Source organism: Pempheris klunzingeri, chromosome 1 (genome assembly GCF_042242105.1).
Source record: "Pempheris klunzingeri isolate RE-2024b chromosome 1, fPemKlu1.hap1, whole genome shotgun sequence".
NCBI lineage: Eukaryota > Metazoa > Chordata > Actinopteri > Acropomatiformes > Pempheridae > Pempheris > Pempheris klunzingeri.
The window spans coordinates 9,440,685-9,511,416 of NC_092012.1; the positions used below are offsets into that span (position 1 = coordinate 9,440,685).

Consider the following 70,732-nt stretch of genomic DNA (forward strand, 5'->3'; position numbering starts at 1 on the left):
TATCTCCTATCTTGCCTTGTCTACGCACAATGGGGCCCTTGTACGGCTGATAGTAAAACACAGTACTGTTGGGTGGAAGGACCCATTAAATGGCCATAAAACTGGCAGTGGACTGGATTATGTTGAAAGGAAGCTTTTGTTTCCCATGTGGAAAAAAGAAACCGGTGAGCTGGGAAGGAGATTGTCACAAGGTTGGAATTCCCCAATTTAGATGTCGAGCAGACTCTGAACCCGCGCTGTTTTATTTGGTCTTCGTCAATTGTGTTTTATCAAATGTGTCCACTTTAATAAGCTGCCACTTATTAGCTAAGATTATATCTGAAATATGCAAGGGAGCTATTCAGATCAGATAATTCAGTCATTAGATTAGCTGCAGCTCCAGTGTTATGCAATTATTTAGATGTCTTTATTGATAATTTGATCAAGAGTGGTGCTGACAATGTTACCTAACTTAAAAGCCAGACAGGGCACTAGTGAGGACACTGGTGCTCACAAGACCACAAGTTAAAACTGGGCAAATATTATTAACCTCGTATTATTGCATAGACTGTGTTTTGGTATATTAACTTTGTATGATGCCAAGATAATATGTCCAGCATAATTAAACATTATCCTCAAGAAGTCCATTTAGGTTTGACACTGTCCCATAATTTTTGCCAAATATTGTCTTGCTGCAATACCAGCAATTCAAAACACTTGGCACAGCAAACATAAAACCACAATCCAGAGTGGTCTGTAGTTTATGTGTCCATGTCATTGTTTTAGTGTATGTATGCTGTGTTGCATTTGTTAGTGTGTGTGAGATTTTCTCATGTTCTAACTAAATGCATTTTGGTTTCCATGGCGGTTCAATGCTTACAGTGTGCATGAATGTAAGTGCATCAGTTCTTTTGGTAGCATTACTGACATACAGCTCAAGACATTTGCATATAATTTATGCATATATAATTTATTGCCTCAGCTGAGAATCGCTCATAAAGAAAATTGTCCAGAAAAGCCAGTGGATCACTCCATTCTCAGCGCTCTCTCCCTCAGAGGAGAATCTCTTTACTTTTGGCGCCATGGTCCACAGGATTCTCCAAGAACTGAAACGTATCCTGCTCCAGACTAGGTTACGTTTGCAACGCAAGTTAAAGGAAGTTAGTTAGTTAGAGTTTCCAGTTAGAGGAACTCGGGCCAGCTTTAGGCCTGCAGCACCCTTTCTAGTGTCGGACATCACACCTTTTGCATAATACTATATTCACGCAATGTGCGCAGAATGCGAAGAACAGGAAAACATCCCATTATTCTGACTGGGGTGCTTCCAGGCGTTATTCTAAGATGGTTACCCCCACTGCTAACTTTGCTGTCATAACAGATAAACAGGCTTATTACCTACTCGTTGTTTTATGCATATGGAGTAGTTCATAAATTGATGAAAACAAGATACAAACAAACTACAGCTTCTTTTAAAATTAGCTGAACGGCGTCCATTAGTGTAGTTATTTATTAGATTTTATTGAATGACACAGTTTGCTGTTGTATTTGCCAAATGGGAGAAGCAGTGATGTAGCCATCAGAAATCCCTGATAGCTCTAACTCTGAATTGCAACTCAGAGGCTAACGTGAATGTTTTTTTTTTACTATTTGGCTGCTCATAATTAAGTCTGAGCAATGTGATGTGAAAGTGGCACATGTCTGTTTGCTGGCACAGTGTTTTGTCATTAATGCAACTGAATAATTGAAGAATACTCACTGTAGTGGCCTCTGTGGTTGCATTCATCAGGGGAAACGACACAACATTGGGAAAAGAGATTTCTTCATTGCTTTCGAAGTAGCTCTTCCTGGGCAACTGAGAAATAAAGGGGCAACTTTACAAAACGAACATTCAACTCAAGCAAATTACATGATTTCCAGGCTCAGCAAACAACTGCATTTCTGTCCACCAGCAGCTCCTGAAAGTGCTGAGAGAGAGAGGAGCAGGACGGGGTCGGACAGACAAAAGCAGATTCACACCCAGTGGGCTAGATGTCGTATGGCAAAGCTCAATATTGGTTAATTAATGATGGGGACAAGGTACAGAGACTGAGAAGTGAAGCAAAACTAATAAATTACCTTTATCTCCTTAATGAGACAACATTAATTTTGGTCTCAAGGTCTGGCAGTAAGCGAGCTGATTTATGACCTTCCTTTAACATTGTAGGAATTAGTCTAATTACCAGGGGTATAGAGAGCTGATTTTCACTTCACAGGAAGCCCATTGTGCACCAGAATCATTTATCACAGCCGTGGCCAGGACGCTGTACTCTGGGCCTGGTGGGAAAAGAGATGCTGGTTGAACAGTGTCATAACAAGTATGAAGGAAGAGCAGATACAGGAATGTCCACGCAGCGTTGAGTCGGCATGAATCAACACGTCTGGAGAAGTATCAGTATCTTTCATGGTCTGTTGCGTTGGGTTTACATGTTTTCATATGATCTATGTTATCTGTTGAAGCTCCTGAAATTTAGCTTAATTTGAGCTCCTGAACATTCTATGGTCTCATCTATCAACAGAGTGAATGGTCTTATCAGTGGGTTAAATAAACCAGCGAAGATTAGTGACGCAGCAGCGAGTCAACAATGTGCTGACTAGGCCAGCACGCAGAGAGCACAAGAGCACACCTGGGTTAGTTTTAGGACAAGGAAAGCTGTCTCGGAACTGTGGTAATGATTGAAAAATATGCTTGTAATTGCTGATAAGCTCCTTGAATGTTTCAGTAAACTCCTGTTGGCCGCTAAGCTAACCCGTCGATAAACTCTGGCTTTGTAGTGCAATGTCAAGGGCCGGCGGACTCTTTGAACAATTGTCTTCTCACGGTGCGAAGGGTGTGCGCTGCATCTACAGGGTTCAAAGGAGGCATGTGTGCGTAAGGACGTGTGACAGAAGAGACAATGGGAGTTTAGGTTGATCGGATCAGATTCAACGTGCAATCAGAGATAATCCATCTGATGATGTACGTTTTGTTGTTGCCGTTGTTTTTTTTGACTCCGCTGTGAGCATCATCTGCACTTCTGCAGTGTCCATCAGTAGCACAATAAATCACACTAGTCCCACTATGCTGCACTGTGGTTGACCCTGAGCTCTGTAAGGTTTTTCCCTGATCGATCAATATAGGGTCACGTTGCTATCTCTGCTATTTACAATCCACAGCCATGCTAGCAGAGGCTGTCCTCAGGCTAAATGCTAACATGATCATGTGCTGCAGGAATTTTTTGATTGAAGTGCCTGAAATAAGGTCTGTGGTTAACAGACAGATGTGTTATAAAAAAAGAGGTGGCTAACAAGTGGCAACTTCAGAGGTTGTTGCAGACGTTAACCTACTCACGGGTCCGTCTATACGCTTCCATTTGTGTTTATACTCGCAATCTCGCAAACTATTCTAACTCAAACTTTCCAACTTGTAGATTTATCAATTTATCATTTTTTCCAATCACAGTATATCCAAATTGTAATGTAGCTTGGGAGTGACATTGAATTCATGATGATGTTGTAGTTCATGAAAGTGTTGTTAACTAGTGAAGATTATCTTGCCGAATGCAGTGTCAAAATATCATAAACTTAGAACTTTTTTCTGCAATGATCCAAAATCGAAAAAAATCCCATTGGCTTTTTGTCGAGGAAACCCGGACAATGCGAACTTCAGGGTCGGCCTACAAAAATATGTCACCCCTGCACGCTGTTCAGCAGGTATAATGTTTACCAATCACCATCTTAGTTTAATCTGTTAGCATGCTAATATTTGCTAAGTAGCACCAAACAAAAAGCGAAGCTAAGGTTGATTGGAATGCCATTAGTTTTGCAGGTATTTGGTCATAACATTTTTTAGGCAAATTACAATTCTGACCTGATGGCGCAAGATGAAAAGTAGTGAAAAGTTATGGCAACTGATCAGATAGTTGTTCAAATATGTCGGCCTGTACCAACCAAGTACACAGGAAGTCTTTGGAGTAAATTTCACATAGTGGACATATCGTATAATTACAACACTGGCATCCTTCATGTGATGCCATTGGCTCCAAAAAACATTTTTCCCGCACACAATCACAGGAGAAGAAGCTGCTCTACAAGGGTGGATGAATTCTGTGTGAGTCTAGCACAATGATTCATTTCACAAGCAGAATGTATTTGGTATGATAGCCTTTGGTGTGTCTAGAAGAGCAACAGAATTAGGCCTGAAGTAAATGTATCCCCATTCAATTTGGCGGAGGGTGAATCTGAAGTTTGTCAGCTCTGCTAACTCTGAGGGGCCCATAGAGCGTGCACAGTATGTTTCCTCTGGGTAGTTTCTTTATAGCAGGAAGTGGCATTTTGGCTTAATGTGTCACAGGGCAGCTTTCATAGGGATGAACAGAGTCCTGCCTCTCTGCATGTATGGGACCAGCGTGGTGGACCAGCCGACACATCCGTACCACTGCCATGGCTGAAACATTATTTGTTGACAAATATTTGAGTCATGTCTCTCCAATGTGTTATCTTCCATTTAAAGAGCAAGTTGCAATTAACGTCTCAAGTGAAATGTGCCCATACCTACAAACACACCAGGGAAGATATTGTACCTGTGGCGCACGGGGAGGTGAGAAAGATAAATGCTCATGTTGGGCTGTTGGCAAAGTTGCACTGTAGGTGCACTGTGACCTACCGACTAGATAAACAGTCCTGGAGCCTCAGGAGCCCCAAAATCCCAACATTGTCTGCATGTCAGTTAAGTTGCAACTTGATTAAACATTTGTTTAGGATCTTGCATCACTGAAGTTTAACATCAACAGGTTTTGCATTAGGCCTATATAAAGTCATTTATCAAGGCCTTAATCATTTTGGTTCGTTTTCCATTACATTTTATCTTCTTTATATGAGCCCAGCAAGAAATGTTCACAATGACCCCCATACTGATTAATCCAGCCACATATCATCACATATTCATCATAAAAACGTCCAAATATTAGCTTTTAATAATTAACTTTCCAATTACTGCATCCAGTCATACTAACATACTTACGAACAGGCTCACACATTTTTGGGAATAACATTTTCAAAGAATTTAAGGTGGGTTTTTTTTGCTGTTTTTAACATAGAGATGACTAGTGATGGACTATTGCGGCTCATATGCACACACACAGCACCATTTGGTGTCCTCAAGGAGGACGCACAGTGGGCACAGAGCTGCTCAGAGTCACACTGGAGGCAGGAGCGCAGTTTCAGGCAACGATTCAATTTAATTTGTGCGCCTCTGTCAACAGGCCCTGGTGACGGATTTTCCCGAGGCCTGGCTATTTAAATTACCTTCAAATCATAAAAGCACCGAAACGAGGCTTCGCAGGGGTCGAAAGCAGCGCTGATTTCCTTGGAGCAAATTACCTCTATATCAGCGCAGGAGACAGGCAGTAATCTGCCTGGTAGAGAGCTGAGGGTGAGAGACATTGGGCTGTACTGGTGGAAGGAGAGAGAGAGGGGGAGGGTGAAGGGGTGGTGGGGGGGCGGACCTGCAGGACCGCTCCAATTTTCTGGAGGTCAACTACACGCGCGGAAAAACGCGCGCACACACATGCACCAGCCAATTGAATATCATGAGTGGGGGTCTGGAAAGGAATTCATATCTGCAGAATGGATTTAAATGTCCTCAGACACACAGATTTAGAGCTGTTTGGGTGGAGGCTGGAGCTGCATTTTGGATTAGACTGTAACACAGTGACACATAAAACAAAGACAGTCCTGATGCCACTTTTACATTTGAGAAGCACATTTTTTGCATTAAAAAAACAACCTTAGATAATTAATCGATTATCAAAAATTGTTGTCGATTAATTCCATCTCATCAATTAATCACCCAATGTTTCAGCTCTGTTGTCTGAGACGCATCTGGTAGACAGGTAGGGGGGAAGAAGGCTGTCCAGCACATGCAGATCTTTTATTTTATTTTATTTTATTTTGTCCTATTACTAAAAACTCGCTGGGTGTAGGCCTCCGGTGTTACAGCATGTTTCTGCTCAGCATATTCAAGTTTGATTTGGCTACTTTTAGGCCAACAAATAAGTAAATTCTGAATAGATAGAAGATTCAGTATTTCAGGAAATAAAATAAAATTTACATACAAATTTGATAAACATTTCAAACAGTGTTTGAAAATCTTTAATTAAAGTGTATAGATGCTTTTATATTGATAGGTTGTTGCCTATGGCCCTGTCTGAATTTTTTACTCTTTTTTTTTAAACATTTAATCCTCATGTTGAGGAGCATCACTGGCCCTACGTATTCTCATTAATTAAAGGAATGCGTCTTAATTCACATTCTAACAAACTGACTGTATCTGCAGGTCAATTAGACGAGGTTTATCAGTGCAATACCAGTGTGAGTGTGTCAGACTCCACCTCAGCTGATGCACCTCGCTTTTCTGGTCTTAAAATAGCGTTAGTCCACCTTAAACAGATGGTTAATTAACTTATATCCTCTTCGGCCAAGTCGTTACACTTCTATACGGTTTGTGTGCAATTCTTAATCGTAAACTTTAATCGCATCGGTGTGGCCTCGGTATGGGGACGAAGCAAGTCATTAATATTAATGATTTAAATACTGGACACATTGTTGTTGTTTTTCAAGCAGAAGTACCCAATAACCTCGGGACGGCTGAAAAACAGCCAATATTTGGTGCTAAGGTGCGGAGGAGGTTTTCAGCGATTAGTTTGGACAATCAGAGAGGTGTATGTAATTCTTTGTTTATGGCAAGGTGGCTGCAATCCGCGGACAGTCTGAGGAGCTGGCAGTAAGATAGATACTGAAAATACAATTTCCTAATCTTCTAATGTACCTCCGCGCTTTGATGCAGTTGAAGGTGTTTGCAGGCGGGACAGGGGTTGGACATTACCTCACTCTGAATGCTTTCTGGGGGGAGAAACGAGCGAGTAATTAGCTGATTAGAGGCCCGTCAAAGCAGCTCAGCCTCCAGCCAATCCCGGCTCACACCGGCCTGCAGGGGTGGAGGAGGACTGCTAATGGAGTGGGGACACACACCTCTGTAGTTTGTGAAGTTAGTGTTAAACAACGCAAAGCGGACGCAATGTTGCAGAGTGACACGATTAGGTTCATTTCAAGGGGACAGTTGGAGGGACGCACATCTAAATGTTAGTCATTTTGGAGTGAGTCAGAATTACTTTTCTAAAGACATTAGTCGTTAAGGTGCAAGATTATAGTGTGTTCTTTTGTTTTTGAATAGCATATATCTTGTGCTGATCCGTCCAGGCTGATCTTTTGAAAAGAAAAGGAGAACATATGAGTTTGTGACTGGAGGAGGCTCCGCTGTCTGCGCTCTGACGCGCGGCACAGGTGCGCACTCGCCAAACTCGCCGCGTCTGATTTTTCTAAGACTCTAAGTGAAGCCGTCATGGAGAAATCGAGAAACTTCAGAATTGACGCCCTGCTCGCTGATGAGACCAACCGGGGGAGCCGAGACCTCTCCCCCGGTCTGAGCAGCGACAGCCCCGCAGGCAGCCCGGTGTCCTGCCGCCGCGCAGACACGCCGTCTCCTCGGGCTGCGCACCTTCAGACCGGAATAATCCCCAAACCGGGTATCCTAAATCTCCCGCACCCAGGACTCACTTCGATTCCCGGCATGTATCCTGCACCCATGTACCCGTTATCGGCCTTGGGCGGCCAGCACCCCGCGTTCGCATACACCGGTTTCACACAGCTAACACACACCTACCCGGAGCACCTGAAGGCGGCAGCCATGGCGGGATCTCTGCCCCTGGAGCACTGGATCCGCGCCGGGATCATGATGCCAAGGCTGCCAGACTACAGCTGTGAGTATGACCAGAGGAGATTACTTTCAAAAAGGTTCAAAATATCCAAACTTTCAAACCCAAAGGCCAAATAAGATGAGAGAATTGACAGGTGCAGAGATACTGTTTTTAAATTCTTCAACGACGGACCCACATCTGTGTCACTTATGAACCGTTTTCTCTTATCAGCCTTTATTTAATGAGGTGGTTTGACTTGAACCGCTGAACACAAACACTGACAAGCAAAACAAATGAAACTGAAAATGAGTTAATAAACTCAACTAATGTATATTATTATTATTATTATTATTATTATCTACAGTTACAAAACAATAAAATAGGTCTAATTATTCATTATATCTTAACAGTTTGTTTTTGCATATTGTTTGTTTTCTTGTCTTAATTTTCAGAATAATCAAAGTGATCCCACTGATTTTGTAATGATGATCTCTGAAATCTGCTACTGATGACTCTATACTTGTGTTATTTACAATAACAAGATATAGAATTTCAGTGATTTTACTCTAAGATCAGATGCAGTTTTAGCATTTGGATGTTTATTATTTATCCGTCCTAAATTACCTTCACAGCTTGTAGGCTATAATTATGATTTACTACCTATTTTTGAAAGCATGTTTTCCAAGCCATGCTTAATGTGATATTTCATTCAATGTAACGCCGGAGATAATCATATATTTTGTGTTAATGACAGCCACACATTGTCCCTGTGCGCTGTCCTCGATTCACTGCTCTTCTGTGTGTCATATTTTAATTTTGGCCCCTTTATTCCTCTATAAACGCCAACCGGATGAAAATTGTCTTTGTGTGATGAAGGAACTATAAACAAACACCTAAAACGTTCTGTAGTTCATCAATAAAATCCCAAAAGCCTTCATTGAATTTTCATTAAGTTAATGGCATGCCTGTGTTTTTATGGCCTCTGCGCCCACTTCTGCCGTGTCCCCCCGTCAACAATAAACTGGAGTAAAGCTATTATAGTTAATGATGGCCAGAGAGTGCCGGCATATGTGTGCCTGTTCCCACCCACAAAATTGCATTGAACTTCCTATGTCCTTGGTGTTAAATAAATAAGACTGTAGTGGCAGTTACTGGCCAAAGATCTGAATCTTCTCTAAAGGGCCATATATCGATATTTAATAAGAAAATAAGTTATAGCTGAATTATCATAACAAATATATTCAGGCATGGTGTGTTAAACATAAAAACTCCACTAAAAATTGAATCAATCAAATAAGAAATAAGTTGTCATACATGAACAGGAGCTGTGAATGTGTCCTATCCACTTACATGAAGCCACACAGACTCATAACTTTGCTCTTCCTCCTCCAGCGGGCCCTCAGTCTGGTCTGTTGGGGAAGTGCCGGAGGCCCCGCACCGCCTTCACCAGTCAGCAGCTGCTCGAGCTGGAGAACCAGTTTAAACTCAACAAGTATCTGTCCAGACCCAAACGTTTCGAAGTGGCCACGTCACTCATGCTGACTGAAACTCAGGTAAGAGAGACCAGCCCTCTTCCGAAGACAACAGGGTTCAGATCAAGGCGAAATAAAACAAAAGCAAAGCACAGAAACGAGACTGAGGCGAGCAACTGTCGCAGTGAATACTTAACTGCACACAAGATATAACACAAGGTGCAGCTACACAGCGCACACATCCACCTGGATAAATGGCTTTTAACAGAATTGCACTTCACATGTTTCAGATAACTCCTCTCGCTAGCAGACTTTTAATTTATTTAGTTTTATTAATTATTTTCCATGTAACCAGGAAATCCTATAACTGAAATATCCTTTTTCATCAGTGTCCTTCCAGAGACACGCAGCAACAAATCTAAGTTACAGACAGACAACATAAGACAAAAAACCCCAAAATATACCACACGATCAAAATTAAACAGAAATGTGATCACAAAATGATGAATAGCATTTCTAATACGATCATGTAAAAGATTTCAAACAAAAAAGAAATAAATTGCATCTTAAAACAACTGCGTGTACAGTGTCCCTGTGAAATGCCGACTCTAGAAAACAGAGGGTTGAAAACAGATAAATTGAACAAATTGTGACTGACATATGTTTAACTGTCTCCTAATGTACGGATTTCATTAGTTTATCTGAAAAAAAGAACTAAACGAAGACTTTGGTGCATTTGCTTTCTCTTGATTTTATGTGTAAGATTTGAATTATGTTTTCTATTACTATTTTCATTGTATATTCCCTCATAATTCTGGTAGTACTCATGAAGCATTCATGGATTTGTAGCTCTTTAAGAATAAGAAGGACTTTATTTCAGGACCGCACAAACCAGAGAATTCATAGCTTTTCATTTTTGCATTGTTTAAAGAGGGAGATGGAGTGTGTATTGTTGAATGCCCCAAATAGTGACAGGAGGAAGAACAAATGTGTGAATTACCAGTTTTTTAAGAGTTATGTTGGAGCTTTCTTGAATTGGATTTGACTCAAACAAATTAGCTATTTGCTCTTTAGTGTCACAGACAAGTGAATATTAAGGTCTACCGATATTTATTTCAGCATTATTGAAGTGAAGTCATGTTTATTTATAAAAAGAAAAGGTAGAAACCTCAGTTAGAGCACTCGAGGAGGGATCCCTCCACCAGGATTGTCATACATAGAGAGAAAATATTTAAAAAATTAGATTGACTTCTGCTCTAGAACTGCAAATGATAGATGTAATAACAAAAATCTGTACTCCAATCTGTGCTGACAAACATTTCCTATCTCTCGGCAGGTCAAGATCTGGTTCCAAAATCGAAGGATGAAGTGGAAACGCAGCCGGAAAGCGAAGGAGCAGGCCACCGCCTCGACCCAGCCTGAGACACAGCGGCTGCGCAGCGGAGGAAAAACAGCCTCCAGCAAATCCGATGAGAGCAGGCAAGCTGCGAACCCAGACGACAGGGAGATAGACCTTGATTTGGAGGAAGGAGAGGAGGAGGAAGAGGAGGAGGAGGAGGATGAGGAAGAGGAAGAGGAGGAGGAAGCCCAGCATGGTTTTCCCGTTGGGATGCCACGATCCACGGACTTCTTGCAGCGTAGCACCGACGTTGGCTACAATCCTCACAGCCCTTTCTCTGATGACGAGCTGGAGGGGGTGCAGGTTGGAGGCGGTGATAGGAAGATCGGGGCAGGACTGTGAAAAGATCCCCAGGAAACACCAGTCTGAGACATTATACTGGGACATTTCTGTGTTTGTGGTCGCTAGAGAAGACAGTTTCAAACCTACAGATCCCTGTGTGGTCTGCTCTGCGGCTGTTTATGTGCTCCAAGCTGGACATTTGTTGGAGCCACTGATTATTCTCACAGCTACCGAACACACACCAGGATTATGACACAAATATACTGTATAAACTATCTGTGAATAAACTCCTCTTTAAGTACTGTACGTTTCGTAGCATGCTGAAAAAAAGATGCTCATTGCCTCCCAAAATTTTTGCTTTTTTCATGAGTATCCGTCAGTCTGCTCATCTTGCCTTTGCTCCATCCACTGACAGCTGGAGTTCGACCCAGTTAACACACACAGCTACATGAATGATGGCCAAGCGAACTTCAGACAGCGGGAGAATGTAGAGTAGGTGAAGTGTTGTTGTGATGCTGTGACTGAAGAAACAGAAATGCAAGCTTAGAAACATCTGCTGCTCCAGATGTTTCTGGACAAACACTTTGCAGAACATCCCATGTACGCCATTGACTTTTGTGCATTTTATGTGAATATTGATGGGGGTTTTGTCTGTTTGTTTTTTGATGATGTTTATGAATTTGTTCTTGTCACTTACATGTAAATTAACTTAATTTATTTGAATGACTGCAAAGATGAATCATACATGTATTTATCTGAAACTTGTTTGTGGTGTAACTGAAACAGCCAAAAAAGAAATAAAAAAAAAAGCTGAGAAATGAATGAATTTCCGATCAGTGATTGGTGTTTTTTTTAAAATAGTGATAACAAAAAATGTTATTATGGGAACAGCACGTAAAACGCAGCCAGTATTAATGAGGCATTAGATAAATTTCAACTGGCCCCAAGGTCAAAAGGAACTTTCATTTTTTTAATGATAATAATGACGATATGAGCTAAATGCTCACATTAGCATGCTAACACGCTAACAATGATAACGCTAACATGCTGACATTTAGCAGGAATAATGTTTAGCATGTTCACCATCTTAGCTTAGCATGTTAGCATGCAACCATGGTCTAATTATCACTAAGTCCCAAGTCCAGCTATGGCTGGTGGAAATCTCATTTGTTTTGCAGGAGTTTGTAAGTGAACTTATAATTCATCCAGAAGGGGAAATTAATGTATGTGCTTAGTTTCATAGCAATTCATCCAGTAGTTGTCGAGATATTTCCGTTGGAACCACAAATGTCAAACTGCTCTACAGGAAAAGTCAGGGATCACCAGCGTCATTAGGATTCATCCTCAGGGGAACATGAATGCTGGAACAAATTTTCATGGCAAACCAGTAGTTGTTGGGATAATTTAGTCTGGACTAAAGTGGTGGACCAAACGATGCTGACATCAAAAATCAAGAAATACAACAAAGGCCTGTGTAAATATGACTCACAGGAAAACGCTCCATGTTTTCACTAACAAACCAACATAATGGAGAAAAAAGAGACACTTTGTGTGTTCACATCTCCTTCAGTGCCTTCCTGTTCGTCCACAGCCACCGCCCTGCGTCTGCTAGCAAAGCAAAGCAAAAACTCACTTCACAGTTTTAATTTATTGCAAAGGCTCTCGGATATTAATTACTCGGTGGGGTTTACTGATGGCCAAATAATTAAGTTAATGAAGAGGGAGTAAAGCAATCAAAAGCCTGATGGTGATGTCACACGGGCCCATTTTAATTTCCAAGAGCAACGGCATGATGAGTGTGTGTAACTGCGGTGGGGCGTTTTATTGGGCAGCCATGTAGGGGTTGTGATTAAAGAGCAGATTGGAGGACATGCGGTATGGTGTCATTTAGCCCCCTCTCACACCACAGTCACATGTTTATATAGTGATTAAATGCATTCTTAACTGGCTGGACAGGCACCAGCCCTGTGCAATAATTGGAGGTGCCTTTAGAGGGACTTTTAGCAGAGACTTTTGTTGCGGTTACTAGCAAAAGCTGAATCATGTAGGCCTCAGGCCCAAATTTTATTAAGGTTTTAGGACTTCCACTTAAGCATTAAAAACAATGAAATTGAAAAAGCAATGCATTTCACAAGTCCTGGTCCTGATTGTCCCGCTGACATTAATTACAACTGAAAAGCCACCGAGACAAGAACCATAAGTCAGTACACTTTAAAAAACTGTAAACCATATGAAAGTAATCTACAAGAGACCTGAACTAGATTAGAGGTTTAGCACAGTGATGGCTCTGGTATCTGAAGGTTTGAGCAAATACAGTGGTGTGCTATCATTTAAATCTAACATGCAATGATGTTCATATGCATTTCTGGCTATATGTGCATCACTTACAGTTGATGTCTCATTTTATTCCATCTATCAATATTATGCAGTTCATAAGCAAAGAAAGATTAAAAATCATGTCAGTTGTCAGTTCTGTAGCCTAAAATCACAAATTAGGATTTAATCTACACTGCCATTTTTTAAAAATCATACTCTTTTGAATGCTTTTATTTTGATAGTTGTTACCAAACGAGGTACCACCATAGTATTTATTCAGTTGAGGTCACAAATTTTGTGATTTCGCTGTTGGTGAAATTTGTGACTTTGTCAAACTCTATGAAAAAGACCAAAGTGTCGACCAAATATATTTGCAGGTGAGGTGTTAAAGCGCTCTGCACACACACAAAACGGTACTACACTTTGTAATGTATGTGCTATCAAATTTTCATATCTGGTATCTGAATGTTTAGGGTCACAATTTTTATTTATTGGTTATTTTTGTTTAAAATGTCAGGCTTTGTGACTTTAAGCACTGTTGGATGCAACGTTTGGCAACAGTGACCAAAATAAAGCATGCAATAAAGTATTATAAAAATGTTTAATTAAGCTGAAACTCCCTTTCGCCCTCTATCAAGGGCTTAAAAAAGGAAAATAAAAGATTAGGCAGAGCAACAGAAGTATGAGACACTGATGATCCACATAAGAAACGAAGTTCTGGTGTGACTTTGGTTGCAGTTCAGGAGCTAAACATACAGTTGTTGATGTGACAGCACAGCTTTAACCAACCTGGTTAATGTCTATCACTAACAGCTCATTAATGTGAGAGCTGCAAACCCATGCAGGACTCTCCGTTCAATTCACCAAACCAACGCTTCCAGTTACGCATTTAACTTCTTCCACTGAACTTTCCAGCCTTGATTTAAAAGGGGCGAGTATAATACATAACGAGCTTGCGGACTGAACCTCTATCAAACTGCAGCTTTTAATTTGGCTGATGAAAAGTCATGCGAATCAATAGGAGCTCATTTACTTGTGTGACTTGTCAGCTGCCATGACAAATGCCATTTGGCCTGTTTTATGACACAGGCCCCTCTGACACAGTACAAAAATCACAGCTAATTGATAAGGCAGTGGAGCAATATATGGAGGTCATTGATTCTGTTTCTCTTCTAATTTAATCTGAATCCACCAGTCATGTTGATTAAAAATTCCTCGCGTAAATTACAGTCACTGCTGATAATGCTGTCAGTTTTTTTTTGTTTTTTTCAGCAGCCAGCTCAGACAAAAGTGCTGACGGCCTCCCTGCCTCTGTCTTATTTTAACCAATAATGCATAGTGAGCCTGTGTCTTTCTATAAAAATGTTTCACTGTCTATTGAATCACTCAAGTCACCCCTGAGATGTCAGCTGGGCCCTCAGACACAGAGCTGTTACCAGAAACTCCCATTTTCATAGTTAGACAAATAAATCGGCCTCTTTTTTTTTTTTTTTTTTTCCTTTGCTGGATTGTAAATCAGGCAGCCCTTAAAATATTTACACCCTGTAGTTTAATCAATCAGCAAAATGTCGGGCTCATTACGTAAATATGAACAGATTGTGCGATCTTTTAACGTAATCACACGTATTGGTGCAGGTTTGCCCGGACCCTGTCCTGTCACTTAACTAATGGGCGAGTCGGGGAGTGACTGACGGGCCTCAATAAATTCACATCTGTCCGAGTCAAAGCGCTGTTCCAAAGCACGGAAAAGGCACCGTTTTTTCGCCAATAAAGTTTATTGAAAGGCGTGGCCACGGGGGGGGGGATGCGTTCATGAGCGTCATTTATTGTTGCAGGAAATGTGTGTTACAGGTGTTTCACCAGTTATGGCGGACACGCGTGGACGCGTTAGCGGCGCGTCTTTGGCGTCTGTGTGACCTTCAGTCCTGCTGATCAGGGACCAGATCTGACCTGCAAACAATAGAAAATACTTAACACTGGAGTCTGGGTCCTCTTGTTCTAGTCTGAATAAATTACATCAATAATAATAATAATAATGATAGTATTGATGATGATAATAAGACACCAAACAGCAGCGCATTTTCAGATAATCAAGTCAATAATTAATATTGGTTGTTGGTGGTGAAACATTCGTGATCAGGGCCTCAAAATATCAGAAATAGAAATTGAGCAGTGACTCGAAAGTTCAGCCACATCTCTGCACACGTATTTCACTCTGCCTGTATTTTCCTTGAAGTTTAAATGCGGAGGAATAAAAAAATATGGACCTAAATATGATATTTTGCGCAAATGTCTCCAAACATTTACAGAGCAGACTTGTGTACCGACAAGCTCCATGTTTGCCCTCTTGTGGCAAAATAAAAGAAGACACGTCGCCTGAGTTTGATCCGGGGATGGATTTAAACTAAGAGGAGAACATGTTGAAGTGGTAGGTATTGATGTCCATGTGGATCCTTAAACAGGCTGTTTCTGCAGCTTTTAGTTCCCTCTTCAGTTATAAACGAAAAAGACATAATGCTTTTGTGAACCTTAAGTGCTGGAGGATGACTTAGGGAACAACGATAAAGTATTTTCATGGACAAAAACAATATTTTTCATGCAGACTCTGCAATACTGGGTGAAAATGGGTGCAAGTTATGACTACAAAAATCATACATAGTTGATTTTATGTTGCACACCTATTCTGATAGCTATCTTGTATTTTTTATTTTTTTTACATAAATACGTTGGAAAAAAGGAGAACTCCTGCTCACAGTCTTCTTACGTGCAAACGTTGCGACATTTCATCAAGAAACATGAGATAACAGGTGAGCTGATGAAGGTCTAGAGGCTGATGTGTTGTACAACAAAGGTTTTTGCAAGTAAGCAGACAGTGTGCAGAAGTTCTCCTTTTTTCCTCTCTTGCTTTTGGACATTTTCTCCTCTGTTCACAAAAATCTTAACGTGTGCATGAACCTTTTTAGTCACATAAAAAAGTTACATAAAATTTTGGCATGTTTTTCAACAGCTTCCATAATGTGAGCAGTGACTCCAAATCAGTAGCAGAAATTATAACTACACGAGCCACTTAAAACACACCACTTCATTGGTGCTTCTTCTATTATTTGTAAATATTTTTTGTAGGAAATTCATGGGTTTTTTTCCAGTGGCTTCCATGTAATGCGTCGCTATGACCCCAAGTCAGTATCAGAAATTAGTACTGCGCTGGACAAATAGGATACAGCTTTTCACACGTGCAGTCTAAAGTGGTCTCTCTTCTTCGCAGCTTTTTAGCTGGTCTAAATCCTCTCTTTTCAAGCGCACAACCTTAAAACAGACTTTTTCATCCACTGACAGCCTTACATCCATCAAATGTGCACTGTGCTATCAGTGCATGGCTGATGGTGATTTTTCTTTCCATGATCAGGTCTCATTGTGTTCCATTGCATTCCTCTTCACACCAGGTGACCCTAAAGGTCACCCTCAACTGCTTTAGATCATTTTCACTGTTGCTTTTAAACACAACAAGTGTAACTGTGGACCTTCGTTCAGGTGTAACAGTCATCTCAGTAAAACCATGAAAAATGAAAGACCTGATGATAAAATCTCTACCTCCAGCTGTACTTTTGTGCCTCTAGCCTTTTTTTAAGAGCCCCAGTGTGAGATTAAACAACTAACTTCTTTTCCATGTGCTCTATTTTTTTTCTAAAATGTCCCCTTTTCCTTTCAACTTCAGGTGCTTTATCGCCACCTACTGATCCTCAGGATGTCAGTCAGCCTGAATCATTGTACAGTCCTGCTTCACATTGTTAGGCCTATGTACTAATAGAAAATAGAAGAGGCACTAAAATCCAATATGAAGAAGTGTTCCCTATTTGCCCAGCATAGTAATAATCTCAGTACATCACATTATATGAAAGCTACTGAAAAACAACATGAATTCTCTATAGAAAATATTGATATTGAATATAGGAAGCACTAAAATCCAATACGATGAGGTGTCCTATTTTTCTAGTTTTGGGAAATTACATGGAAGCTATTTTTAACAACTATGAATGTAACATAGAGGTATTTACAAAAAAAGAAAAAATGGAAGTAGCGCTAATGAGGAGTAGAAAGTTAAAAAATTTAAAAAAATTTTATGAAAATATTTGTGTAAGATAAATAAATTACATCGCCAATCAAAATAACTGTGCTACATAAAATCAGTTTGGCACACATTTCTAACCACAGGTGAATTTATTGAATTAAATATTGTTTTTGTGTCAGTTCAACAGTAATTTATTGATGCTCCCTAAGTCACCCTCCGGCAGGTCCAGGGGAGCTCCGGGAGGTGAGCTGACCGCCCTACTACTGCCATCGCCGGGCAAACTGAGCCAGATGACGCCGGTGGGTCCAACTTTAAACTAACTTCACCGCAGTGTTTATCTGATGCGAAAGACGAGTCATAACTCCAGTTTTAGATATCTACTGTTAAATTTAAACTCTATACTTATTTCACTTTTAGTTAAGGTTAATTGGCATATTATGAAATGTGTTAATTCAAAGACATTACATTAAAAATGGTTAGGGTTAAAGATGGTTTGGGTTAAAAATGGTTAGGGAGGTATCTGGAATTCACATTTAAATCAGTGGTTCACTCTTACAAGTCTGAAGGTGATTAAAGAAATCTTATTTTAATTTTAACCAGTTTTAACCAACAATAAATTAATTACGCACGTGTCAATGACAAAATGCTTCTTCTTGTTATTATTCTTATTATTTGTAGACCTTAATAGACTACCTACTCTTCTTAATCAGTACTTTCTGACTATTTCTGCCCCTTTTTGCCGATAAAAATGCGTATTTTCTGCGCTTTATGGCTCCTTCGGGGTGCGTTTGAGTGTGTGAGGGGCGTGCCGAAGTGAGCAGGGCGGGACTGTGTAGTTTTTGAAGCACATGAGGCGATGAGAAGCCTGAAGGTTTGTGTCAGCCTCCACCATCCTGCCCTGCAGAGTCTGCGAGTCAAACCGAGAGAGGACGGAGCTTAAACCCCGACAGACAGACAGACAGACAGACACCGTGACTGTGAACATGGCCTCCTCTGAGCTCGGTAAGAGTTTCTCTTCAGATTTAATTAACTCGCCGTCGTCGCTGTAAAGTTTTGCTCTGCAGGATGCTAACTCTGGCTAGCATTAGCCAGCGTGGTCAGCGGCGCGTCGCTGTAACCTGCCTTTACTTCTCCTCTGTGTCCTTTAAAAGTGAGTGAAAGTGGTTTGTTAAGGCTCCTGCTCTTCTGTCCTCGCAGCACTTTTGAGTGTGTCTGACAAAACCGGACTGGTTTTGTTCGCCAAAAGGCTGGTGGATGTGGGTCTGTCCCTGGTCGCCTCAGGCGGCACAGCCAAAGCCCTGCGGGATGCTGGACTGGCTGTCAGGTGGGTGCTGATGTTGACCGTAACATACAAGTTCAACCCAGTTTTTTCCCTCCCTAAATTCAGTAAACCTAGTATCTACCTCCAGCATGAGTGTCCTCTAACCTGTCTGTGTGTTCAGGGATGTGTCTGAGCTGACCGGACATCCAGAGATGCTGGGGGGCAGAGTGAAGACCCTCCATCCTGCCGTCCATGGAGGCATCCTGGCCAGGAAAACCCCCACTGACTCTGCAGACATGGAGAAGTTGGGCTACAGCTTGATCAGGTGAGAGAGTCTCGGCAAACCACTGGGGAAATCCACCAGTCCCCTCATGTGGAGTTAAACACACAGACATTAACATTATTGATAACATGGTGGTAGCATTTATATTGATTTGCAATAAAAGGGGAAAAATGGGAATGTGTGATCTGTGATTGTGAGGCAGATCAGAGGCTAAACTATGGTTCCAGAGTAGAGTAAAGGCTCGTGCTGTGCCAATAAGAAGCATGTGTAGTTGATTTAGCAGCTGGTTAATTGGAAAACTGCTGCTGCTCGTCTTGTGACTCTCGTTTGTTTGGGACTACAGAGGAATGTGATTTGATTTTCTCGTCACTGGAGAATTAAACGACACACTTTGGTTATAACCTGCTAGATGCAGGCACTTGGCTGATGAGACACTGATTGATTCACATACAGATGTGAATGATTTTTCCCTCCACTTTGAGTTAATCTGGAGTGATTTTTCATCTTTGTGTGGCGGTGATAAAGGATCATTTGATCAGGGTGGAAGAATGAGAATGAGCAGCTGATGTTTGTACAGGGAGTCGCAATGAGTGGTTCAGGAGGTGCTTGTTCATAGCGGGAATGTAGGAATAACTAATAAATGCATACCTTTTTAGAGAGACAAACAAGAAATGTTTAATGGCCAAAAAAGAAGGCACAAAGTCTGTTGTAATATTGAAGACAAGTTGTGCTAAAACGATCAGTCGTTCAAATCAGTTTATTTATCAACAGTTCTGATGGTCGATTTAATTATTGAAGAAATTTATAAAAGAAAGAATGCCAAATATGTAGTTTCAGCTTCTCAAATGTGAGTATTTGCTGCTTTTCTCTTTTGGGAAAACCGGAAATTGAATGTCTTTTTAGCTTTAGGGCTGTTGGTTGGACAAATGAAGCACCAGAAGACGCTGTACATGATGGGCGTTTTGTCCTTATTTGTGGATGTTTTGCATAAAATGATTAATCAATAAAATAATCAACAGATTATAATTGTCATCCTAGGAGCCATATTGTGGGACAGAATCCTGCAGTTTGCTCCATCTAAAAGGCTCAAAGTAGATAAAAGCACACCGTGATGATTAGTCAAAAACAGGATGAAAGTCAGTGTAGGGGACAGACGGAGAGTAGATTCTCTAACAGAGGTTCTCAATGGACAGAGTAGGTTTTCACACAACCCTCAGAAGTGAACTGTGGATGGTTTAACTGTTTTTTGCACACGATGCCTCACGTACTTTCCCATCTTTATAACGTCCCAATTGATGCCACATTTACTAAACACAATTTTTAAGGTAAAACATGGTCTTTTATTAAGTGTAACATTTCTTTTGTGTTTGCTCTCCTCTAGAGTGGTGGCGTGTAACCTCTACCCATTTGTCAAGACTGTCTCCAGTCCGGATGTTACAGTGGAAGATGCTGTGGAGCAGATTGATATCGGTGAGTTCTGCAGCTGAGATTATGAGCATTGAAATGTGTCACTTGGAATTAAAAACTATATTTGTTCTTCTTTTTCCACCACATAAAAAAAATTGTTATTAAGCATGTGAATTATTTTGTTCATTATTTTTGTATTTCTACTCAGGTGGCGTAACTCTGTTGAGAGCAGCCGCCAAGAATCACGCCCGGGTCACCATAGTGTGCGATCCTGCTGACTATCCGCTGGTTGCCAAGGAGATGGAGAGTTCAGGAGACAAAGATACAACCCTGGAAACACGCAGGACTCTGGCCCTTAAAGTAAAATGACTTTCTTTCTTCCCCACCATTTATTTTAAGTACATGAACTGAATTTGTGCAAAGATGACACATTTCTGGTGACTTTACGGATTCATCTCTCTGGAACAAAAAAAAGTATTTGATGTAGAATTCAGAGACAGAACGCATTACCTGGAGCCGAAAGGATCAGCTGATTGACAGAAAATCATTTGCAATTTTGATAATCATATAACTCTTAAAGTTTAGTTAAAATGCACGGACTTCAGCTTCTCAAATGAGGATTTTTGTTTGCAGTCTTAGTTTTCTATGATGAGTATTTTTGAGTTTTGGACTGTTGGTCTGACTAAACAAGCTAGCTTGAGTTTAACTTTTTTCTTTTATGATCTTCCACTGTTTTTCTTATAAACCAAATGATAAATCAAGAAAATAACTGACATTATTCGATAATGAAATAATGATAATGAAAGTCCTACATTTAAAATCTATTGACGTGTGATTAACCCGCACAGATTTGTCACCCTGAGCTGAAAATGTACAAAAAAAAAAAGTGTCATTTTAAAGATGGAAGGACTTAGATTGTGTGCCACCTTAAACATCCATTAATTCCACCATGTCGCTGTTCAGACTTGCTCCAATCTAATCTCAAGTGAAGCAAAGAGATGAATCATGGCTTTGGCTTTTTTTTCTTTTTTTTCTCTCAATGAGTGAGCAGGCCTCACCTCGGTCTTAAAATGACAGTTGTATAATGCTAACCACATGCTGTTAGATACTTAGGAAACACAAGAAAAGGCCTGGAGGTTTCACAGTCGCAAAATGCTGTGCTGTGCTCACTTGTTCTTGTTTTGTTGTTTGCTTAGAGGTGAGGGTCAGTGTGAGACAAAGTTCAGTGCAGTGTTGAAATATGGCTTTAGACATTTGACAACCAGTGGAATTTCACTTTGTCGTCACACTGAACTGATTAATCGAGTTCAGTAGATCCAGATAAACTCGTTGTTTTGGGGTTAGTGCCATTTCATTATCTACATAAATAACAAAGTTGTCATGATATAGTCACAACCTGATTTCTTTTTTTTTTTAATCCTCATAAACTTTAAAGCATTTAGACTTATCACTTGAGTTTGGGACACTTGAGAAAATGAGGTCTTTATGTGTTCTCTGCTGCTCAGGCCTTCACACACACAGCACAGTATGATGAGGCCATATCGGACTACTTTCGCGGGCAGTACAGCCGTGGTGTTTCCCAGCTGCCCCTGCGCTATGGCATGAACCCTCACCAAGCACCCGCCCAACTCTACACCGTGCGTCCGGCCCTCCCCCTCAAAGGTAGACACACACTTAGTTCAGTTGGTAGCTGTGATGCGATGTGTCAGTGTTGGCATTGTTTAGTGATTTGGATTTAAAGGAGGAGTTTGGTAAGAAGATTGATGCCACTCTCACATGTCACTTAAATGCAAGGATACAGCCACACGGTTCTACACAAAGACTGGACACGGTGTTACCTTGCTAGTTTTCCCATTTCCAGTTTTTAACAGACAAATATGTGGTGTTGATCTTCTCCTCTAACTTTCTACCAGACCAACTTACGCTGAATTCAACAGAAAGATACAAGGTCAGCAGTGTATTGACAACAATATGTTGTTCTGAATGTTAAAAAGCAATTTGAGAGTGAAGGTACTTCTTTTGACACAAGCCGAGAGAAGTAATTCAGTTAGGTGTTTTTTTTTTTTTTTTGTTTGTTTTTTTTTGAAAGATGTTGCTAATTTCCATAGAAGTGGAGAACAGGACGAATCATTTATACATAAATGTCATTCATTTTGATATATATTTTTTTTTTGCTTCTATTCCTGTCGCTGGCCCCTCTCAGTGGTCAACGGTTCCCCCGGCTTTATCAACCTGTGTGATGCTCTGAACGCCTGGCAGCTGGTCAGAGAGTTAAAGAGCGCCCTCGGCATGGCGGCTGCCGCCTCCTTCAAACACGTCAGCCCTGCCGGTAAGACCAGGAGAGACATGTAGACGCACTCTTAACAGTACAGAACAGGACTTGGAATTAAGAACCTGAAATGTGAATGTTAACGCATCTCCACCTCTCGTCTGAAGGAGCTGCAGTTGGAGTTCCTCTGAGTGAGGAGGAAGCCAAAGTGTGCATGGTGCATGACATGCTGAATGGCCTCACCCCGCTGGCTACGGCCTACGCCAGGGCAAGAGGTCAGAAACGATGACTTGTGCAGTGGATAACCTTGAGTGTTTTCTACCATTTTACACTGAATTGTATTAACTTCCCCCTACATCCTCAGGTTCAGACAGAATGTCTTCTTTTGGAGACTTCATTGCTGTGTCAGATGTGTGTGACGTTCCCACCGCCAAGATCATATCAAGAGAGGTAGAATCGATGAGCAAATATGTAATATTTTATATTCGGCGTATGCAGCCTTGTTTTGCTTAACAGTGATTCACTTTGATTGCTCTCAGGTGTCAGATGGTATCATTGCTCCTGGTTATGATGAAGAGGCACTCAAGATCCTCTCCAAAAAGAAGAATGGCAACTACTGTGTGCTTCAGGTGGGAGATTTTAATCCATTAGAATTATTTAAAAAAATAAATAAATAAAATAGGTTAACTTTTCTGTTTGATTAACACTGGGTGTCTTTGTCCCAGATGGATCCAGACTATGAGCCTGATGAGACTGAGGTGAGGGTGTTGTTTGGGCTCCATCTCAAACAAAAGAGAAATGTCGGGATCATCGATAAGGAGTTCTTCAGCAACATCGTCTCCAAGGGCACGGTGAGTCACCGCAGTGTGTTTACTCGCATATCGTAAGTGAAATATGCTTTGTGATTTTAATAACTCCTACTTTGATCGTCCCTGTGTCCAAAAAGCTCTCTGAGGAAGCTGCGCGCGACCTCACTGTGGCCACAATCGCCGTCAAGTACACTCAGTCCAACTCTGTCTGCTACGCTAAAGACGGACAGGTAAGAAGAGGCGGATGAAGTGGAGGAGAAAGGAACGTGGATGAGCCGTGAGCTTTTCTCTCATGCCCTCTCTTGTCTCCGTTTCCCAGGTTATTGGTATTGGTGCGGGGCAGCAGTCTCGTATCCACTGCACGCGGCTGGCAGGTGACAAAGCTGATAACTGGTGGCTGAGACACAACCCTCGTGTCCTGAACATGAAGTTCCGCAGTGGTGTGAAGCGAGCGGAGATGGCCAACGCAATCGACCAGTATGTCAGCGGCACCATCGGAGAGGTAAAGGGAGTAACACTAGGCAAACAGACACTTTCAAGATGGTGGTTGTTGCCTCATTAATAGCATTACTTAATCATACACTTAATAAAATACTGTCTGCAACTGTGACTACATTAAATTTCACTTTGCTTCTTCACTTGGATCGATCAGTGGCTGTCGACAGCTCACAAATTATAATGTGTACTTTCTGTTTAAAGGGCCCAGACTTGGATGTTTGGAAGTCGATGTATGAAGAGGTGCCTGAGCCTCTGTCAGACACTGAAAAGAAGAACTGGATCAGCTCCCTGCAGGCCGTGGCTGTCAGCTCTGACGCCTTCTTCCCCTTCAGAGATAACATAGATCGTGCCAAGCGGGTAAATGCAACACTCATTTCACAAAAGTATAGGTTCAGACATGGGAATGGCCTGCAGTCACATGCTGGCATCCGTTTGCATACAGACTCTCTATTGACTTTGGAATCGGTGGTGTACTGACGAGCTTTCCAGCTATCCTGACTAACCTTTCTTCCCTCTGTCTGTCTGTAGAGTGGCGTCGAGTACATCGCGGCTCCAGCAGGCTCAGCTGCTGACGAGGTTGTGATTAATGCCTGTAATGAGCAGGGCATCACTCTGGTGCACACCAACCTGCGACTCTTCCACCACTGAGCATCTCAACACGTTCCCAGGTGCTCTTTAAACCCCACTCACACTTTTGCATTATTACAGTCAAAAATCTAGTTTTTACAAGTGCTGATACTTCTAACATTCCCACCCTCCTCATCATGCTGAAGTGTAGAGGGCGCAATTGCACTGTTTTGTAACACATTAATTGCAATCCTAATCCTGACCTAGAATGATCATTAACGGTGTGAAATAAATTGTTACTGACAGTTTATGGGTATTTTGTCTGTTTTTAGCCGTGCTAGTGGCAGCTTTAGTCGTCAGTCCACCACTTTGGACCAGACTGAAATATTTAAATGATTATTTGTACTTGTGCAGACATTCATGGTCCCCAGAGGATGATGCCCTCTGATTTTGATCATCCCTTGACTTTTTCTATTGTGCCACCAGGAAGTTAACAGTTTAGGAATCTAGTCCTTGAACCCCTTATTAATAGTTAAAAAAATGACTAAGTGTCACATTGTGGTTAGACTTCAGAATCTCTCCAGCTTTATTAAAATAAGGGACTTCTTTTTGTCAAAGGTAGAAACAACTTTGGCACTGACAAGTACAAAAATAGAACAGTTCAAATTCTCACATCCCAGTTCACACATTCACACGTTGAGATTAAAAGGGATAAATTAGTAAAAAGACATTAGAAATCAGAATGTGTCATACACAGTGCGACCCCCACAGTAAGAAGGGCTACAGAAAAGAGAAGCACATTTTCATGGACAATTTTTAAACATTGTTAATGAATACATTGACATTCTTTTAACACAGTGCTTACTTTCTGACAGTTTCTGCTCTTTGATTAGGAAATGTTTCTACAGATTTAGATGGAAAACAAACGCCAATTCGACAAGTATACAAATCTGACTGGTGACGAGCCCTTAATACCGCCCAGGCACATACAAGTATGTGGAGGGAAATGTTACCAAAAAAAAAAGGTGTGATAGCAGGTGTCTACATTTTCCAATAGAGCATGAATTTAGTGACTTGAGAGTCGACAGTGAAAAGACTGGCTTTAGAAAAGGATCACTTTGAGGCAGCAGGGCAGTGTAACATCTCAAGCTAAACATGTGTCAGAAAGTGATAAGGCAGTTAGTTCAGTTCAGACGCAGACGGCGTGGCTTCTACAGGGTGAGACAGTGCAGCGATTGGACGGTGAGGGAGCGAAGCAGATGTCAGATGACCGATCCTTTTACTCCCGAGGATTTTGAGGAACGTGTGCGTCTGCCAGCAGGTCGGGTCGGAGGCACTCAATGGGGCACTGAATATTCTGGAGGAGGAATTGGTAGATATAAGATTATTAAATAGACAAAATACATAGGTTTGGAAAATAATTTCTGCATAATCCAGTTGATAAATATATACTAAAATTTTGATACAACAATCTTGACACTAAAAGTGCCAAAAACTCCCCCATAATATTAAATGTTTTGCTCACCAGTTTTCGTAGTGTGTTGTCACCATATCTAACTGGCTGCAGCAGGCTGGCATCGACGTCAGCACCTGGTCTGCGGCAATTCTCACATCGCCAGCCCTGATGAGACAAAACACACAAATGTACATTTAAATGTGCTTCACTTAGCTTACACACTTTACACCGAACGTTAGACCCAGAGAGGCTGATGTGTCATAATACCTGTTGTCCTCCAAAGCATGTGCAGGTGCAGATAGCACCCAGGTACTCCTTCTGCCACTGGTCTCCCACCTGGTAAGCTTTGCCATCATCGTAGCACACTGACTCATCTGCGTGGGCAAACACAGACATTAAAACTGACATGCTGCTCCTTCACACCTTTCTAAGATCACCACAGGACATTTCTTAGAACAGGCCTTACGTGGTTCACACTTGAATTCTCCTTTGCCATTTCCCAAGCAAGTGCACCTCATCAAGTGACCGTTATCTGCACGGCGGTCCCACTTCTCTCCAATGCGATAGTTGATGCCGTTGTCATGGCACCATTCTAATTATGGGCAAAATCAAAGAGAAATTGAGATAAATATCTTCAAATTCCAACTATGCTATTGTAGTTGAACAAGAAGCATAAAAAAAAAAAAACCCTTACTAGATGAGTCACATCTGAAGTGTCCACTGCCCAGGCCCAGGCACCTGCACCACAGCTTGAAGCCCGTCTCAGACATCCGCTCCCATTCGCCACCAACATCATGGTAGGTTGCAGTGAAGGCATCGTAGCATGAGTCCTTAGTGGGGGATGTTCCTTCTGGGACTGAGGGAAGATGGATGGGGGGGGGGGAAATGTGTGTAAGGCACAACTTAACTGATGATTGATTAGCTAGAGTAACTGTCTGTGCCCCCTGTTTACGACCATGAAGGTTTATATTTAATTGTTCATAAATTCAGTGTTTCTCTGAGGGGATGAACTAATATTTAATAAAGGCCTTATCCACTAATGGAAAATTGATGTAACCTACTAAACTAAAGGGTCCAGTTGGATTTAGTTTACACAGCACACACGGCAGTTTCTGTAGGATGCTTACTTGAGTTTCCAGCAGTGATGACCTGCTCCAGAATCTTATGTTTGAGTGCTCCCATCAGAGCCTCCACGATCACATTGTAGTTTGCTCCGGGGTTGAGTCCAATCAGGGTAGCAGTGGTGGCTGTGCCTGGCAGGCGGACCTGGTCAGGTAGAGAGAGAGAGTGTTTATCCACATGAAATAAGAGATTTCATCCAATAGTACTGATGAATAACGTTGGGTTGGGCTGGAAACCACAGCCCAGATGACATACCTGGAACATCTTCTCATTTAAGTGTGTAAGAGGATGGCAGGACACCAGGTAGGCGTTGCTCTGCCTGTAAGGCTTCCAGGAGATGGAGGTCTGAGTTTGGGCCTCCTGTGGCACTCCCGTCTCATTATCAAGCGTCACGCCAATGGGCACGTTCAGCTTCAGGATGGGCAGCCTGCGGCCCTCTGCATCAGGAAGGGGCACAAAGACCAGGGGCTCACGAACTTGCCCATAGGGAGACTGTGGGTTGCCACTGTTCCCATTATATCTGTTGTTGTCTCCATTGTTGTTGTACTCTGTGTACTCCACATGCTGGCTCTGACCACCAAGCCCATCCTGGCCGCTAGTGCCCACAACCTGGACACTGTTGTCTGAGTCGGTTTCAGGCACATCCAGCCTGTCATCAACACCTCCAGGGCGGTGCGGCAGAGGCAGGGGAAGCGGGGAGTCTGGTTCTAGGCGGGAGAGACGGGGTTAGGGAAGCGAGCAGGTTAGACGAAGGGGGAGGTGAAGCAGAGCTGCAGTAACACATCGCAGCCAACAGGAGTTGACAGATATGCAGCATCGCTGGAGTACTACTTCATGGCAAAGTGTGTCTTCATGCCGTAGTACAAACACACAAGATATTTTGAATGGCATTTCTAGAGGCATTCAAAATAAACCGGGTATTATTGTTTTAGGAATCTAATGCTGATTGGTTGATCTCAAGGCCTCTGAGCTGTAACAGCAAAACATTTGATAAAGCTGAGCAGATTAAAGCTGCCATTCAAACCCTTACACTTTATAGGATGTTTACCCATGCAGCTAGTTTGAATTTTGACACCACTACATCATTTGAATGCACCTTTTTTTTTTTTTTTTTACCACCACATTTGTCACTGTGTGGAGCAGAAGTTTCAAAATACTCACTAGTCCTGATTCTGCCCCCAAGAGGCGTGCTCCTCTGGGTGTTCTGGATGGCAATGATCTTGATGGTGTACTCTGTGGCTGGTCTAAGGCCTGCGGAGAAGAATAATCATCATGTAGTAGAATAAGTAGGTGGCGCCTGACGTGATGATTACATGTAAGAGGTTGATACAAGAGATGGAGCCCGAAATAAAAGATTAAATCAAACTGGAAATGAAAAATAATGATGAAGCCTCATTAAATGAGCAAACAGTTGTGTTATTTTACAGGCAAATGTGCCCTATACAGCATCTATACATTTGTTTGTAGTTAAAATGGTGCATACCAGATATGGTAGCATAGTTTTGGCCAGCGTGGGGTCGTGGGGTGAGCTCCTGTGGTCCTCCTCCTGACTCCTCGTAGGTGATGTAGTATCCTGTGATGTGCGTGGCAGGTGGCTGCCAGGTGAAGGAGATGGAGGTGGGGGTCAAAGAGGTGAACTTGAGGTTGGTGGGAGCCTGGACCACTGGTTCAGCTATGAAGAAAAATATCGTGTTAGATCATATGCAGTAGTAGCAGACTTTGATGTACAAAATCATCTCCTTTAGGACCATAGTGTATTGTTCTACACTATGTCCATATTTAGGAAATGAGTGCATCTTCTGTGGCTGCACTTACCTAATTTTTAAAAAAAGTTAAATGTTCTCCATGTCGTTGTCTCTGTCTCTTTGCTTGTATTCACATTATACTACATATACATCATGTACTGTATGTACTAATGAAGATAAAACACCAGCAAATTCATTTAAATCAGCATCTCTGGTTATGAAAAAACCGAGGTTAAAATTACAAAACTTGATATGTATTCACAGTGTAACAGAGAGAAGAGATGCAGATTTGCGTCGTACCTGTTGGAATCCTGAGAGAAAATGGGGAGCTCCTTGTGTTGCCATTCAGAGTATATAGGTTAACAGTGTACATGGTGCCTGGCTGCAGACCTTAGAAAAAGAAAACAAAAAAGAAATCCCATTTTTAAGCAAGACTGAAACCCTAAAATCGCACTTCCAAAACCTCGCCCACCTTTTAAAGGTCTGTTTAGCAGGAGGGGCTGGTGTACCTGTGAGAGTGTAGGTGTAGGTATCACTTGGGATGGTCCTGGTGATGGTGGTATGCGAGCCGTCGATGGGCGTGGCATCGATGAGGAAACCAGTGATGGTTTCCACCTTGGAGCGCCAGGTGAGTGTGAAAGAAGTGTCCTTCACATCAGTGATACGCACACGCCGAGGAGGACTTACTTCTGCATTGAGGGGACACAAAAGGGGACATAAAATAGAGTAGTGGATAATCATTGGTGATGACTGGAATTGTGTCTAGTCATGGTGCAGCCAGTTACCTTCCAGTGTGGTCGTCTCTCCCTCCAGGGGTCTGCTGGTGACAGTGTTCTTCAGAGCGTATACATATATCTGGTATGTGGTAGCCACCTACAACACACAGACATGTATATTTGCTCACTGACTGACTATGAAACATGTGAATACTGAGACGAGAACTCTATTTACCATGAGCCCCGGTACAACGACACGGGTGGTGTCCGGAGCAACGTTCATCTCTTTGCTGGGGCCGTTGATGTTCTTGGGGCTGATGACTATACGGTAGCCTGTCAGGCGTGCATTAGGTGCTCGCCATGACACAGTGAAGAAGGAGGGGCCGGCCTCTGAGATCACCAGGTTGGTCGGAGCAGGGATTACTGCGACAGCAAAAACACGCTTAGAACTGGAGACGGAACATATGAATTAAGTCATGAATGTGTTCGTGTTTTCTTTGCCTCTCTACCTGTGGCCTGGGTCCCCACCAATGGCGTGCTGGGAGTGCGGCCATGGAGGGCGATGACTTTGACAGTGTACTCCGTCCCGGGGTGAAGGCCTGTCAGCACCACACTGTCCTGGTCACCTCTGGGTGCTGGACGCAGCTCTCTCTCGCTCTCCTCTGAGCTGGAGTATAGGACTCGGTACGATGTCACCGTGCCGTCTGGACTGTCCCAAGTGATGCGCATGGAGGTGGAGTCGATTTCGGAGAAGGTCAGGTCCTTGGGACGGTCCATAGCTGCAGGAAAGGAGGAAGGTCGGGGGGTGAAAATTACAGCTCTGAGCAGTTCTCTTCAATGACAGAACGTACACCTCTGGGGCAAAGATCTTTGATTTTGTCTTAATTCTTGTGAGTTAATTTAAAAATAAAGTTGCATCAGCAAGATGCCTGCAACCTGGTTTCTTAGGTGCATGTAAACTGTCATTTTGTCACGTGTGCCACAACAATCCCTAGCTGAAGCCTTTCTTGGATTAGTTTTCACTGAAGTGAGTCGAACTAACCAGTGATAGCATTCTCCACCACGGGGGAAGAGGGTTGTCCGTCATTTCCCAGGGCATAGACACTTACGACGTACTCAGCAGTGGGCATCAGACCTGTGAACGTCATCTCTGTCTGATCTGTGACAGAGGAGCAGAGAAGCAGCCAATGAGAAGAGGATACTGTGCTGGAAAAATCTACAATTGCATTTATAAGATAAAGATGACAGCCTGGTTCTGGAGAACAGGTCTTACCAGGGGCCACCACCTCGGAGTAGGAGGGTCCCATGCCATTCTTGGGCACACTGATGATTCTGTAGCCTCTGATTGGTCCTTGAGCAGGAGACCAGCGCACTGTCAGGGCGTTGTCAGTCACATCAGTCACTTTCATGTCAGTGGGAGATTCGGTGTCTAAAGGAGAAATGGACACATAATTTGTTTTAGATTTATTTTAGCACCTCGCAAATTGGAATTTTTTGAACAGGATCTTTTTTCATGTCGCTGTACCAGTCCTGTGCGTGATGTAGACCGGTGTGTTGGAGGCGGGACTGTCCCCTCTTCCGGTAACAGCATAGACCGTGACGGTGTAGTCAGTACCAGGGTTCAGACCGGTGATAGTGGTGGTGGTCTGAGTGCCTGGGATTGTAAACTCTTGAGGAGCCTCACCGCCTTGAAAGAGAGTGAAGGAGGGCAAAGTGTTAAACTCGGAATTTGGCCGAGGTTTTAGGGGAAACTGTGAACTAAAACGCATGTACAGACTTGTGCCTCCATAGGTGATCCTGTAGTTTTTCACAGACACAGAGGGGGCGTCCCAGCGAATGGTGATGCTGGTGGGGGTGGACGATGTTACCTCCAGGTCAGTGGGAGCATCAGAGACTAGAGAGGAATAGAAGAGGAGAGATGCTATAAAAACACATTAAGTAACTATATGGATAAAGATTCAACTGAGGAATGTCACCAGGAGAAGAAAAGGAGAGGTAAAAGTAGAAACCAGTCTAGAAACTCACTGGTGGCCTGTGTGCCAGTCAGTGGCAGACTCTCCTGACCGTTGTTGATCGCATACACATATATCAAATACTCTGTCTCTGGCGTCAATCCAGTCAAAGTGAAGTGGTCCCTTGTTGGAGGCAGCCTGTCGTCCTTGGCCCGCCCGCCACTCATCTTCTGATAGCGGATCCGGTAACCGGTGATAACAGCAGTTGGTGCCACCCAGTGAACGGTGAAGGAGTTGGTCCGAATGTCGGAGAAGTCCAAGCCGGTGGGGGAGTCCAGAGCTGGAGGGGCAGGTATTTCAGATTGAGAGAGAATTTAAATTACATGCAGTGATAATGGCAACACACAAATAAATAAATATTGCCTTATTTTTATATGATGAGATACTATTAAAAATGGACACCCTAGGCTCTCCCTTAAGGCACCCGCTTTGAAAACCAACTGCCACACTCACTTGTCCTCTGGGTCCCCGTGGCTGGTTGACTTTCTCGTTCACCGTACACACACACAACACTGATGTGGTACTCGGTGTTGGGCAGCAGGTCTGTGAGAGATACGTTTGCAGTTAGAATGGCTTGACAGGGAGCAAAACGAAGGAAAAACATCTCGGACCTCACAGCCAGCATTTAAAGAGACACAATCGTATGTCGTCTTACTCTGTAGCAGGAAGGTGTTGGTCGCTCCGCCAACATTAACCTCCTTGACGTCATCATCTGTGGCGACAGGGTGGTAACGGATGACAAACCGAGAGATGTCGCTTGGTGTGGCGACGTGAGGGACTGTCCATGTCACCCTAATGTGGTCAGGACCCACCCCTCCAAACTGAAGGTTGGTGGGAGCTGGAACCACTGGAAGAATAAGGGGTTAAAAGTTAAAGCTAACACAGGAAAAACAACAAAAAAAAAAGCTTAACTAAATAAGAGTAGATTTAGAATGGCATAAAGAAAATACTGATTTGATATATATATGTAATTTGCTGTAGCTTATTATGTATATTAATAAAAAGGCTGTAAATGTGCCGTCATTAATTCTTTCAGAACAAAACCCAAGCCCCTTCCCACTGATGGAGAGAAAGAGATAAATCACCAGCTTGTGTTTGCTTTGTGTGTGTGGTCGGCTCGCTTTCCCCCTCTTCCGTAACAGTGACGACACTGATGTCATAGTCCACGCCCGGCTCCAAACCGTGAATCGTGTAATACCCAGCAGATGTTTCCACCAAATCTTGCAAAATTGGCAAGCTCTCGCCTGATGCTACTACCGTTATTCTGTAACCAGTAATGGCAGTGTAGTTCACGGGGATCCAGCGCAGGCCAATGGTGGTGTCAGTAATGTCGACAAAGTCAATGTCACTTGGTGTGGGGATGTCTGAAAAGGTTAGGTCAGTTGCAAAGCGCAAGCAAAATTAGACAGATAGAAAGACTCAAAAGCTCAATAATAATTACATTGGTTATATCAAAAACATTCTTATTATTCCCAGTAAAGCAGTTAGAAAACCAGAGTGTGACAGTAGCCATGCTTGATAGAGATGATTATGAATTACTAATGTCAATGACATTCAGAAATGTACTTCATAATTGAAACAGTGATTAATACTACTGTTCTGGGCATGCTCTAATAATGTCTTAATTCACCATCCCCACTGATAAACATGATGTCCATGCATGGTAGGTTAGCCATTCATCGTGTTAGTAGTAGAATATGATAATTAAAGTTGCATTAAACAATGTTTTTTCTATCTTTACAAAGAAGTCTCATAGTAAGACACCCACACAGAATTAGCCCCCAAACGCTGCAGATGCATGGAGGTTTTTATACATATTATATTTGAGTTTCTGACCAGCACCACACAGATGATAGATTAAGTTGTCAGGTGTTGCTCTGTGTCTGCTATAAGGCATGTTTCTGCTAAAGCATTAGCCATAATGACTTTAAAAGTTGATAAAATCAGAGCTGTGTGACTGTCAGGTCGGTTTGAAGTTATTCTGCAACACCAGGCAGCTGTTTTTCAGACATTCCAGCTTCTTTTTTTCTTTTGAAATTTCACCAATTTCAAAAAGAATGCATTTGTGTTGAAAATGTTCCATCGTGAAGAGGAGTTGTAAGGGTGGGGATAATGAAAATATGACCAGCTCCAGTTTGACTTAGACCCAGCCTTTAATCTCTTTCCCCTCTTTATTTTTCTCCTCTGTATTACACACAGACACACAGGTCTTTTCAGTGGATCCAGCTGTGAGTTTGATGCCTATTAACACGTGTCAATGCTTTCCCGGTGGTTCCTACCTGGTGTGACAATAGTGGACACAGGCTCACTTTCCACATGACCCTTGGTAGTGAAGACGCTAATGTTGTACTCTGCCCCCGGGATCAGACTCTCTAGCGTGCATGAGGTTTGATCGCCTCGGACAAGCTCTTCCAAAAAGTTTCCTCGCTGGCCATTGGTCGGCGTGCTTGTCACTCTGTAGCCTGTGATGTCTGCAGAGGGAGGGGCCAGCATGACAAATATGGAGGAGGTAGGACACAACGTCAAGAGATTTTTGCAATTTATGAGTCACTGTGAGAAATGAGAAGGAAATGCTTGGAAGAGACGTTTGTCCTGCTGGAAAAAAAAGGTACCATTCGGAGGCCAAAGTCTAGACCTGACATGATCCAATACACTGTCAGTGCGTGGGGAGCACAGTCAATATTTACCTGGTGTTCTGGAGGCTACCCAGTGGACAGTGAGATCTCCTGTGTCAGGGCTGGACTCCACTTTCAGGTCAGTGGGAGGTGACAGGGCTACAAGGAGAGGCAAGCAGACCATGGCACAAGCATGAGAAACTTGATTCAATGCTGCGGTAACTTCTTACACTCACTGATGCCAAATTCTTCAGTGTCACATTAATCTGGTGATCAGATCACCATGACTGTCTTTTTCTCAGTTAGAGTGAATTCAGTACGCACTAGTGACAACGTTGCCGGTGATGGGGGTTCCACGGTTGCGTCCATTGAAGATGGGTTGAACACTGTAGGTGTACTCAGTTCCAGGAAACAGACCGGGAATAAGAATACGACCAGAGTCAGAGGTCTCTTCCCTGGGTGACTCGCCTTCTTGGCTGGGCAGCACAGTCAGCTGGGGAGAGGGAGGCAGACGAGCAGAGATAAGAAACCCACAAAATCCACTTAAGATATACAACAGCAAAGGCATTAAATCTGCATTCATTTCTTTTTGGCCACAAGCTGTAAACACATCACTGATAATTATCAAGCAACATTGCCATGCATTCAGGCCACAAAACGACTTTACGTCTCATATTTACTCTTTTTTTAAGCTCTGTTTTGCTCTCCCCCAATAAGGGAAAATATTTGGTTCTTAGGCTGATATCAGCAGCAGATTTCATCAGCTTGTTGCTAACTGTGTCTGTCCACCGTCTGCCATTCTGCCATTCTGCCATTCTGCCCGCGCTGAGCAAGTACTTTACAGTGGGTTCATCAGAGCTAATGAGACTGAACCAAAACAGTGAGGTTGTGGGCCATACAACCAAAACTCCATATAGCTGAAGGGAAGCGAGAGTTGGGTGATGATTCTCTGTGGGTTTGCCACTACGAGTAAACCCCTTTACATTACACATAGTGATTTGGCCCATTGATAGTTTAAAATATTGATTATGAACAGATGTTTCACTAGATGATGAGCTGATTTCTTTCGCTGATGTGGTGAGATGATGCAGGGGTCTACCTTGTAGCTGAACCTGCGGACAGGTATCCAGGTGACGATGATGGAGGTATCAGTGACCTCAGTGCTGTATTGAGGTGCATTTCCCATCTGGGGAGCTGGGAGGGGGACAGAATAGAGAAAAATCATATTAAATTCATTGCAACAATTGACTGTAATCTCTGCTGATGTTCTGTTTCTCTTAATACTGACTGGTGGTAAAATACGTAGTGATGCCCTCGCTGAGCTCATTGTCCAGGTCAGAGTGCAGGATGGCGGTGTACTTGGTGTTTGGACGTAAATTCCTCAAAGGGTACTGGGTAACCCTGCCTGGGATCCTCTTCTCGATGGGGTTGGAGCCCTCAATGCTCAGGAAGAGACGGTAGCCACTGACGATGGCACGGGGAGCCTCCCAGATGACCAACGCACTGTCGGGGCCGATGTCAGTGAAATGCACACTAGTGGGTGAATCGGGTTCTAGAGGAGTTTGAAAATATAACACACGTAAGGCAGAATATCTCTTACGTTTTACTATTTGTAATCCCTCTGTGTCTAATTTGGGCTGCTGTGTCCATGGCGATACTCACTGGTGGATTTTTCTCCCACAAGCGGCTTACTCTCCACTCCACCATTGATGGCGTAGATGTAGAAGCGGTACAGTGTGCCTGGCTGCAAGTGGGTGATGTCAGCATATGCGTTGGGTGAGAGCGGCAGCTGCAGGAGCCTCGTCTCAGTGCCGTCAGGACCAACAGGGGAGAAGGTCACCCTGTAACCGCTCACCTCGCTGGGCGGACCGGTCCAGGTGATGGTGATCTTAACGTCTGAGACCTCGTAGAACTGCAGGTCTGTGGGTGCAGGGACCTCCTCTGTAGACAGGAAGAGGTAAATTGAGTGACAAGGTGTACAATCAGAATACACTTGTTTATTTCAGTGAACTTTGTAAAGCACTATGAGACACTCTGTTGTGATATTGGGCTATACAAATAAAATTGAATTGAATTGAATTGAATTGAATTGAATCAGGCTTAAAAGGACCCTTTAGAGTTTTTGACCGCGAGTAACGCTATGGAGCACCGTTTATAATGGGCCCTCATTTTGTTTGGTGGAACAACGCGCAATTAACAGCTTTGTTAGACCTCAAGGACAACCACAAAAAAATGCTAAAAGATATAAAACAATCTAAAAGTCTGTCTTTACTGTGGAAGATTTGCAAAAATCTGCAATAAAAGGCTTTAACAATTTCCAGGCTGATATATTTGCACATCTAAACAATAATGGCTCTTATAAAACAGAAATGCCAAGCCAGACATGGTAAAAAGAGTAATTCTCTACAGCATCTGGTTTTGTTTTTCAAGTAACAATAAAACTGTACAGTTCACCATGCCAGGCATAAGAAAGAGAAGAAAAGTCCAAAATGAAAATCCAATTAAAGATAAACTGAGGATTTATGAAGTGTGTGCCTCTGATTGGGTGTGTGATGTACATGCACGCCTGCTTTCGTAAGTGTTTTAACTGAACTGGCTGAACAGGTGTCTGTTTCTGAGCCCACGAGAAGTCACTCAGGGGCCACGAAAGCCTTGGATGAAGATAAGAAGCCTCTGAAAAATTGTTACGATGGTATAGCTATAGAAATAGAAGCATATTTTGACAAAGCGATGTTTTGACAAGCTCAGTCTTTCCCAAACACTGGAAAGCCCTTCCTAAAGCCCCCTGGCCCTACAAGGAATCTTCAGCTGTGAGTTTAAACTTAGTCTGCTCAGCTTTCACTGACAGCGAAAGGACAGAGACTTATCTGAAAAGAATAGCTTACCATTTAAAGAATAGCATAGTACACTGGGAGTGTTTATGAATTATGAAGCACTAAACGACATCATTTGTGAAGCAGCTTTCATTCATTTCATCTTTGTCATTAACTGAAAGATGTGGTATCCGTTTACAAATGTGTACCTGGTGGAGGAGATCCGGCAGTGTTGACCTGTACAAAAATCGGCTCACTCTCCTGGTTCTCCTCCACGGCATAGATGCTGATGTTGTAAAGAAGTCCAGGGCGAAGGTCAACCAGGTTCACTGAGGTTTCTGAGTCTGGCAGGGTCAGCTCAGTGCTGCTGCCCTCCACTGACGGCGTGTACACCACACGGTAACCTGGCGGGCACAAACGCACACGTTACACACAGCCAGAATAAAACAGATCTCTGTATTAAACTGCTGATTTTTAAATAGCATACAGAGACTAGTTTCTCACCTGTAATAGGAGCCTGAGGCTTGGTCCAGCTGATTCGGATGGAGGTCTCTCCCACCTCGTCGATTGCATGCTGAGCAGGCGTGTCAGGGGCTGGGGCACAGCAAAAGAAAGGAAACCACTCACGTCATTTTATTGTGTGAAAATGTACAACACGAGCATCATCCTGATCTGAATGTCATGACAAAGAGGAGGAGAGGGATTATCCCACCTGTTGTCTGGGAGGTGGTCAGAATGAGGTTTGGCTGTCCTTGATCTGGGAGCTCGTAGACGTTGACGTTGTATCGGCGTCCTGGCAGGAGGTCACCGATGGTGACAGAGGTGGTTGCGCGAGGAAGGTCTGGAGAAGCAGATAAGAAGTTGGTTAATACGCATACCAGTATATCCGTTGTATGTATAGTATGATTTTTTCTGTACCATTTACACCATGGCAGCTATGACTTTAGTATATCTGGGTGACTGAGACCATTTTAAGTAATGGTGCAAATCAATGAGGAGGGCTGCTCAGTGGCAAAATCGGATTTTCATATCTTCTATGTGATGAAGTACCTTGTCTCAGAAGGCATTTATCAGGCTGTATTAGCCAAAAAAGTCAAACACAATAGTTCTCCAGACAATTTACTATGTGAACATATTTATCAATCCCTCAATTAGACTGCATATACTGTGATAGAGGATTTTATCCATATTGATGTCACAGCAGGCACTGCAACAAATCAGCTGATCACGTGTAACCTGAGATACACTAGTAACAACTTCAACAGAAAAACTACCCAGTTAAGCCATTCCATTCAATTATTTGCGTGGGACATCATGGAGGCATTATGAAGGTGTCATTGATGGTCAAAGGCTCTCACCGAGGACTTTTGGCTTGGCCCCATCCTCGCTGAGCTCATACTCAATCCTGAAACCAGAGATGGTTGCAGAAGCTGACGTCCAGGACACAACAAAGCTGTTTGAGGTGATTTCTGTCACAGACTCAGATGTGTCCATCACTGGGGGAGGCGCGGTCGTCTCTCCCTCCGATGTTTCCACTTGAGAGAAGGCGGGGATATGACGGTGTTACTGTGAATGTCTTTAGATTTGTGGCATTGAGGGAATGTTACGGCTTGAGTCTACTCACAAGAACCATGGGTGGTGGTGAAATCGAAGCGCGTAACCTCACGGCGTCCGTAGCTCAGGATGCTAATCAGCTGACCCTCGTAGGTGATGCCTGGACGCAGCCCACTGATGGTGTAGGAGTTGAGGTGGCCGGGGATGGTGACCTCCCTCCAGGGCGCACGGGTATTTTTCTATCAGAGGGGGTGAAAAGATAAAAAGTTTATGGGTTTAAAGTCAAAATGGAAGATTATGTGTGATATGACTGAATCCTTAACTTTTTCCTAACAGCTTTTTCTAAGTTCAAGAGTCAACTCCCGGCCTCAGCTTTTACATGAATATGGACAAGACCACTTTAAAATGCTCCAAAAAAGGACATTTGAACATCTACAATTATATTATAGCACAGTAAACTCCATTTGCTGATGTTACATGACTGAAAGCTCCAGAACAGCTACTAAATGGACCTTGTGGTGAGTTTCTATTCCCATCTGAATCATTTTATGTCTAAACTCCTGATGGCAAGCGTAAATCCTTAAAGCAATTATACTTTTTCAAACTCACATGTGATAAAATTGAAATAAAATATTATTTACTGGAATCAATTAATTCAGAGAGTTAAGACTTTACAGAGCAGTCTGTGTATTTTGGAGTGGACATTGGCTCAGACCCAGTTTTTGCCACATCCTGCTTTTTCAGACTGGATTCAAACTCTGTCGGAAAACTACAAACTTTCTCAGCAGGAGAACCAGATGAGGGCTTCAAGTGACTTTGCTGCCCAATATATACAAACCCCTTCAGAGGAAATCTGTTTGACTTCAATTAAGCTTCATAAACATTTCAACCAGCTTGTCAGTCTTTGAGGTCCTCAAAGAGAAAAATATGTATGAGAAAAAAGTCACAGGGAGGGGGATATTTTCTTTGGAATCTGCTAAAAACTGTGTGTTTGTGTACACAGACTATAAAGGGGAGTTCATGTACCCTCTGATCACCTTGTTTGTTCATGTTCAGACTTCAGTCAACATTACCAAGAGCACTTGATCTCATTTAGACTGTTTGCTCGACTTAACTAATGCCACCGGTCAGCAAATTTAAAACAACCTTTTCAGAAAAAAACGTTATATTTACTAAGGCAATTTCTAACGTGCGTTACAAACTGAAAGAGTGACTTACAATTCGCCATTTGAGGATGTACTGGGTAATGTCAACAGACGAAGGAGGGTTCCACTGAATGGGGTGGGAGTCTGGCTGTTTTCCTGCCTCTGTGATGATCACCTGGACAGGTCTGTGGCCGCCTGAGCAGTTAGAGCAGCAGGTGTAGGAAAAGATTTAGGGGAAGGCATCAGGAGAGAGAGAGAGAGGGAGCGACGAGAACAAAGGTGACATTAGCAATGAGATAAATACTCACACACTGTCAAAGACATATAATATAACAGTGTTACCTGTGGAGAGTGTGGGTGAAAGTTGGCTACTTTTTGGTGAGACGGAGTCATCGTTTTGGGACAGAACCCAACCACCAGACGGTGTTAAACCAGCTCAAACACCCACTGACATCTTACAGTGTGATATAACACCAGAGTACTATATTCATCACAGTTTTTCTAGCCTCTATACCCCCAAAGAACACACACACGTATAGCACACCCTGCTCTGCACACACTCACAAGCACACTTTCCTCTGCCTCTGATCATGGTGAGGTAAATGTTGCAACTGTAACTTTTTAGGTCAGTGTTTGATGTCGGACACACAATGTGCTGCAGTACAAAGTACCACATTGAACAACTTTTACACAAGGAGAGGGAGATTTTGGAGCCAGGAAGGGTACCCCCCCCGGCCCCCACCTAGCCTCTGCCCAGTCCAGCATCCCTTTCCCCTCAGCAGGTCGGCACAACAACGCCAAACGGGGGAGGAAAAACTTCTCCAACTACAAAGACCAAGGGGAAGACAGGGGTGATGTGATTGGCCGACACGTCTCCATTTGCCAGACTTCAAAGTCAGGAAAAACCCCAAACCCCCGCTTCTCGCCACTAACCTGACAAGTGAACTTTTCATTTCAGTTACATGTGATGGGAGGTTAGGGGGAGGGAGGTCAATAACGTAGGGGAGTTGAATAAGTAGAGCAAACATAAATTAAGCAGCTGTCTTACTCAGTGGAAAAGTTCCTGAAAGGACTGAGAGGCATCTGATAAACTAAAAAGAAAAGCTGGAATACGCACTTCCCAATTAATCAATACTTAAATAATAGAAATACATGATAATACTTATAAAATATGCATGTTTTGTGGTATACGGGATTTAAATCTCTCACTCCCCCCGATTGAGCCTCAGACCAGCCACAGTTATCACAAGCATATCAAATGTTTACAACTGGATTCTCCACCAGTTAGAACATGATGTGGAGGTTGAAATCTCACAGTTAATCTGTATTTGTTTACATTTTAGCAAATTTGTACCATGAAAAGTCATGCTGAATTAGTTTAGCTTGTCTTTTGGACAGATGAATGGATTTTTGAATGTTTTTCTGTAATTGATATCAGAGATTAAAAAAGCAGAACTGAAAGTCATGCTAAAACTTAATTTATGTTAACGTCTGTGCAAATTGCATCTACAGGGCACTTATTAAAGTCTAATGGTTAATTTAACACTTTTGTTTTGTGTGACTGATATAAACACTTAAACCACAAACAATCAATCCACTTATGTCCCATGCGAGGTTACCACAGTCCATATTCAAATATGAAACAGAACTGTACACCAACTGAGCTGGGCTGCAGTTTTAAATGGATAATTTAATGAATAAGAAAATGATTTTTCCTACTTTGGTAGGTCTGCTGAGGTTCACATCTCATCTCTCCGATCCCGTTGCCATAGCAGTAACAGCGGTAGTGGATGCCATGGATGGATTTGTCCCATGTGTCTCCAATCTGATGGAACGCCCTGGTTTGTGGCTCCTGACACTGATCTATTGTAGAAACCAGAGGGAAACAAAGTAGATGATTGAGGGAGGAGGGTGGGGTTGCAATTCTCAGCTGAAAACTGCATTAGCGTTGTATTTCCCCAACAGCTGATGAGCTAATGAGTCATGAACGCACCGATGGCGTCACACTTCCAGCGTCCACGTCCCTGTCCGTAGCAGGTGCAGTTCATCATGTAGCCCTCGTTGTGGCGCTTGGAGAATTCCTGGTTTACTTCATAAGTCAAGCCATCAACAATACACTGATCTGGGTGTGTAAAAAAAAAAAGAGTAAAGTCAATTTAAAGTTTCATGTTTTACTGTCAGATGATGCTGCATCACTACTGTAATTACTACTTCAAATCCAAATGGAGTTCGCTCTCTGACCTCGCAGCTGTGAATAAGCAACACAGTTCCACTCCCCACGGCCGTTGCCCAGGCATGTGCACTGCATCATGTGACCCATGACGTCATGGCGTTTGTCCCACTTGTCGCCTACGCGGTGCATTGCTCCTTCGTTGGTGGTGCATAACTCCTCATGGGCTGCACAAAGAACGACAGGAAAAGAGAATTTAAAAACAAACAGTGCTCGGCTCCGTGTGCTTGCAGCGTGTGATTTCGATGCATCTGTGAATCCTGTTATATAACAGGCCTGATGGAGTTGTTACTCTCCCATGACCCTCTCTCCTTTAAATACCAGTTATTTAGTCCCCAGTTGCCTGCAAGTGACCCATGCAACCAAATAGTCATTAGCATCTGACAACAAGATGAGATAAAGACCCATGCATTTAGTGTAATTACAACCCCTACAAAAAAAACACATCTATGGCATGTTTCTTTAGCATTTGAGCATTTCTGACTTTTCCCATACGACCCAGGATCACTGAGGACCAATGGATTGAGAGCTACACAGAAAGTACACCAACTTTCATCTTTCGCTTTCACACATAGAGTTAGAGGAGGAGTTTGACTACACTATCATGCCTGTGCATTAACTGTGGAGCGGCATCCAGTAGCCAATGAAGTTAGCTTAGCATAAAGACTGGAGACGGGGAAAGAGCAAGGCTAGCCGTTTCCCCCTGTTTCCAGTCTTTATGCTAAGCTAAGCTAACTGTCTCCTTGCTGTGGCTTCATATTTAATGCACAGATATGAAAGTGGTATCGATCTTCTCATCTAATTCTCGGCAGGAAAGTGAATTTACCAAAATGCCGCAACTTTTCCTTTTTACCAATCTTTTTTTTATGACATTATATCTCATATAGTGAATGTAAACAGGAAACCTTCCAAAACAACTACTCTAACATTTTCTAGATAAGAAATCAAATTATTCATATGATTATTATACACTCACCAGCCATGGGGCAGAATCCAAACAGCTGGTCTGTGTCGTAGTCCAGGGTGGTACCACACCATCTCATGCCATCACGCCGGCCATCAGCGGTGCAGTCGGTGTAGTTGCGGCCACTGTAGAGGAAGGGGAAGTGGCACAGGCCTCCGTTGGAGTTTCCACCTCGTGTTACTACAATGGCTGGAATAGAGAGGGAGACAGAACAGTGACTGAATGTCCCTGATCTGGTTAATTATCTCATCATACCATGTAGTGTCTTCTTAGAGTTTGGGGACCGTGATTTTTGAAATATTTGCACAAATATTATGTAATGTTGGTTATTTTCATACTGAAAATGACAAATATCCATGTGTCTCAGAGAGGGAACTCTGATACATTAAGATTTACATATCCATCAAACCAGTAAAATGTTCAAGCCGTGGTTTACACTCCTGTTCCTGAGTCTCACCATTCTTGTCAGTACAGAAAGAGTACTGCTTGTCGCTCTCATAGTCTGAGGTTGTGGAGCACCAGAGCTGACCATCTGTGCGTCCGTCTGAGGTGCAGGAGTAGTAGGTCTTTCCCATGAAGACGAACGGGAGCGCGCAGGGCTGGCCATTAGAGTTGCCGCCATACACCTGGTTCTTAGCCTCTGCACAGACAGGAGAGAGAAGGGTGAAAGGGAAAGGCAATTATAGCGTGAGTCATATGTGAAAGATTAAAATCTAAGTAAAAATCATCACTGAGGTCCCTGCGTTTCTTTCCTTGATACTCACCCCACTCCTGACAACTGACTCCATTTCCCAGACAGGTACAGAGCATCTGCTTGCTGCCCTGGCTTCTGAACCAGCTCTGTCCGTCGTAGTAGGCGGCTCCAGACTCTGTGCGGCACGTCCCTTCGGTGGGGCGCTCGGGCTGCTGCTGAGTATGAGTGGGAGTCAGCACGACAGTACCTGTGGCTGTATATGACCAAACAGAATGACAGAATAATGACTGAGAATACAGAGAAGATCAGAGTGAAGTTGTTCCCATTTGGTGAACACTTTAAGCAAAATTGAATTTGAGTAAGAGTTTGGATTTTGAGTCTCACTTCGGCCTGCGTTGTGTCTCTCACACCTCCACTCCCCACGGCCGTTTCCTAAGCACTGACACTGCAGGATGTGTCCAGAGGCGTCCGTCTTTCTCCATGTGTCTCCAATACGGTGGGACCTCCTGGTGTCTTGGTCATTGCAGCGGTCTGGTTGGAGAATAACAGCGGTCAGCAACACACTGAAACACGTAAAAAGCTTGTGTTCATGCGTGTGTGTTTATGCTCCGCTTACTTCTTGAGGTGCATGTGATGCGTCCATTTCCCTCTCCGAGACAGGTGCAGTCCAGCATCATCCAGCCTTGGTACGGTTTCTCCCAGGTCTCCCCTACGATGTATGACGAAGCAGCGTTGTTGTCGTAGCAACGCTCGGCTGCATAGAAAACAGAGGAAAGCCTTAAATTTATTGCATCTGCAGTTTGTCACAAGATACTGTGACATCTGACTTGAAATCACAGTGTGCTTATCAGCCCGGACATTTCTAGGAGAAATAAACCCAATGAAAATCAATAACTGTGGCGAAAGATGGGCAAAGAGGAGATGCGTGCTCTCTCACACACTCACCCTATTTGTCTGGACTGTTGTCAAATATTTACAATGGTATCAAACACAGTCATGCTTCTGAGAAATTACCCTGCCTGTAGGTTTTTGCGTGCGTGTATGTGTGTTTGTGGTGGCTGAAAATACCAGCTTACATGTCTGAGTTGCAGTGTTTCCCATTTATCTGCATTTCTGGGTTCGTTTGGAGAGTGTTGACCTCCTGGTCGCCCTGCAGGTTTGAATTCGTGAGGTAAAAAGCACTCACCCACAGGTTTGCAGGTCCACTCTCCTTTGCCATTCCCAAGACACACACACTCCAGCATGTAGTCAGCGGTGTCATGGGGTCTCTGCCAAGTGTCCCCGATTTTATAAGACCGGCCACCTTCATGGCAACGATCTGTGGATGACAAAATGTAGACGCTCCATTGGTTTAAAAAGGTGTCTTTAATATACACTGGCACATATCCATCAATCACATTTTCTATTCAATCATTTTACAGTTTAAATCAAACACTGAGGTAATGCTGTGTGTCCGATGCATAAAAGAAGCAGGGCACACAACTGAGACTTTAATTTGAACAGAAAATTACTTCAATTTATTTTAAGACTATCTTACAGTGTTTATTATTTTACATGCTATGTGCACAGTATTCACAGTGTAGTATTCTGTTACTCACTGGCGATGGTACAGCTGATCTTGCCCCGACCAGAACCAATGCAGGTGCAGTCCCACATCATCCCGTCCTTTGGTCTCTCGTAGGTTTCACCCACCCGGTATGTCCGGTCATTGTGCTTATCGTAACAGGTCTCCTCCCCTGAGAGAAAAACAGGAGAAACACTACAAGGTTAAGACGTTATTATTGTGAACCAAAGTGGATATGTCTCTTGCTGCGTAAAGACGCACAAGTGACTTAACAAGTGGATCTCTCTCTTTTTTTTTTTTTTTTCTTTCCTTGTTGTTACTGACACAAAAGTCCTGAAAAGTCGGTCACTTTTTGTGAAAAGTGAGAAAAAAATAGCCTGCTAAGACACCTCTGTATTAAACCGGTCGGCCTCTCACTGACCTTCAGGCTTAGTTTTACATTTGATGCCTGTTGCTCCATAGCAGGTGCACACCAGAGTACTATCACGGTAGGTTTTCTCCCACTGCTCGTTCGGCCTGTATGAGCGACCGTTTTCCTCACAGCCGACTAGAAACCATATGATAAGAATATTGTCACATAGAGATTATTAAACATTTGGACCGTAAAGCGTTGGCTGATTCGGCTGGATTTGAGAGTAATGTGCATTAATCGAAATTACTTTTTAATGCAACATAACATATTTAGAAGAGTTCAACTTAAGCATACTTGGACCATTTTACCAACCTGGAGTAACGGCCGCTGCGTCGTGGACATCAGGATACAGCTGATACTGCCCAGTTTGTCTTTTGCTCTTCTTTGGCAAGCCGTGGACTGCGCTGCTTACGCACAGCGCAACCAGTAACCCTGCTAGTGGGCTACCAGTCATTTTGCAAAAAAATAAAGGTTAAGTGGGAAAAGAAATATATATATAAAAAAAAGATGTAAGTTAAGCTTGGAGAGATCTTTTTGTTCGTCCCTTATAATTTGCTCCCCGCTGCCGCCTCGCAGCCGGTGCACCAGACCGAGGAGAGAGGAGCGCGCTGGTTTTATACCCAAACGCACCGCTGCAGCCCTTTGGAGGGGAGGGCTCTTACCGGAGCCTGGATGACCCGCCCACGCGCAAACCTCACTGACACTCGACTCCTCACTTTCACGGAACGAAAGAAACCACAAGACAAGAAAAAAAAACAACAACATCAAGTTAGGAGGATGAATGAGCATCCGAGGGCTGTTCAGGTGAGATGGCACCAGGATCCTCGATACCTGCTGTGATTCACAGATGGCACGCACGCAGAGAGTTGGGGTAAATCTGCAGAAACCTCTAGAAGTTAACATAATGGAAGAAAACGCCATATAAATAAACCACCATATATATATAAACCACCAAAAACTGCTCCACAGCTCGCTAGTAACCCCAAATAGTTCATAGTGAAGCGTTAGCAGGGCTGACCCAAGTCCTTTCTGGAGCAATTTGAGGTTCATTTTCAAGTGAATTAACTTTGTCATTTGCAAAGCAAATATTTAAATGCACTTTATAACTATTGAAATGACTGCAATAAAATGTAAAACCTAACTAACCTAACCTAAACCTAACCTAACCCAGTTTCATGTGTATAGGTTGTGTATAGCAATGGATTTTCAACTATCACAATTTAAGGCACTGTATACATATATACATTAAATGTCTTTTCATTTAGGGGCTCATGGTGGCTGATGGGGATAGCATTTACAGTATGTCTACTTTGCTGCTTCCAAAAGGAGCAAAAACTTCCAGGGACTGAACACAGCAGCTGGCTGATGAATGAGGGAAAGCTTAACTCCAGACTGGCTGTTCTGTTCTGTTAGGCTGTCCAGACAGGAGTTCACCGTTCAGCATTTCTGTCCATATTGAGAAATCAGTCGTATTTTTTTCTTCAGAATACCTGTTGAGTCATTGCTTGGAACAAAACTGTAGTTCTTTCCCATAATTTCCTCTGCTAAACCTTTGATAGAATATTATTGATACCACATTGACAGATAATCCTTACCATTAAACTGTGCAAAAACCTAGACATTTGTTAACTGAATGTGTGCCAAGTATAATAAGTGTTATTTAACACCTCAGCCAGTCTTACATCAATCCTTTTCACCTCCCACCACATATACATACACACACCGTCTCCCCCTTTTCTCCTCCTCCTACTCTACATCCATCACGGTGTTTTTCCTGTCCTCATTTGTCATCTGTCTGGTTTAACCAAGTGTGTATGTGTTACAAAGAAGAAAAAAAATCACATTCAGTCCGCATGACTTCTCCAGACAAAAACACAATCTGTTTTCATGATGGTCAGTGCAACGTTCCATTTTAAACTCTGGTGTAAACCATGTTTAAAAAAAAAAAAAAAAAAGATACTTCTGCTCATAAAGATACTAAAAACAAAGGTTGTTATAAGTTACATTATGAGTAACTTAAGTATCTGTGTAATGAATGCGGAATCAATTGTATTTTTTATGAATTTTACAAAAATTTTACTTGATCATCAAATACAACTTGACTTTTAATGCTTCTATTATTCCTCTAAATCTCCTCTTAATTGTTGTTCACACAGAATATATAATTTGTCCAAGTGCTTCACAGTTGAAGCTTTATTACACTTAAAGTGAGTAAAATATTCACACAATAAAGATGCTATTTTTATGGATGTTTCTTTGCATTTAATGGATAATCCCAAATTTGTAGTACAGCATTTTATATCCTGTAACAAAGCACAACGTATTGGATTTTGTAGTCTGGGGGATTTGTGGGATCTTATAGAATTTTTAAAAAAATGGTTGCGTTGTGACATAGTTATGTACCCACCAAGGGTCTGTGGGGTTAATTTGTGGGAAGTTAATTTCTCTGCCAAGAGACGAAATGCTTGAAAAACAATGTGCAAGAGGGAAGAGAAATAATGAAAGTGACCACAGCCTGCTGCCTGGGTCATGTCATGGCACAGGAGCTGCGTGTTTCACTAAACTTACTCATGGGTCTGGTCTGGAGAGCAGCTACTATGTGTGAGACAGCGATCACATAATTCCTGTCACAGGGCTTGTGGAACGACTGGTAAGTGAGGGCTGAAGAATGAAACACATGGTTTTGGGGAAACAGAGGAAGAAAACAGCAAAAACACTGTCCTTGTTTTTAAAGTGAGTGTTACTGAGTCACTAATCTTTCCTGTGTGGAAAAAGTCTCCACATACTTTCCACTTGTGAAACAGCGCCAAACTGTGGAGGATCAGAACTTAGGAGCTGCAGAATCTCAAAAGTATTACTCTTATAAGTTACTGATGTTATACAACACATTTTTCCTGAAGTGTGCACTTTTGCAGTATAGGGGAGGAACTGGTGTAAAAGAACGTATAAATATTTGTGAACAAAAGAGACGTTCAGTTCCTACTTGAATGGTGTATTTGGGGTATGACTTAATTTCCTGAGCTGTTAGGTCTCACTATCAGATTTATGAGCTGTCTCTGTCCAAGCCTCTGGAAGGCTGCCTGGCTTCTATCAAAGTGAACAACCTCATCTCTTCTTCTCTCTCTGTCTGCCATCCACAACATCCATATTTCAGCAAAGATTTATCTCCAGTCTGGTTGTTTTCACTTTGATTTTTTTTTGTTTTCTCTCAGAATGAGTGATTTGTATGCAGGAGTGAAGACCTTGATCTGATGATCTCTGAGAACTGGAGGTGGCTTTTACCGCAGAGTGCTAGTCAGACAACTCTTTGCAATTAAGACGACATCTGTATTCATTACTGTCAAAGTTGCATTACATTTGCATAGCAATTAAATTTTGAATTAAGTCTTGGTTGATTTGAAAACTCTGCAGTGCATTACCAAGCAACAACAATGTTCACTGGCACAGATTACCTAAACATTACCTAACAAAACTGATTTTCACTCTGTACAGTAATTTAAATTTAACTATGCATTAATTGGTGAGCTGTGATAGAAAGCATTTGTAATTCTAAAATACAATGTTTGTGGGGATATACACTTGCTGAGAGTTATATGGGAAGACTGCCACCAGTCTCATGTTTCTTCTTTCTTCTCATGTCAGCTGGTTACCATAGATTAGCATAAAAACTGAAAACACAGGGAGATAGCTAGCCTGGCTTTGTCTAAAGGTAACAATATCCACCAATTTCTTGCTAAGACAACTAGTCATTTGCTATAGCCTCACAAACAGATAAGAGTGGTTTAAATTTCTAACTCTTTTATGCAAAAAAGAGTTAGAATACATGTTGAGCTTTGGGAGTGCTTGTTTTCAATGTGTGGCTCTCCACCACGGCTTCACCAAACTGTGGACAGGCAGCTTTGAGAGTGAGAGCCAGATGGCCACAGCTGGATGGAATAATTTGGGGAGGGAATGAAGGATTGGGTGGTGCGTGAAGTGATAGAGAAATGGAAAGAAAATTGAGAGGGTTTAGAGGAAAAGTAGAAAGCTGGAGCATAAGGTTGCTGGTTCGTGTACTAGAAGGGTGGAGGATGGGATGAGCAGCGATGGGACCATGAATGTCTATCTGTCACACCCATGTCTGGCTCTTCTCCTGCTGTTTGCCTCCAGCTCCCTGCCTGAAGTAGTAAAAGTGGTGGGATTTGCAGAGCTTTTATTGTGTAGCTTTTCAGCTCACGTTTGGACAGAAGAATGCACCGGGTATTAGAAACATGCAAACATAGAAAAACTTGCAGTAACGCAGAAGTTCATGGTCCGCACAGCTAAGGGGAGAACACAAAACGGTTGAGCAATATCATTTGAGGGTGTCAGCATTCTCACTGGTCCTCGTCATTGCTCACGTCTGAATCAGTCTGAATTTTCTGCACAGGATGTGAAGAGCATCTGCTGGTCTGCTGACAACAAATGCCAGAGGTCGCCGAGAGCGGGCGGCCAGTGCGGAGACGAACACTCTGACGAAGCACTTTCCGAGATTCCACAACACAGTGCTACAATACAGAGTTGCCATGGAAACCAGATTGGGTGGGGCCATTTGGAGAGTGACAGTATGGGTTTGACAAGCGAAGGGTACTGATGGTGGTGCTTCATCAACTGAATTATATGTTGAGTCACACAAGACACTCACACACCCTTGTGATGAGGTAACCTCGGTGTCAGGAGTCCAGACGAGGAGCAAAGGCACCAGACAAAATATTCTATCATCAAATGTTTGGATTCACAAAAGCTTTTTGGGGGTCGGGGGGGAAGTCCACACAAACTTTCAAATCTTGTCAAAATGAGTCGAGATGCAAGTCAGGTCTCTAATGAAACATCATCAACTGTTTATTTTTACTTTCAAAGCTGTGTTGATCGAGACCAAGCCAATGCAAAGACCCAATAATTCAAGGAGTGCAGGTCCCACCTCAGGTCAGGTCTCCATTGAACACAACACTAACATTATCACCTCATAAAGTTTATGTAATACACTTAGCAAACACTTGCTTATTTGTACATTCAACAAATACGAAGCAACAGTCCAAAATTAACTCTCCTTTTTTCTCTGATTTGGTCTCCACCAACTCCTCAGAGACTTTCCTAGTTCTTTAGCTGCTAACTGTCTCCCATTAAGTGGGTAGCCGGTTTTTAAAGCTGATGAGAGTGATGAGTAACAGTAGCAGTAACATCAAAATATTGAGGGTGGAGGTGTAACAAAACCAAAAAGATGCTCAAATGATCCATAGAGCTCAGGGGTACTGTAGCGTTGGGTGGAAATTCTCTGTTGGTTCGTCACTACAAGCAAAGACTTTAAGACTCAGGTAATTATGTTGTGGTGTGGATACAGAATCATAACTGAAAAGACTGATGTGGTGGTATATGAGGAAGTCTCCCACCTCCTCCACCTTTCTTGCCTTTTTTTGGGGTCTATCCTGATCCAAGAGTTGATCTCCAACTGCAAAGCTTTGTGGACGCCGATCCACACCCTCCACCTCTGCAGGCAGCTGTGTGTCCTCAGTGTGGTCACAGTTTATATCTCCACCTGTCAAACCTGACATTAGCTATGCTGCCATTTCCAGGACAGCAGTCTTCGGTCACACTTCACCTTCAAACAGGGATGTGGAAACCTTCTCTGTGTTTTCAAATAATGACACCAGGTGTAAAAAAGGATGACCTGAACAGGGTAACACGTTTGTATTTCCATTTCTGCTATGAGTTTGTGTGACAGAGGAAGAAGGAGAGACGGAAAAAGGAACGAAGGTGTATGCTGCGTGCTACTACTTCTCTAACCTGCACCCGCACTCACAGTCTACAGCTGAATTCAGTGAATATGAAATGGAGGAGCTATGCTTTTACTGTGGGGTTAATTTCCCAGACTGTCCCTGTGGTTTGAATAAGGCTAATGGGAAAAATAGAGGAAACAAGTCTGCATCTTGTTTACCCACTGAAATTAAAAAATAGACACTTTGTTAGTGTTGCAAAATGAGCTTCGCAGACATGCACAGAATTTGGGACCCATGTGAAAACGTCTGTGCCTTTTCCTGTTGTCACGCCAACTAAGACTGATTGTCTTATAAAACAGAGGCCACGATTCATCACATTAATGAATTTTCTGATCGGACCTCCAGTGGAAAGGTGATGTTATTCACACAGACAGGGCACATTTCCAAAGGACTTACGGTAACCTCCAAAGGCATTGAGGTAGGGAATCGTTCTGGACTGACCTTGGTCAGTCTTGTTACTCACACTGTTGGTGTGTGTCTGGGACGTGCACTTGTGCACTTCCCACTTCGCAACAACCTGCCTGCCTCGTCATCTCTCACTGAGCAAGTTGTCCTCATAAGCTCCGGGAGGAAGGAGACAAAGAGGGGCTTTGAGTGGGCAGAACTGTTGCTTGCCTTCCTTCGGGAGAGGCAATACAAACCAATGGAGGTTCTAATAAGCCAGCCAACAGTCAAGATGTTGTTGTTGTTGTTGATGAGTAAATACATTAATTCCCTTCTGCAGTAAAAGCTGTTTTTGCCCAACACTCTGAGCCAATTTGGATCCTTGTTCTAGCTGTTTTACTTGTGGTATTTGTTTCCACATCTTGTGAAACGTTCCGCCTTATGAGTGAGCAGCTCCTATTATACTCTCCTTCACTATGTGTTTTATTAGACAATAGATTGTTTTCTCTAAATTATAGTAGACTGACATGCAGGCAGCATACACCAGGACCAGGCAAGGTATATTCCAGTTCTCCTGCAAGTCTCCTAAAATTTCCTGACGACATTACCGACATAAAGCAGACTTTCAGTGTGTCGAGCCCGCAGGCGAGCAGAATGAAGGTTTACGAGACCCTAGTAAGTAAAAAAATGTAATTCAGAGTCTCGCCCTCTCTCTGCTGTGTGGTTTTCTCATTGACAACACTTTTCCCTCCCCCTCTGCCAATGTGTACCTTTAAAGGCTTAAAGAAAAAACAATTTTTCTACCAAAGCAGCAATCCTTTGTTAAGCTCACCCATTTTGTGCACAACAAATACACACATACACAAACGTGATTCCACAACACTGAGTATCATGCCTAAATATTATCTGTAACTGAGCCCTGATGACCTCTAACTTTCCAAACCAGTGAGGGGAAATATCATTAACACACACACTGTGTACCTTGCTGTAAGCATCACCATTACTCACTCATTCCCGTCTAGACGACATGGACATGCCAGTTCACCTGGGGCTGTATGGAGGAGGAGGCCCACCTGCCTCATCCCAGGTGAGGTCAGCCTGTTTTGGGAAACGCATGACAAGCCCAACTGATGCTGTTAACATAATATGGTAGGGCTTGGTGGGAATTAATGATCAACAGAAAGAAAACAACTGTCATTTGAGATGCAAGTGTAGGAACCACAGTGTGGCTGGTTCGTGAACCGGATAAGGTCTGCTTAGCTTGAAAAAAAAAGGAGCTGTACTGACAGAAGTCTGTGTGGAAGTGTAATGAAAGCATTCATGCGTAGACCACCAAAGTCCCCTCAATACACACACATAGTCAGACATCTCCACAAATATACACATGCACAGAAATACACAGACACCTCAGCAAACACAGTCTGAAAAGTAAGCTGATGTCTGTTCACAGTCATATTTGTAAATGAAACAAGAATTGAAGAAGTACTTCCGTGCAATCCTTGCCAGAGCAAAATCTGTCCACCCTGTCTTCGATTTATCAGACACACCTGTGTTAGCATTCCGCTTTGACACCACTACTAGAAATGATACACTGGCCTCCATATCATCTGTGCCAACATGAACAGAGCAGGGCTGGGGAGGTTTGAATCAGATGGGGAGACAGTGGAGGAAGGGCAGAGAAGCTGTGGATGAGTTGCTGAGTGAAGCTTTGGTCACAGTTCACACCCAGACAATGATTCTACCAGTGGCTGACAGGAGGGATATAATGGCATTTGTCAGGGTTGATAGGGAGGTGATGATGTTGGGACTGTAAAGTGTGAGCTCTCCTGCAAAAACAGACAAGTACTAATATTACAATCCTGTCACCAGACAAGAAAGTTGATGACATGATTCTGTAAAACCCATAATTATGCTCAGTTTGACCTTGTCAAACATGGTTAAACTTTGATCCAGTTTTGAAGTTAAAAATTTCTTAATGGAAAATTTGTAAGAAAAAGATTTTGGTTGTTGCAAATAAAAGATATAGTTAAAGCTACGGAACTAAAACAATTATAAGGAAAGATTGTAGGTACAGTTAACAGGTGACAATAATTGTAAGTGGCAAGCCACAAACTTCCACAAAACAATTCCATCCACCATCCAACCTCCAACCCCTAACTCTCTAGCTAGCTTTATGAGGGAGACACTTACTGGGCACTGAACGTTGGCATTGGACATTAATTTGTGAGGTGTGAAATCCTTCAATATGAACATTATTCATAGGTATGCCAGACTGGATATTAGAAAAAGAACAGTGGTATTCATTATAATCACCCCTACTTAACACAGCTGCTATACTATAAGTATATTGTGTTTGCAGTTTGCCCTGCTTTCCATGTAGTTCATTTCAGTCAAGCAAAAAATTGATCATGAAAACATTTAGACTTCATACCTATTTGATTAATAAGTTTTGGGTGCAATTGTCAAGACAGCACTACTAAACAGACTATGAAACTGTGCTGTCTTACACAGCCCAAGTCCTCTCTCCAGGACAGGAACTACCTCTAGGTGGTAACATAATGTGTGGAGTTCCCCAAGGCTCAATCCCTGGGCCTCTTTTATTTAACTTTTACATGCTTGGATCAGGCCAAATAATGCAAAACAAACTCTAAGATCTAAAAGGTTTTAGCCAATTTGTCAACCAAGACAGTTTTCAAGATACAACCCCATGCTACTGCATTACAATGCAATGCAACTGTGTAATTGTGATGTAAAATAATGCTGACTTAATGGTGATGAACTGGCTATGAACTAAGCACGATACAAGATCTGCAAGATTTTCATATACCTGAAGATACTAAGTCAAAGAAAGATTTATTGTAGTGACAAAGGCGTCAGCTCCCACATATTTAAACATTTATGACTTCTTCACACATTGATGCCACCTTACCCCGACACCTGACAGAGAGTTTTATTTTTGTATTTTTCTGTAATTAACTGAACTTAACTCACTGGCTACCAAGAAACTAGAAGGGTAACCAAAAATTAGGTTGGGTTTAGAAACAGGTCACTAGTATGTAGTAATGTAGAATAATTGGGATTTGTAGTTAATTAGCTTAAACAAACGAAACTAAAATGGTCCTCCAAGCAAAATTAAAGATCCAGATAGTGTTCAAACAAAGGGAAAGTGGAGGCACTTGAAATGCAGCAGAATCATCAAAGAATAATTTTTACGTGGGTGAGGAAATCATTCCACCTTGTCTTGTATTATCCTTTCTTTTTTTTCCCCCTCATGTCAGCATCCCCCGCACTCCTCTTTTCCTCTCCACTACCTTTTTTGGTCTCATTCTGAATGCCTCTCTCCTTTTGGTTCTTTGTGAGACTGACTGCAGCCCTCCTCAGACCATTTGCCACACTACTGTTTTCAGAGGAAAATGCCAAAATTTTACTGACTGTACCACAGAGAGTCAAACATTAAAACCACAACACATACAGCCAACAGTGTGTTTGGTACTTGAATGTGACTTGACAGTTTACTGGAGTGTGCCTTTGAACTTTTGGACTGACACCTAAAAACTTTGCAAACTTTGTTGTAAATTAATAAACTCCAGCGATCATTTGGCTAAGGCTCTAACAATACACCAGGTTAGCTGTGACTCACATGTGCAGCAATGCAGCATAAAAGAATTATAACCAAGCTGTGAGAAAATGACTCAGTCTGTGGATGGGCACACTTACAGACCATATTACATTATTTCCCAGCAGAATACTTTTCTGCATGAAGAAAACATTAAGACTGGACTGAAAGGAGTTTCCCAAAGCACTCCCTGTTAAAGCATATGTATATGTAGTAAGCACCATTATAGTTCAGTACTGCAAGAGGAGTTACAAGCCTATTAAAAAAATAAAAACCCATACTCTTGGAAACAAAATGATCTTGTAATGAAGCCAGAATAGTTTGCTGCATGACTTTTTACTTCATTACTCAGTTGTGCTGGTAACTGAAATTTCTGATCTGTGCCACGCTTGTGAGAAAAAGACAAGCCGGAAGACAATGAAGCTGCAAAAGTCATGAAGGACCTGAGGCCTAAAACTCAACCAGACTTTAAAATCTGCCCCTGCTTCACATCCACCTTGGCTGACTTTGTAATTATTTGTCAAGACAAACAGCCACCGTGGGGTTATCTGTCTTGTCCTGCAGCTTTGAAGGCCATAAACTAGATGATGACAGAAGCTCTTAAGAAATAACATGACATCATCACAGTTTGTATGCACATGCACATGTTTCTGCATGTGTTTGATGTGCCTCTCCATTTCTACCTCCTATAATTACACAGGTCATCCTCCCCTGAAGGCATCCAGCAGATGCCATCAAAAACACCACAAGCCAGTCACTTATTTAAAGGTGAAAAGTTAGAACATCTTCACATGTTCACACAGTACAGAGGCTTTTGTGATCTGCTGTTCACCTGACTCACTGGAGACTCTGACACAACAGGTGGTGTGAAGTGCACATACAGGTAGAGGCAGTGACACATCAGTGATGTACCACATTTCAGTAACTACCTATATGGAAAACAAACATCTCTGCTGATATTTATGTAGACTGTGGGCCTATATCAGTTTGAACTGTAGTTGAACTAAACATTGCAGAAAAGACCTCGAGACATGCATACGCAGACAAGTATTTGAATCATATACAGTACAGTCTAAATATATCTTCTGCTTTTGGCAGTGTGACAGTGGCATCGAGAGGCATTCTGAAAGTTTGTGTTTGTTGTGGAGATGCTTAGGTCAGTGACGAGTGTCTCAAAACCAAAGAGGAAGTTTGGAGGTCTCTGAGGGAAGACATTGGTTCATACTTTTCACTGAAAATGTAGCAAAATAGGAAGTAAAACTTTTGTCTTTTCTCATTGAGACATTTCAAGTGAAAAGTTTAATTTGATTTCACAACTATGTGCACAAATAAAAAAATATTATCATGCAACCAAATATAGTCAGACCTGAAGGTCCTAATTTCTCTTGAAGGACTTATGGGGTCTTCCAGTATTTCTTTGACTCAAGCTGGTCTTGATAAAATCATTTGCTTATACTGCCCTAAATATAGACATAATCATCTACCCTCACTATAAGTGTAGCTGCACAGGCAAAACCAATAAAGGTTGCAGACAAGAGTTGGCCTTCAAAGTCTTAACTAGAAGCAACTGAGACACTGTGAAAAAAAACTTCTGTGATAGTGATTGAAAATCACTGAAAAAAAACATGAGACACCATGTAAAAAGAGCTGGAAACATAAACACTAACATCTGCCAATTAGCACTAAATGCAAAGTGCAGTTGAGGCTGATGTCATTTGTTTTGCAGGAATTTAGTCATAAACCAAGCAACGAGTGATTTTATCACCAGATACTCTTTGTGGCCATTTACTCCAGGTTAGTGGTGTACATTAAAGGGATGTTGATTGTTTGTAGGAAAAACGCTGTTAATTTTTATCTAAATTCTTCTGACGCTCATTCTTGCCAAGCATGTACCAGATGGTTGTTCATTCAAATCAAGCATATTGCCCTTAATGGGATCGTGGAAAATAAGGAGCTTGTAAATGAGTCTGATTCTTTGTTTCTCGCATCATACGAGTCTCTTTCAAAACATCTGTTCGATGTTTCACCCACATCAGTAGAAATGTGTCTAATCGATGTGATTTCAGAGTAGTTTAGCTTTTACTAACCTACGAAGTTTTCTCTCTTTCAGTTGAGAATTTTCCCTTTCCATTCATACTACACACAGTATTTACTTTTCATCACACTAGCCAATGAGGAAGACACCACAACACCATTGTTTGTACAGACATTTTGAGCTCATTTGGTGCCCTTTTCCAACTGTCTACATCACAGGAAAGAAGTGGAGACAACTAGACAGCTGTTTGATTCCACCACCAATATTTTTCCAAAATGTTTAGCCTTCCCAAAGTCATTCACCGTGAATATTTCCAGCTGAGTAACCGTAAATTAATGGGGGAGGAGTAAATATACTATGAAATGAAGAGCTGCTTACGGTCTAGTGTGTGTGTGTGTGCATCTATGTGCAGGAATATGTTAGAGTTTATTATTGACCTAACTAACAGTGACCCAGACGGTGAGTGCCTGACGACTAGACCAATGAAAACAGAATTTCTCTTTTGTGGTTCTGCTCAGCACGGACCTTCTTCCCTGCACACACACACACACACACACACACACACACACACACACACACACACACACACACACACACACACACACACACACACACACACACACACACACACACACACACACACACACACACACACACACGTGCTTCATCTCCGCAGGCCCTCTGCTGCGGTGGAAACTCTGCTGACAGTGACATCATCATTCCGAGACCACTGAGTAACATTACAGAGGAGAGTGGAAATGTAGTCCCGGGCAACGAGTAACATCACAACACTACGGCGCGGTGTCACCGTCATTATTGTACCACAACCACGGAAGCAAAGGCTATGAGGCGCAACGCATACACAAGCACAGAAAACCAAAAACATCTCTCAGGGGAGTCAAACTGAAATTATTTATTCTCCAAAATCTGCTCTGCCTTCATCCCAGGATGGCCTTTGTGCGTGTGATCGCTATACTTCCCTTCCATCATTTAGACCCCATGTCTCAAGAGCCACCTTTAAACAAACACTCTGGGGGGGGGGGGGGTTAGCTATTCCCTGCCTGATATGTTTATCTGAGCTTTGGAAGATAAGAGGTTCTAGTAAATTCTTGTGCTTATTTGCTCTCGCCTCTCTCCTGTGGATTGGAAGCATATGGCTATCATTGCATAACATAGACAAGGAGGGCAAACATGGGGAGAAATGACTTCACATAATTATAAGAAATGGTTGGTCGGTAGACTCCCTGTGTGGCTACAGCTTTGATTTGTGGCCACCGGCCTTCCCTGCAGAGCCCCAGCTCCTTTGCACATGCTTGAAAACAAATGGAGCCTTAGTCAGTGTTTCCCTTTTCCAGGAATCAGCAGTTTAATACGGTTTGACACAGCCCAGGGGACAAAGAGTTCCTCATCCGTGCTGCTGCATTAAACTAACATCTGTAGAACATGATTCAGTTCAGATTACTTCAAATTACTTCATTAAAACTTCAAGGTTAGCAAGCCTGCAAACAATGACATACAAATAACAACTGGAGGAAAACAACACTTGGTTTCCTGTCTGGCTGACTATAAAGAGTCATTTAAAAGGCAACTGTCAACCCGTAAAGACTTTATAGAGAGGCTGCAAAGCCCGTCTCACCACGGCATCTGTATTCTCACTCAACCTCTTCCATCAACAAACGCACGTATATTTGTTATTCATCTGTATGCAAACAAACAACTGCCTCATTGAGTTTCATTAATGTAACTCCACTTCCACTACCACCCAAATCTTAAAGATACAACCATGACTCTAATGTCAACTATTAGACCCAAACTGATTGACAGGTCATTCATTGACTGGATTCCCAACACACAACTAACTTTGAGCTTAACAGTTCATTATTGACCTTGGAAACACCAGCTGACAAAACAACCTCAACTCAAGGTGTAAAGCCTACAAAGGCTTTCCAGAAAGCTCAAAAGCGTCAGACCAAGCCAGTAAGAGGACGTTGAGTTGGGATTGTTTGACCAACTAAGCTATAAATGTTTTCTAATGCTGTTTCTATTCTATTTTCATTTTCGCTCTGGATGTTAAATGTTTCAATCGTGTGTCAACATACGTCAAATATAAATGGCTGAAAAAAATATGGATTGGGAGAATGAGGAATCTGACACTGAATGCGGCTGCAGTGAAACCAAACTGAGGTCCCAAATTCTATCAATTATCAGATGGACGTAGATGCATGCACATGCGTTCAAAGAGAGAAATTACCGCACTATGCTTGACTTTTGTATATTCAGACAGAATACTTTCCCCAGCAGGACAGAGGCAGCACCAGCTTTGAGTCCAGAGAAGAGAAAACATGTAGGGTATGAATCCTTTCTGTGCTGATGGGTGGGGGTCAGAGCAGGTCACTGTGTCTTATAAGGCCACAAACAAGCACAAGTTTCAGCGCTGTGACTTTTACACCCTATGGTCAGGGAAACTGTCTATTGTTACTGTGCACTGAGGCTCCCATAACTTGTTTGTGTGGATTAGGAAGAGGACTGAGGGAGAACTTTTTTTCAGCCCCTGGGGATTTCATATTTTCTTGCCGGTATGTTTTTAACATTTTCATACCACCAAACCCTCTATTTCCTTCATATGTTGTTCCTCATTTGCTGTCTTACGTACCCTACAAAATATTCTGCCTGGTAACAGACTTTCAGTAAATTCACTGGCTTTCATTCACCCCTTTTACGGAGCAAAATACAGTCACACCACAAATATTCCTAAGGCAAAATGTGGTTGAATTGGCATGCTAGAGGCAGCATGACTACTTTGCCATCTCTGCCATTCATTTGTGCTTTCATTTGGGTTTTGTTGTATGTGGCTGACTAGCTCTGCAGACGATTACTGATAGTTCAAACTATGATCTATGATTTCTGTCTGATCCGAGAATGATTCAGCGCTAAATACAAATACAGTCCACATTCCACCTCTGCCAGATGCCGTGCCCCCTCTTACAGTAGCAGGCACCATTTTTCACATTTTGTATACATTAGTGTTTGGCAGAAAACACTACAGGTATGAAGCACCCTTCAGCCCTGAGCTGAATTAAGCAGAGAGTGCACATTTGTTTATTTCTTGGCTGAACTGATGTGTTGAGAGAGTGAAGATCTTTGCAGGTTAAGGGCACTCTGACTGATGGGGCAGGGTATACAAGAAGGGAGTCAGACTGATATAACACAGCTGTCTGGCAGATTGCATTACACTAAAATGCCCAAGCGGTCCGCATTAACTTTGCTCGGTCACATTTATTGGGCAGTGAGGAAAGGTAAAATACAGTTGGGATTGAGAAAGTGCTCCACGGAGATTGTGCGAAAGCAGTTATGGGTTGATGGGTGAGTGTTTATCACCCCAAAGAGATGCGCCTCCAGATGTGCAGAGTGCACCAAAAACACATGCAAAAATTCATATACATGTTCAATGATGAAAAAAGCAGAAATACTGAAACACTTTCCCACATATGCAATCCAGTATTCACACTCCTTCCATCTAGATTAGTGAAAAAGAGGTCACCACACACTTTAGCCTGAAGTTCCATGAATTAGCTGTTAACGAGCTTTCCAATATATAACATGATACTCTTTACCAGATGTAGTTTGCTGAAGCTGACGAGAGTGTCATTAGTTTTGCACGGATTTGTATTGGACAAAGTATTGGAAAAAGAAAGATCCCTTGATGGTATCCCTAGAAGAAAAGTCAGTGGATCACCAAAGCCATTAGGATTTATCATCTGGGAAACAAGAATGTCTGTAATGTTTATAACCTTGGGACCATTAACATCATAGTTGTCGAGATATGTCAGTGGCGGACTGACCAACATCCTATGAGCCATGGCACCAGCACGGCTAAAAACACCATCTCCCGGTGAAGATCATGTGATATGACCGAAAACTCAGAGCGGCTAATAAATGGACCCTGAAGTTAGATTGTGTTTCCAAAGTCAAGAATACTCTGGGAAAAGCGAGAAGGTCCTCGTACAGATCATTTCGGATTGGTAAACATACAGTGCCTCCTCGCCTCATTTCACAAAACAACATTTTCTCTGATTCAGCAACTAAGAATTTTCAGCACTTCATATAAACAAAAAACTGGCTTATCTGCACTTTTCACGCTGTGATTGTTAACATTTTAAAACTCCCTTAACTGTCCATCTGTGAGAGCACGCAGCCTCAACTCTGTCACCCTCTGGCTCCTGGCCACTAAGGCGGGGCAGAGTGTTGTGTACTTAGCCGTAGCCTCACGGGAGTCATCTGTCCACTTAAACCACACCAAAACAGCACCAGTATTTATTAAATCCCCCGTCTGTTTACCGCCTCCCCCTTTAACTCATCTGCTTGGAAGTGGTTTGCCATAGAGAGGAAAGCTGGGAGCAAAACACTCGTTTGAAAATGAGCGCAGCGGAGGAACATGACATAAGTCGGTTCTCCTTCGGGCCTCCATTCACTGAGAAGCAGAAAAGATTAAGGATAGACAGATGAGCAGATAGAAAACATTAGCGAGTTTCCAGTCAAACCCCACAGGACCATCTGGTTATATACACACCCACAAACATAGAGTGGCAGCTAACTACCAGACTCTAAAGAGAGGAAAACACAATTGAGGCTTATCGTATACTGCTGTCAGAAAGAGACTAAAGAAAGAGCTAGATCTGTGCTACACTGAAGTTTTCTGAGGGGAAGTCTCTTATCACGGCTGCAGAAAGATAACATTGTGTTGCTTTAGTCTCGTGTGGCTTCCATGCAGGACGCACACTTGTTTGATTTGAGTCTGTAATCTCAGTGAGACATCTGACATTTCCAACAGGGTAGACCATGTCTGAAAATGATGATGATTTCAGCCGGCTAGAATGAAAATACTGTATGATGATTCACCACCACTTTAAACTCACAACGGAGGGGAGAGACATGAGCAGACAAACTCGTGTACATACAGACATGATTTATCTGACTTGGCCTTCGAGAGTCTTCTAGTTTTCGGAGGTAAGCTCAGCTCTAAAACATCCATTGCCGTTAACTGGAAATTGTTGTTCATGTACTAGACATCAGCACAGTAACTTATCCAGTAGGCCCAAAAACTAAAGCTTCCTTTGGCCTCACAAATACATTGATGTCATAGTGTCAAATAAAAATTCAAACTGGCTGCAAAAAGATTTCCTCAATTTTACTGCAGCATACATTTTTTAGAGTTTGCTAGCTCAACATTTAAGTTATGAATGTACCTTATGGACTACAGTACGGCCCACTTTCTCATTCCCATACGGCCTCAGGAAAGGTGTTTCATTTCACAGCCTGAAGGTTTCACATTTTGCAGCGTTCTCTAAGCGAAAACAATTTCCTCCTGTGTGGGTTGCAAAGATTTAAGTCAGGAATAAAAAATGATGTAACCTGAAGACCCTTAAGGTGGATTTAATGGCAGGGGGCCACATCTGTCATAACTCACTGTCTCGTAAGTATATACTGGAAAGGCTGGAGGAAGGCCATATGCTGCATGTTCTCAGCTGTCATTGGAGTTACTGCAACACAAGGCTGCATCTCCTGGCTGAGATCCTGTGAACCCATTATGGAGACTTTTATTTTCCTTCAAACTGTAATAAACTAAGAGGGATATTGGCTGTTAGGTCCAGCTCACACTATGAGTACATGACTACGCTCATCAGAAAACACTGGTTGGATAAGATGTTGTTGATCTATTGTCAGATGAGAGGTGTCCTTCTCATTTGGGGTACGTTCATCTACGTGCATCATCTTCTGTTCCCGGATGGGGAGATTATATATTCTTTTGTCCTTAACAACTTACGTATTCCTCTTTTCTGAAAGCAAAATATCACAAAAGCTGCAATCTATGCAACTCAGTGGAAATATTCTAAATTCCCCTTTCATGTCCTCACAGCTGATTAGTCACCTCTGAAGCTGACGTCTGTTGTGCATCACAGACGCAAACCTAAGCATAATTACAGTGAAAAGTTCAGCTTTTATTTTTGTCAAACGTTTATCATCACCCTTTTCCTTATTACTGACTTTGTGCTAACATCTGTGATAAAGGGGAAGGAATCCCAATTTTGTCAGTGGAAGATGATGGATAGTGTGTCAGTGGTTTCAAGGTGGAGCAGTGAGAGTTCACATTAAAGTGGACGTTATGAACTTGTTGCTTAAACTGTCAAAAAAAGTTTGACTAAGATGCTTCAACTCTGTGTTGTATGTTAAAACTCAACCAAGCCTGTTTGAGAATGAAACTCCATCTTGATCTCAATTTCTATTTTTTGTCCATGTAACTTGCAACTGTAGTACCATCTAGTGGTTAGGAGTGATATTACATTGATATACCAAGAGGCTCCACTGAGCCTTGGTCTATCAGCTTTCAATTCCACCTTTTAATGAATTCAGCTACAAAAGAGTATAATAAACAAAACTTGCTAACTCATAACTTAAGGTGAAAGTACCTTAAGTTATGAATTGTGGATGCACCCAGTTAAACATAAAAACTGTTAAACTTGCTTAATAAATCTGCTGTGTTAATGATGCATTTATCAAAAGTATTGACAAAAGAAAAAAACATCAAATATTTTGTATTTGATGTTTTTTCTTTTGTCAATATTGTAGAAATAAAATAGTTTGATTCAAAGTTATGTGCTGCGAGAATGTAAAACTCACTGCTTGGGTAGTAAAATAAGGCATCGTCCATGCTGTCCAACTCAAACCAGACACAAGTGTCTTCATTTCATACACACATTTATTTTATATAAAAGAAAACAATGTTGCAATATTAACAGTTATACACACAGGCCCATCACTGGAAAACTACGGTATCCAACATGGCGGCTAGGCACTGAACGATGTTGGAGGTCATTAAAACATCTACATGCTCCTCCAAGTGCCTCTTGGGATCCTGCAAGAAGGGTAGAAAATTAGAAAAGATCGATGATATCATGTGATTTGAGATGAGGATGTTTGACAAATACAACTTCTGTTTTCCTCCACGAAACTTTGATGACAAAGTAACCTGCTTGTGAAAATTCTCTGCTTGCACTGACATGCCTGCACAATCTCACTCTAATCTGATGTACTAATTTACGCAGGGATTTAAGCGAGACATATTTGTGATCCTGAAAAGTTGTCCAGGAGGAAACGTGTACGATGTATTGAATTAAGAATTGTACAATTTCAAACTGCTCTATGCCTTAAATCAGGCATGGTGCCTGACTACTTAAAGCCCTGTTTACACACACATACTTTAATATAGCAATTATTTATATGACAAAAAAACCCCCAAAAAACAAGAACAATCGGAAGCTTGAAAATTCATTCTTACCTGTTTTCCAACATTCTTGATTGCCAGCTGCTCTGGGGTCATTTTGTCCTCTTCTTCAACAGCCTGATGTGGAAACAACAGTGTCTTAGTAATGAGGGGGAGCACATTGGGGGCATGCTCTGCGTGCATATTTGTATCCATATACCGCTTTTTGCAGTTTTGGTTGTACAGCAAATACTGTATCCATTTGCAAGATCCCATGAATCTTGTATTATGGAAAATACAGAATGACAGGAGTCTTCGTATCAAAAAAACTTTAACGGGGGGAATCCAGAACAGCCGCAGAGCAGAGTGACTCACTGATCCTCTGATTGATCTGTTGTTTCGATTCAAATGCTGACTCTGGTGCACCAGTGGTTTTACTGGTTACGACACTTTCTTTTCATCTCTGTATTAATAGAGTTTTTTTAAGTCAGTATTAAGAATACCTAACTCAGTGTTCATGACTTTTTAAGAGTAAAATTCAAGACCTTTTCCAGGTAGCTTAACCAAAATCTTCTAGATTCTCAAAGCGTGAAAAGTAAGGCGCAGAATTCCTTTATACTTACAGCAATCAATGTGTATTGTCTCTTTGTTTGTGTTTTATTCTTCATATTGACTTTGACTGTATGTTTTGATCTGGATTATCTAATGCTTGCTGTGGATTACATGAGTGATTGTGTAGACGGAGTTTATTCCAATGCAAGCTTTTCCAGACTTTGAAATCATGACAGTTAAAATCAGGCATTTTCCACACTTTAAAGACTTTTTTACAAACCCTGATAAATACTTGGAAAAGGGTAATAAAATATACATAAAATTTTTAAATCATATCTGCAATGATCATTAAGTAACGCACGCCTTTGTTCTCCTTGGTGCTAATTTTAAGGCAGTTTTCACATTATAGAGAGTTGAATAAAATGTGCTTTCCAAGGAATTTAAAAAGATCTATAGTTGATGCCTTAAAGATGTACCTTATTGTAGTTCTTAGCCAGCTCCAGCATTTCCTTGACAATGGTCTCATTGAGCTTGCAGTGCTCACTGTAGTCCTGCAGGGTCAGGCCCTCCATCCAGCTCTTCTTGTGCAGGTTCAACAGCATCTGAGGAATAACAAAAGTTATGTTTCTCGGGTTCTATTAAAAACAACCACATAAAATCATTCTGTACGACGTGTTTTCTCAAACCTTTTGCTCCAGCTCGTTTTTTCTGTAATTGATGGTGATGGAGTAGTAATGTCTGTTAAGTCCATGAATCAGAGCCTGAAAACATGAGAAATCTAAGGTTAAGTATATGAAATAACATGCACAACTCTGAAGTACTGACATAAAATTTTCATATCATCATATTGAATATATTAAGCCAAGTGTGCGTTTTCTCTCATTATGACGAGATGATCTCTCATGTGATGTTAATATGACCACAAGCTAACAAAACTGAGTTGAATTAGGTTATCTGCTGACCTATGCCATGTGCAATGCGTTACCTGGATTGAGGGCTTGTTCAGATGACCCAGGTTGGACGTGGTTTGTCTTGGTTCATGACCCAACACCATCATGTTGGCGTTGATCAACCTGAAGGCATCAATAACAACCTGCAGAGGACAGAGGGTGTACATGAAAGCAGTTTACTGAATAATAAGTTCTAATTCACAGCTAATGGCGTGTATTATGCACCTAAATGACAGCTAATGAGTGACAGGGTTTTTCTGTAGCAGCCACACATCTTTACCTTTCCTTTGACACTCTGAATGGGATCAACCACCACTGCGACAGCGCGCTCTGACAGCGCCTCGAAGCTCTGCTGTGTGTTGATGTCCACGCCAGACAACCAACAGCCAAAACCAGGGTGACTGTGGTACCATCCCACCACCATCTCTGGTCTAATGAGCAATATGGGTGCAGAACAGCATAAATGTTTAGATGGTATCAAAAAAAGGCAAAGAATAAAAACAAGTTGTTTCATCATTAAAAATAGGTTTAAAAACTGCTCACCCTGAATTTACACTTAAGTTGTTAGTTAACATGAAAATTTGTAGAATTACATTTCTAAAAGTTAAGTTCCAATAATGTATTGGTTAGTGTAAACTATTTATCTAAATATTAAAACTCTAGATAAGTTTTACCTGCCAGTCTGCTTCAGCATGTCCAACATCTTGGCTTGGAACACAGGGTCCACTGCTTCAACACTCACACCCTATGAGGGAGAAATATGTAATTTAATAATGATGAGCCAAGGCAAAAATTAGCGCTAGACACAGTCTTGTAAAATTGTCAAAAACAGCACACATACAAAAAAGATCAGGTATTATCAATCTACTGTATGTCTATCTATAGCAGTGATGCACAATCTTAATATAAAGGAAAATACATACTGTTCCTGACTGGGGCATGGCAAACACATCAATCACTCGCACTGTGTAGTCATCAACAAATTCTCCCAGCATCAATCCCATGACCTCCATTGGTACACCAGCACGCCCGTGCTTCAACATCTACATCATACATGAGAGGGAAATCACAGAAATGTTTTTTTTAAACACAAAAATTAATCGAATCACTTTGAAAGAGAATGCTTAGTGCAGACGATGTGCAATTACCTTGAGCAGGGCCAGAGAGGAGATGTACACCTGCTCTGCTGTGTCCACAGCGGGTGCATCTGTTGGGGGGCCCTGGAGAGAGTAAATAAAGCAAAGAGTATATTATTTTATCATTTAGGACTTCAATGCATGTAATGTATAATGGGTTATAACTTAGTATGCTTTAATCCAGTGATATGCTTCATTAAGACCCTGAGAACCCCTGAGAATTAGTTAATGAAGTTTAAATTTTTATCATAAAATAGTATGAAATACTGGACACATCATTTACGCAATCACAGACCCCACCGGGCAGACGCTTGACATGTTAAGTTGAGGTGAAAGATGGGTGCTTTTGTCTAAGAGGTTTGGTGTGAATAAAGAAAGGGCTTTCAGTTCATGCTATTAGAGACCTTTATTTACATTCTCTATCTGAACAATTCAAACTTTGGGTTACCTGGCCGAGCCCTGGCATTCCACCTCCGAGCCTCAGCAGCCGGTCCATATCAGGATCTGTTAAAGTAGACACAATGGAGTCATTTGCTTGCCTTTAAACAATACAGATGTCCAGCAACTTGCACAATTATCAAGGATAGGATCAGATATATATAAATAAATCTTAAAACATGTTAGGGCAAATTCAGCTCAAAGATTTCAAAGTACACAATGCACAAAAAGTGGGTTCAAAGTTTGTTTTTTATCTGAATGGAACATCTGGAGGCTTTTGACCATTTAGCTAAATGTTAAACACATTGATTACTTTCCTTTAGGATAAAACAGTTTACTAACCATGCAGACTGTGTGCTTGTAAACGACACTAGAGATCTCAGTAGTTAACTTGACAGGTGTGTTGAGTAGACAGATCTAGCTTTTTCCGTAACAATTAAAGTTAACATAAACCTGGTACGTTTTATAAGTGACCCGATACTGTTTGCTAGCTGATGAAACTTCGGTCAGCTTTGGGTTTAATTTCTATCTTAATATCAACTTTTACTTTTCCTACTTGAAAAGCTGACTGACATAAATCTGAGCTGGAATTGTGACCTAAACTGGTAAATTGGGAATTATGTTAATTTCGTATGTTTAAGAGCTGATTCTGTTTAAAATTGAACAATATGGGTGTATTTAGAAACTCAAGGGAATCCTGAAAAAAACTTAAGTTAGCCACCAAATCTATTAGCTCGTTAGCATCAGTTAGCTAATTTACCTCTAGTCACGCAAACACAGCATAAAGAGATGGATAACTACGCGTTTATCTTTGACTTTAATTATAATATACTATGTTTTGGCCATAATAACAACAGGTAAATATGGCATTAAATGACATTATATCGGTCATTTTATTAACTAGTGGTTAACGTTATAAGCGTTACCGTGCTGTTAGCTTACTCATGCTTATCTTAGCCTCCGTCATCTCGCACAAGAAAAGCAGCAACAAATTACTAGCAGCGACTCCATCTCGCCGTATTTTATGAAAGCTAGTCATTGTGTTAAAGCTATAAGTCGACTTACCTGCTGTCAAATCTTTCGGATATTCAGAAAAGTCTGTGTTGTTGTGTATCGAGTCAGGCCAATTGGCTACAATGAATCAGCCAGAATTGTCTTGATTTTTTTTTTCTTTTTTTCAGACAAACTGCTTCCGTCGCGCTGATGACGTCATTTGTGGTCGCCGACTGGTAACTCCGAAATACAAATACAAGGGGGCGCCACAGTCATTACAATTTATGCTCATGGATGTATTATCATGTGCATTGTACGTCCTCATTCATACCATATCACTATTACTTCTATCAATACTACTACTACTAATTACATCAGAGCAGATGTAGCCCATGTCACATATGATTTCTGCATAAAGCTGATAAACCTATTAACCCATTAAAATGTAGCAGCCAATAGATCAGATTGGCACATCCAGGAACACTCAGCTTATTTGATAATGCAAAATATTGGTACAAAATAACGTCACCTGAAAACCACCTGAATGAAATTACTTTTTAAATGACTTGAAGACACCATGTCAGGCAAATGTACATCCACTCTGCTTGACCTAAAAAAATGCATACATGGAAAAGATTCGTTTGATCCACGTTCAGTCTCATCCCTACATTCTCCAGTATCACGCTGGTGTATTAAGGTCCCTCAGTAACCCACTCAGTGGTCAGAGATGTCCTACCAACACCTGTTTTTACCTTATTGAGTCCCCAAGTCAGCAAATTTTCAGTCCTGCTCTGCTAACAGTATGCTAGCTAGCAGCAGCACTGTGTTCTGACAATGACAAAGCTAATGCTATGTCACAGTTAAGGTTAGCTCACGTTAGCCCAGTCAGTGTGGCCTGAGGTGGCCCTCTGATTGGCTGAAAGAAAACACCTCTCTGATTGGCCAAAAGAATGATGCTCTCTGATTGGTCAAAAGAAAGAACCACTCCGATTCTGTTCATTTTATGATACGGTTTCACTGGTACTTTATCAGTGGTAACTTTTAGCTGATAAGTGTAGCATTAGATCACATTAGACATAATACGTTTATTTTGAATTATGTTTTAATTAGCCTGTGCCATTTAGATAACATTTTATCTTGATGCTTATTGTCCCAGGAAAGTCGCCAAGCTTATATTGGGCTGATTATTTAATTATTCTTTATACCTGTACTGTACTACTATATATAAAGTGAAAACACCTTTATATACAGTATATAGTGAATACATATAATGTGCTTTTATTTTGAAATTATAGTGTGTCAATGGATTTTTAAGGAGCGATAATAAAACATCAGCCTTCATGTAAATTAGATCTGTATTTTAAGATAATTAGCTTTACATTTTCAAAATGAATTGAATGCACCCTGACCTTGCCCTCTAGCACTTACCGTGTAATATAACATATAATATATTATATACAGTGTCTCGCTTTACTAAAAAGACTGAAAACGGCTGTGATGTTTGCGTGGTGTCTCATATTTCAGCATGCAAGCATTTCATTATTCCCTGAGGAGCCACAAACTCTGAGCCAAACCACACCATCACTGGGCTTGTGAAAAAGCCTCTCTGCTTGGTTTCATGTATTCTTGCCACACAGTTGCCAGGCCAGCAGAACAACCCACACAATCTCACCCAACGGTGTCACTGGCCACACGGCCCGGCCAGACAGGTCCGCTGGCTTGCTGAGGTTGTCAGAGGGAATTTCAAATTCCGTAATTCCTCAGTAGAGGAGGAAGGGGCAGATAATCATCCACATTCCTCAGTCCCTCCCTCTCCTCTCCACACCCACAGGACCTCTCGCTACCTCAACACAATTCAACCCACTCAGCAGTCTTAACTGCTCAGGATGTGCTAAGCTAGTTTCTACTGCCTTTGAGAGTTAGCCCACATTACTAAGATATACATTATTAATGTGGTCTCTTAATTCTGTAGCCTCAGTGTTTTTCTAATTTCTGTTGGATTATTGCTAATACATTTTGAATGCGGTCTATAATAATGACACCGTAGCTGGTCTACATCCACCACTGAAGGATCTGATGGAAGCAATGACTTGATCAGTGTATAGACAATAAACTTTCTCTGCATAATGCCTCAGAAGAGGGCCAAG

The 70,732-nt window shown here is 42.0% G+C and overlaps 4 protein-coding genes across 6 annotated transcripts; 2 read left to right on the forward strand and 2 right to left on the reverse strand.

Annotated features, from left to right (window-relative positions):
• Positions 1 to 7,375: 7,375 nt before the first annotated feature.
• mnx2b (motor neuron and pancreas homeobox 2b) lies at positions 7,376 to 11,685 on the forward strand. Its single transcript, XM_070830121.1, has 3 exons — positions 7,376 to 7,814; positions 9,144 to 9,304; positions 10,560 to 11,685. Exons 1-3 carry the CDS (start codon positions 7,397 to 7,399, stop codon positions 10,962 to 10,964), a joined length of 984 nt encoding a protein of 327 aa, XP_070686222.1. The 5' UTR covers positions 7,376 to 7,396; the 3' UTR covers positions 10,965 to 11,685.
• A 6,458-nt stretch (positions 11,686 to 18,143) lies between these two features.
• On the forward strand, positions 18,144 to 24,688 carry atic (5-aminoimidazole-4-carboxamide ribonucleotide formyltransferase/IMP cyclohydrolase). The gene is made up of 15 exons (XM_070829307.1): positions 18,144 to 18,291; positions 18,487 to 18,613; positions 18,732 to 18,875; positions 20,215 to 20,303; positions 20,449 to 20,600; positions 21,746 to 21,902; positions 22,444 to 22,569; positions 22,677 to 22,784; positions 22,874 to 22,959; positions 23,049 to 23,138; positions 23,235 to 23,360; positions 23,456 to 23,548; positions 23,638 to 23,820; positions 24,018 to 24,173; positions 24,345 to 24,688. The coding sequence occupies exons 1-15, from the start codon at positions 18,273 to 18,275 to the stop codon at positions 24,462 to 24,464; spliced, it is 1,776 nt and encodes a 591-aa protein (XP_070685408.1). The 5' UTR covers positions 18,144 to 18,272; the 3' UTR covers positions 24,465 to 24,688.
• A 257-nt stretch (positions 24,689 to 24,945) lies between these two features.
• On the reverse strand, positions 24,946 to 45,999 carry LOC139203750 (fibronectin-like). 3 transcript variants are annotated; one of them, XM_070833618.1, is made up of 46 exons: positions 45,738 to 45,999; positions 45,435 to 45,560; positions 45,048 to 45,185; positions 44,636 to 44,767; positions 44,066 to 44,203; positions 43,834 to 43,980; positions 43,520 to 43,702; positions 43,213 to 43,395; positions 42,768 to 42,944; positions 41,803 to 41,958; positions 41,555 to 41,683; positions 41,281 to 41,424; positions 39,635 to 39,756; positions 38,487 to 38,655; positions 38,221 to 38,397; positions 37,575 to 37,703; positions 37,367 to 37,456; positions 37,072 to 37,266; positions 35,712 to 35,990; positions 35,338 to 35,601; positions 35,149 to 35,243; positions 34,374 to 34,542; positions 34,122 to 34,208; positions 33,714 to 33,905; positions 32,520 to 32,798; positions 32,090 to 32,281; positions 31,888 to 31,977; positions 31,448 to 31,714; positions 31,200 to 31,316; positions 30,948 to 31,109; positions 30,696 to 30,851; positions 30,465 to 30,581; positions 29,932 to 30,201; positions 29,658 to 29,845; positions 29,492 to 29,579; positions 29,216 to 29,395; positions 29,007 to 29,096; positions 28,445 to 28,633; positions 28,123 to 28,212; positions 27,217 to 27,668; positions 26,967 to 27,105; positions 26,534 to 26,695; positions 26,306 to 26,431; positions 26,107 to 26,213; positions 25,909 to 26,004; positions 24,946 to 25,740 (listed from the first exon to the last, which is right to left on the reverse strand). In XM_070833618.1, the coding sequence occupies exons 1-46, from the start codon at positions 45,877 to 45,879 to the stop codon at positions 25,663 to 25,665; spliced, it is 7,398 nt and encodes a 2,465-aa protein (XP_070689719.1). In that variant the 5' UTR covers positions 45,880 to 45,999; the 3' UTR covers positions 24,946 to 25,662. The 3 variants fall into 3 exon arrangements, with proteins under 3 accessions (XP_070689719.1, XP_070689728.1, XP_070689737.1); XM_070833627.1 differs by lacking the exon at positions 45,435 to 45,560; XM_070833636.1 differs by lacking the exon at positions 32,520 to 32,798.
• A 17,995-nt stretch (positions 46,000 to 63,994) lies between these two features.
• psmd14 (proteasome 26S subunit, non-ATPase 14) lies at positions 63,995 to 68,792 on the reverse strand. Its single transcript, XM_070829189.1, has 11 exons — positions 68,658 to 68,792; positions 67,603 to 67,658; positions 67,167 to 67,238; positions 66,942 to 67,061; positions 66,693 to 66,763; positions 66,299 to 66,449; positions 66,054 to 66,161; positions 65,755 to 65,829; positions 65,545 to 65,670; positions 64,592 to 64,654; positions 63,995 to 64,168 (listed from the first exon to the last, which is right to left on the reverse strand). Exons 2-11 carry the CDS (start codon positions 67,648 to 67,650, stop codon positions 64,070 to 64,072), a joined length of 933 nt encoding a protein of 310 aa, XP_070685290.1. The 5' UTR covers positions 67,651 to 67,658; positions 68,658 to 68,792; the 3' UTR covers positions 63,995 to 64,069.
• Between the last annotated feature and the right edge of the window lie 1,940 nt (positions 68,793 to 70,732).

Coding starts and splice junctions, on each gene's coding strand:
- psmd14 (XM_070829189.1), bottom strand. CDS start 67,650: ATGGACCGGCTGCTGAGGCTCGGAGGTGGAATGCCAGGGCTCGGCCAG. Junction 67,062..67,166: donor CCTCTCTGGCCCTGCTCAAG/GTAATTGCACAT, acceptor TGTATGATGTAG/ATGTTGAAGCACGGGCGTGC. Junction 66,764..66,941: donor CCATGCCCCAGTCAGGAACA/GTATGTATTTTC, acceptor TCTCCCTCATAG/GGTGTGAGTGTTGAAGCAGT.
- atic (XM_070829307.1), top strand. Junction 23,821..24,017: donor TCAGCGGCACCATCGGAGAG/GTAAAGGGAGTA, acceptor TTCTGTTTAAAG/GGCCCAGACTTGGATGTTTG. Junction 24,174..24,344: donor ACATAGATCGTGCCAAGCGG/GTAAATGCAACA, acceptor GTCTGTCTGTAG/AGTGGCGTCGAGTACATCGC.
- mnx2b (XM_070830121.1), top strand. CDS start 7,397: ATGGAGAAATCGAGAAACTTCAGAATTGACGCCCTGCTCGCTGATGAG. Junction 7,815..9,143: donor AAGGCTGCCAGACTACAGCT/GTGAGTATGACC, acceptor TTCCTCCTCCAG/CGGGCCCTCAGTCTGGTCTG. Junction 9,305..10,559: donor TCATGCTGACTGAAACTCAG/GTAAGAGAGACC, acceptor ATCTCTCGGCAG/GTCAAGATCTGGTTCCAAAA.
- LOC139203750 (XM_070833618.1), bottom strand. CDS start 45,879: ATGACTGGTAGCCCACTAGCAGGGTTACTGGTTGCGCTGTGCGTAAGC. Junction 31,110..31,199: donor GATCACCTATGGAGGCACAA/GTCTGTACATGC, acceptor CTCTCTTTCAAG/GCGGTGAGGCTCCTCAAGAG. Junction 27,106..27,216: donor TAAATGAGAAGATGTTCCAG/GTATGTCATCTG, acceptor CTACCTGACCAG/GTCCGCCTGCCAGGCACAGC.